At 44.2% G+C, this 72,089-nt stretch overlaps 2 protein-coding genes and 1 long non-coding RNA gene across 3 annotated transcripts in view; all 3 read left to right on the top strand.

Annotated features, from left to right (window-relative positions):
- Window positions 1-22,823: 22,823 nt before the first annotated feature.
- On the top strand, window positions 22,824-26,371 carry LOC117537718. Its single transcript, XR_004567757.1, has 4 exons — window positions 22,824-22,881; window positions 23,969-23,997; window positions 24,477-24,598; window positions 26,358-26,371. It is a non-coding gene; the product is annotated as an uncharacterized LOC117537718 (long non-coding RNA).
- A 1,425-nt stretch (window positions 26,372-27,796) lies between these two features.
- Window positions 27,797-33,616, top strand: LOC117537723 (alpha-tectorin-like). The gene is made up of 12 exons (XM_034203048.1): window positions 27,797-27,863; window positions 27,991-28,132; window positions 29,961-30,201; window positions 30,403-30,547; window positions 30,633-30,729; window positions 30,808-30,870; window positions 30,975-31,177; window positions 31,461-31,583; window positions 32,000-32,187; window positions 32,559-32,713; window positions 32,928-33,173; window positions 33,395-33,616. Exons 1-12 carry the CDS (start codon window positions 27,797-27,799, stop codon window positions 33,573-33,575), a joined length of 1,851 nt encoding a protein of 616 aa, XP_034058939.1. The 3' UTR covers window positions 33,576-33,616.
- Window positions 33,617-69,625: 36,009 nt separating this feature from the next.
- LOC117537720 (zinc finger BED domain-containing protein 1-like) overlaps window positions 69,626-72,089 on the top strand; it is a 16,765-nt gene continuing 14,301 nt past the window's right edge. Inside the window, exons 1-2 of the mRNA XM_034203045.1 lie at window positions 69,626-69,908; window positions 70,273-70,379. The gene's annotated coding sequence lies outside the window, so the exon portion shown is untranslated. The remainder of the gene's footprint in view (window positions 69,909-70,272; window positions 70,380-72,089) is intronic.

The following is a 72,089-nucleotide window of genomic DNA, read 5'->3' on the forward strand; positions in this document are numbered from 1 at the left end:
CTGCCTCTGACTCACTCTCAATCGTCTATATGTCAAGAGAGGTGGGGAAGTGATCATTATGTATTGAGCAGTATACTCTTTCACATTGAATCATAACAAGTCATACTGAATGTAAATACAACTGACTCTAAAGTAAGTCCCAGTCTGTGACATTGGACATGTTGAAGACTCAAAGCCCCAAGCAGTAGGTAGAATATTAGCTAGTCTATGTAATGTGCACAGAAAATAAATAGTTAACTGAATACTCGGATGGAAATTGCCTATAAGCACTCAGTAAAACATAAACACACACAAACAGCTTCTGAATGATAAGAAGTATAATTAAAACATAATGCACATTACCATTTTGAGAGAGAGTACCTAAGTTAAAGAACCCAGAAAATAACCTCTTATCGAACTGAGGCTCCAGTAAAACACACTGACTGCGTCTCTAAATGGACATCATGGTGTTTACATGAGCACAGAGAGATCGGGTTATTCATGTTCCCTGTTTACATGATAAATAGTAACCTGGCATTTCGATGCCTTTTCTCATCTAAACTATTCAGTATTTGTATCTCTCTATCATGACATAAAGACAAAACTCCTCTCAAGAAGTGAGACGCTTTTGCCGCCGCCATCACTGTTAACTGATTAACTGCTATCAGCTGGTGACTTACTTTCCTCTTCTTTGAATTGTTTTATTATGTCCATGTTGTCTGGGGGAGAAAACATATCAAACCAAGAGATTGTCAGCTTTGATTTTCGGGTATTAACAATGTCCTGAACATTTGGTGTGTGTGCCTTACCTCCGCTACCGGCATCACTTCATACAACAGATCTGAGCTGTCCAACTATGTCAACACTCCTTGAACATGCGCGCGCGATGTGAGAATCTGCCTTGGTTCAAAGTAGCAGTGAAAACATGGTACGGAGTTTCATTGATTTGGGCATTCTCTCAATAAGCAAGTGGAATGGATTTGATAGTGAAGCACTGACACAGCGGTCTACAGAGTGCAGCGAGTGGAGAGACCGATTCACGGACTTTCCACATGGTAAAAGTGGGGGGGTCTAAACTAATCATTTGAAAAAGTGGGGGGGACTTGTCCCACCCTCATATAATGGCTGCGACGCCCATGCCATTGCCACAGTATGATTGTGTATGTATTTACTCCTGACACCTGCAGCTGCATAATGTTGTACAGGGAAAACCAAATCGATAACATTTGCATCGTCCACTGCATTCCGACTTTCATCCACACTTGGTCAGTTGCTGACAGCTCTCAGCGATAGGCGGAAGCTTGGTCCAAAATATCTGCCAATGATCTTCTTCTTTGGTCCATCCCCACTCTAAATGACTCTGTATTTCAGGTTGAAGCACTGTTGACTGACTCCATATACCTGCCTGGTAGGCTGCACGTTTCAAATGCTGCAGTAGAGCCGCTTGGGTAGGAGGAATGGCCTTGTAGGCCCTCTGTTTCCTTGCAAACATGTCAAATCTGGCATCATTAACACCCTCAGCAACACTGGACCTGTCATACATCATGACCACACATTTTTCCAAGATCTTCAGTTTGTCATCATTAAACCACTGTTGGTGGATACTGGCTGAGTTTACTGAAGAGATCAGATGCCTCGTCACAAACTTCCCATGTCTGCCAAGCTGTCTTCTTGCCTTCACCGCGGAAAGCTGAAACAACATCACAGCCAGTAAAGGCATGAAATAAGAGAATCCCTTTGCTCTTTTCCATTCTAATAGAAAGACAGAGGTCATGCACAGGGATCCACTTAAGGTTCCGTCCATGGCCAAAGGCAATCCACAACTGTTGCAGACCAATTTCCTGAAGGGTTGGAATAATGCTGACTGCAATTACAAGAATATCTGTGTCGTTGGCTTTTATAATTATGTTTTGTCTGCCCTCTTTTGCTGCTTGCTTGACATTCACAAAGATTATTGTGTCGGCTTCTTCGTGACTACAGGGAGCCAACTCGTCTAGGCTCATGGTTTGGGTAATTAGAGCGTTTTCTTCTTTGGTCACAATGACCACATTTTGCGCTGACATCTGTGCAATTTTGTCAGCAAGGTAGTGGAAGAGTTCAGTTTTATTGTCATTGTCTCTGAGAAAGCTCCGCCAGTTTGATGGAATTGTGCCCTTGTTGGTCACCCTACGTCTGACTCCACGTCCTCACCTTGACCTGGTTTCAACCTTTAGGCTCATGGGCAGGTAGACATCAAACACAATGTCAGTCCTCTTGTACTTGGTAGAGTATGCCTCGATCGTGGGAAGGAAATCCCGTACTGCATAGTCTTCAAAGCTCTTGAAGCCTTGTGGTGGAAGACTGTATACGAGTGCTGAACCATCAATAATGATGATATCTGCCTCAGGCTCAGTGTCAGGGATTGCAACAAGCAACTCGAGTATGCCAGCAAGCTGGGATTTCTGGCAGCTGTGAATCTTTCCCCCATCACTCAGAGCAGCAGGGAATGGGTGGTTCTCATGACCAAATGAACAGTTTAGAGAATAGTTGACATTCCTCCTGCAATACCTTCTGTTTGGAAACAATTATAGAGACTGGTTTTTGATGAAAAAAATCCACACGGTTCTTCTTGATTGGTTTGTAGAAGGTTGAATTTTCTACGTCGATTCCTGCCATGAATTCCTGGAACTGAGCTATGCCCCTTTCATAGTGAGTTCTCATCAAGTCTACTGCACTGGTGTGAGCAATATCCTTTGTGTCTAGTGACAACAGGTCACGACTCTCCTCTTGGAAAGGATTGCCCATATCTGTCATAACTTGTGAGAGCTTATCAACTTTCTCAAGGAATACCCTTTGACCTCGTTCTGTCTGCACATGGTTGCTGGTGTGCTCTGTACCCTCTTTGACTTCAGAGGCGGCTTCATACTGTGCGACCAAATGGCCTATTTCAGGCCCAGCTATCATCCACCTCCTGAGTGCTGATGGATCTTCAGTTAGGCAGATTGCTCCCCCATCTGCCTTGACAACAGCGTTGGCCTGTTCGTGGGCTTGGTCAATGGCTATTGCCGAGAACTCTCGGCTTGATTTGTGCACAACAAATGTTCCACTCTCAAATTCCTTGGCCAGTTGAGGGTGTTTTTTTTTTTAAGGTCATCATGTCTCTGAAGTGGATAGGAAGCCAACGTGTATAGTTGTTGTTTGCTAAAAAGTAGGGTAAGAGCTCAGCAAGTGAATGACAGTATAAGCTGAAGTTAGCTTCCCTGAATGATCGAATCAACATGAAAATCACCAGTTACATTGACAGCACTGTATTCCAGAAGAGAAACTGGGGGCTTTGTAGTTTGCGGCTCTCACAAACTACAAAGCCCCCAAGCTTCAATACAGAGAACTTCCCCAGCATTTTCAGTTGCCTCACAGGAGTAGTCAGCATAGGCCACTTTCATTAGCTTGAACAAACTCTATGCTGTTATCTGGTCCATCCGTCGTGTCCTAGTGGTGCTTGAAGCTGTTAAAAAAACGATTCTGCTGTACCGGCAGATGCAATGTCAGCTTCAACTAGAGCTCCTGTCCAACCACTGTCCTTGAGTAGGGTCCCAACTGACCTCAGTGCAGCCATTTCAATTTGTAGGCCTCCAAAATGATGACAAACTTGTCCTCACCATAGTTTTCAGGCCAGTGCCACTGCACCTGTTTGGCTACTGCATACATTCCGGTTCCGGACCCTGTTCTGGCCCCAGCAGCCATGGTCCCAGACCCAGTTCTGGCCCCAGCAGCCATGGTTCCAGCCCCAGTTCTGGCCCCAGCATCCATGATTCCAGACCCAGTTCTGGCCCCAGCAGCCATGGTTCCAGACCCAGTTCTGGCCCCAGCAGCCATGGTCCCGGCCCCCGTTCTGTCCCCAGCAGCCATGGTTCCGGCCCCTTGTGCTGGCCCAAGCAGCCATGGTTCCGGCCCCAGTGCTGGCCCCAGCAGCCATGGTTCCGGCCCCCGTTCTGGACCCAGCAGCTATGGTTCCGGCCCAAGTTCCGGCTCCAGCAGCTGTGGTTCCGGCCCCAGTTCCGGCCTCAGCAGCCGTGGTTCCGGCTTCAATTCCGGCTCCAAAACCGGCCCACACAGCCTTGATCCAGGCTTCAGCTCCGGACCTTACAGCCATGTTTCCGGCTCCAGAACTGGATCTTACAGCCATGTTTCCGGCTCCAGAACCGGCCCATGCAGCCATGATTCCGGCTCAAGTACCGGGCCCAGCAGCCATGGTTCCGGCCCCAGTTCCAGCCATGGTTCCGGCTCAAGTACCGACCCCAGCAGTCATGGTCCCGACTCCGGCTCCTCGTTACCTGTTGACTCATCAGCCGAGGCCAGCTCCCCATGTCCTGTCGGCGTACCGGCCGACTCAAGCGCCTCGTCTCCTGTTGGCTCCCCAGCCAACACCAGCTCCCCGAGTCTTGTCGGAGTACCGGCCGACTCCAGCACCTCGTCTCTTGTTGGCTCTCCAGCCAACGCCAGCTCCCCGTGTCCTGTCGGCGTACCGACCGACACAAGTTCCCTCTCAAGTCCCCTCTTAAGTCCCCTCTCAAGTTCCTACCCGAGTCCCCTCTCAAGTTCCTACCCGAGTCCCCTCTCAAGTTCCTACCCGAGTCCCCTCTCGAGTTCCCTCTCGAGTCTCCTCTCGAGTTCCCTCTCAAGTCCCCTCTCGAGTTCCCTCTCGAGTCCCCTCTCGAGTTCCCTCTCAAGTCTCCTCTCCAGTTCCTTCTCAAGTTCCCTCTCGAGTCTCCTCTCGAGTGCCCTCTCTCGTCACTTTTCAAGTCCCCTCTCGAGTCCCCTCTAGAAGCCACTCTCAAGTTCCCTCTCGAGTCTCCTCTCGAGTCTCCTCTCGAGTTCCCTCTCGAGTCTCCTCTCGAGTTCCCTCTCCAGTCCCTTCTCAAGTTCCCTCTCAAGTCCCCTCTCGAGTCTCCTCTCGAGTTCCCTGTCAAGTCACCTCTCGAGTTCCCTCTCAAGTCCCCTCTCGAGTCTCCTCTCGAGTCCCTTCTTGAAATTCCTCTCAAGTCACCTCTCAAGTTCCCTCTCAAGTCACCTCTCGAGTCTCCGTTCAAGTTCCCTCTCGAGATCCCTTTCAAGTCACCTCTCAAGTCAACTCTCAAGTTTCCTCTCGAGTTCCCTCTCAAGCACTCTCTCGAGTTCCCACTCAAGTCCCTACTCATGTGCCGTTGGAGGTCCCGCAGACTACTCTTCTGCCGGGGGTCCTGCCAACCTCATGTCCTGAGCCGTTGGAGGTCCCGCAGACTACTCTTCTGCCGGGGGTCCTGCCAACCCTATGTCCTGTACCGTTGGAGGTTCCGCTGGGGATCCTACCAACCCTTTGTCCTGTCCCGTTGGGGGTCCCGCCGACTACTCTCCTGCCGGGGGTCCTGCCAACCCTATGTCCTGTGCCGTTGGAGGCCCCGCCGACTACTCTTCTGCCGGGGGTCCTGCCAACCCTAAGTCCTGTGTCGTTGGAGGTCCCGCAGACTGCTCTTCTGCTGGGGGTCCTGCCAACCCTATGTCCTGTACCGTTGGAGGTTCTGCTGGGGGTCCTGCCAACCCTTTATCCTGTCCCGTTGGGGGTCCCGCCGACTACTCTCCTGCCGGGGGTCCTGCCAACCCTATGTCCTGTCCCGTTGGGGGTTCCGCTGGGGGTCCTGCCAACCCTTTGTCCTGTCCCGTTGGGGGTCCCGCCGACTACTCTCCTGCCGGGGATCCTGCCAACCCTATATCCTGTCCCGTTGGGGGTCCCGCCGACTACTCTCCTGCCGGAGGTCCTGCCAACCCTATATCCTGTCCCGTTGGGGTTCCCGCCGACTACTCTCCTGCCGGGGGTCCTGCCAACCCTATGTCCTGTCCCGTTGGGGGTCCCGCCGTCTACTCTTCTGCCGGGGGTCCTGCCAACCCTAAGTCCTGTGCCGTTGGAGGCCCCGCCGACTACTATCCTGCCGGGGGTCCTGCCAACCCTGTGTCCTGTCCCGTTGGAGGTCCCGCCGACTACTCTTCTATCGGGGGTCCTGCCAACTCTATGTCCCGTGCCTTTGGAGGTTCCGCTGGGGATCCTGCCAGCTCTATGTCCAGTCCAGTTGGAGGCCCCGCCATCACCTGTCTAGCCGGGGGTGCTGCCAACTCCTGGTCCTCTTCCGTGGGAGATCCTGCCGAAGCCTGTCCCACCGGCTCCGGTTCCTGTTCGGCCGACACCGGGTTCTGCCCAGCCTCCGGAGCTGTTTGGCCTTTGTGAATAGTTTAGCCTTGAAATAAAGGAGTTATTTTTGACACTTTAATCTGCATTTGGGTCCTGCTTCCTGCACACACCGTAACAATAGTAATGCTGCACATTATGTACACAAGCAATTTTCACCCATTTATTAATTATATGTTTTACATTTGATAACACTAATGTGTTTAATACTGGCAACTTCTAATTGTGGGAAAAACGAAAACGTTCAGTAGAGACGTCCCATAGAACATTTTGCGAAACACAATAGCCAGCATGTGTAGTTCTGGGGGGGGGCGTTCGATTCCAGTTTTCGATAGTCTGGCGTGGTTTCATTCCATTTCAAACAGCTGTTTGACGCTTGGCGTAACCTTGGCGCACTGCCACTCCAACATCCAATCCCAGAGCTTGAAGATTAATCACGGGGACTGTAGTCCTAAACGATAGCTGGGGATTATGGGTAGTCTAGTGTCTTCGGCCATCCGTTTTTCGGATTTGATATGGCATTAACACCATATCCCTACATGCACTGCAGCTAAAACATACAATCAGCGAGCTTGAACCATAGCTGAGGATATTGGGCAATCAGTACAGTGGCTGTGTATCGCAATGATGCTCGAAATGTCCCTTATAGGCCTACAGATGTAGCACTCCAGATAGGACTCACATGGGTGTGTCCCAGTCAAAAGCCCAGCGGATCCCAGTGGCTGGGGGTGTTGCCAAATTGCTAGAGAGCGTTGCCAAATTTCCCCATTTGTTCAATTACAGAATTTAACCATGAGACGGCGCTTCATTCACAAATACACAAAGACAACTAGGTGTTGTAGAACTTAGTCTGTTTGCAATGTTTGCAGCTCTGCAGTTGTGTATGCTGAATACTGTAACATTTAATCACTTATTTGTTACTGTATGGTTTTCACAAGCTACTATAATGAAAAAACATCAGTTTTAGATCAAATAAAGTATATAGTTTGCTTTATGCAGTATATTTTTTGTAATATTGTTGGGGTGTTTTTACACAGTACAGTAGATTGAAGTAAATCAACGTATACATTAAGATAAGATGGACCTTTATTAATCCCGTGGGGAAATTCAGTAGTTCAAACAGCAACAGGGTAAGAGTGAAAAACAGGACAGCACAGATTCACATAGATTAATAAAATCTAAAATAAGATGAGCGATAAAAATAAAAATAATGAGAAACTATGTAATAAGAAATGAATAAAACTAAAATATAATTATCATATATTATATTATAATGTATTGTATTATTAAGTAATATCATACATTAACCCAGTGGTTCTCAAAGTGGGGGGTGCGCCACCCCTGGGGGGCGCAGAGGCATGCCAGGGGGGGCTCGAGAGACCAGGAGGAAAAATTGTTATAAAAAAAAAAAAAAATCATAATTTGAACAATTATTCTCTGTGTTTCATTAAAGCTCGGCTCTGTGTGTGTGGAACGAGCCATTTTGTGTGCGCGAGAGAGAGAGCACACCGGTACCGGAGATCGTTGTTGTTAGCTTCTGGTGCTAGCGAGCTATGCTAACGGATATAAGGAGTCTTTTCAACAACAAAGTGGAGGAGAGTCCTCTCCTGTCAGACTGAGAGACTCAGTGAGCTAAAGGACTCTCTCAGTGGATCTCAAACGTTTTGGTCACCATTAATGTAAACAATTATTTCCGAGGCACACGTTTATATGATCATTATTGTTTTAAAAAAATAAGAGAATAAATGAAAAACAGGTATGAAATACTATATGACACTAAAACAACAATAAAGTTTAAAAGGGGAGTGATTTGTAAAATATCCATAAAGAAAAAGTAAATCTGTTCACAGTTCTGTTTCATCTGGATGTTGAGAGATGTATCCATAGATCTCTTCATTTTGCTCTCAAAGTGCACCAGATTGATGCTTATAACTTCAAGATTGAAAAAAATATCTTCCCGGGGGAGCTTGCCCCCGGACCCCCCTATGTGAGGTCCACACACCACCTATAAAAATAGCACTTTACCCCTGCTTACACCTATATGCCGTGAGCTGATTATCGTGCCTTCATTGTAACAGTCGCGGGTACACTGTCTATATGCGTGTGGAGTGTTGCAGTAGAACATTCCTCTGTAGCGACCGGTACATTAATGGGAAACCCTAAATGTTTGAGCACCCTCTATGAAACGTCAAGCTACCCCACAGAACCCCCAAAATAAATCTCTGGCGCCGCCACTGAGCCTGACTATTTGTGTTGGGGGGGGGCCGACTTTTTGTTTTCTCCAAAGGGGGGGCCTGACAGAAAAAGTTTGAGAACCACTGCATTAACCCCATTATAGCAGATGCCACATTTAATGGATGAACACATTTATGCATCAATAATTACAACAGAGTATTTCTAAATACAAGTTGTAAAAATACTTATATGTATTTAATATTAATAACATAATGATTAATTTCAGATGATAATACTTTTCAGGGTTAGGTCCGGTCTGACAGCGCTTAGCTCTCTGCTGCAGAGAAGATCACTGCTCTAAACAAAGTCAAAAATCCTACATCCAAACGGAATAAATATAATTAATTATGATGAATACGTTAAGTCTTGTTCATTGTTTTTCACTTTTATTAAATGTTTGATATTTCCGGCACAGACCCTTTCATACCGGCAATGCGCGATAGAAACAACAGAAAGTGCGACAGTTTAAATATGCCAGTGTTAATTTCGTCAACGAAAACTATGACGAAAAATGTTCGTCAACAACCTTTTTTACATGACTAAGACGAGACGATGACGAGCTAAACATAGATTCTTGATAACGAAAACTATGACGAAATGTATATTTAGTTTTCGTTGATGAGACGAGACGGGACTAAGGTGTTAATGGTGGACTATCGGACATTCAAAATGCAGTATATTTTCCCCCAAGTGTCCATCTTGTCTGTCAAAATGCATCTTACGTTTCTAACTTGCAATATCATTATTTCCGCTCTCTTCACTCCAGAAGAGCGATCTCCCTGTGTCTCTCTGTGTGCGGGGGGCGGGGCCTAACATACATGCTGCAGCGGACACAGAGATCTGCCGGGGACGGAGCGTTCAGAGAGTATAGAGACACATTTTGACTAAAAGTTGACTAAAACGTTTTGAGTTTTCGTCGACCAAAACTAGACTAACACGTTTTGAGTTTTCGTCGACTAAAACTAGACTAAAACTACGAAGGATAGGAATGACTAAAATGTAACCATTTTCGTCTAAAGACTAAGACTAAATCAAAAACAGCTGCCAAAATTAACACTAAAATATGCGAACACAAACCTACAGACTGGGGGTTGGGAGATCACAGGAGGGGGGGGGGGGGAGAGCTGTGGAATGTGACCACCCCCCTTGGGAGACTTACTCCACACATTCCGATGGCCAATTAGTTTTAAACAAAGAGTTTGCAGCATACAGCACAGGCAACATGGGGGTTGGGGGCTTCTCAAAATATTTTTGTTTGTTGTTGTTTTGTGTCAGTTTTACGTCGCCACTTCCATTCACATTTTTCATCATTGTTCCACAATGTTTTCATGAAATTAATATCCATATATTTTATACTATACTTGCACTGCTTACCGTTTTCATACTTTATATATCTTAGCATATTCATACACACTGTTACTGCTCACAGGCTGCTGTGTATCTAGTGTATTCATACCCAAACTCACTGTTTATTCATCATTCAATTAATTATATATTTTATTTGTAGATTGTGTACATTACTTTTCACTTTACTGCTTGTTGCACCGTTAGAAGCTAAACTGCATTTCGTTGTCCCAGTACCTGTAATCTGTGCAATAACAATAAAACAGGCATCTTTATTGTAGCCTCAACAATCAAGTTCTAAGTAGTGCAATATGAAATAAAAACTAAAAAAATCCGTGCTGTTGTATTTGCTGTAAAGTGTCTCTACTGTAGGCTATTTTTATTATATGTACAGCACTTTGGCTCGACCAAAAATCGATAAATTATAAATGTGCTATATAAATAAAACTTGATTTGATTTGAAAAACAACTACACTCTTTTGGCAGTGTTGTGGTGCCGAGAGATGGAAGTCGGAGGCGGGGTATCAAAGGTACAAGCTAGACTTTCATTTAGCATAGGAAAACCATTGTAAACAACTTCATTCCCGGGAAGCGAAGACCGGCGGAAACAGGAAGTCCGGTTCACTAAAATGTCCGTGCAGAACAATACCCCAACCCATAGATCCGTGGGTGAATAATGTCAATCACCACAGTGTACACATTAACAACAACTACACTATTTTGGCAGTGTAAAAATTAAACAAGAACTACACTCTTTTGGCAGTAACAATTAGATAAATAATAAACTATCAGACTGACACTGAACACAAACAAACTATTTTCAGCAATCAATCTGTTTAGTTGACTCTGGGGGACATGTGCATGCGATTTAAAAAGATCGTTTTTTGGCTGTTTAGATGGTGTTGCTCCATCTGGGTCACTGCCGGTGGTTGAGACGGTGGGGTCTTTGGCGACTAGTTTTATAGCCTCATGTACATTAGTTAGGTGCTTCAGGAGATTGGCATTGCTGTTATTCGATGTGGACAATGCTTTCTGTCCTGCACACAGTTTATATTTGACCATAATATTTGTTGCGTCCTTTATCCCCACAAATTGAAAATAGTGGTTATATCTCCAAGTTGTAAATGCGCTGCTGCTCTCGCTGATACTAGCATCTGACATTGTGTGTGTGTGTGTGTGTGTGTGTGTGTGTGTGGGTGTGTGTGTGTGTGTGTGTGTGTGTGTGTGTGTGTGTGTGGCCTAGCATTACTATACTTGTGGGGACCTAAATCTGTTTACACAGTCACGTTTGGGGACTCACCTCCCTTATGGGGACAAATTGGAGGTCCCCATAAGGGGAATAATTCATTTTAGGGTGAAGACTTGGTTAGGTTTAGGATTAGGGTTAGGATTAGGGTTAGGCATGTGTTGGTTATGGTTAAGGTTAGGAAAAGTCTCCAGGAAATGCATGTAAGTCAATGTAATGTCCCCTGAAGTGGTGTGTGTGTGTGTGTGTGTGTGTGTGTGTGTGTGTGTGTGTGTGTGTGTGTGTGTGTGTGTGTGTGTGTGTGTGTGTGTGTGTGTGTGTGTGCTGGTGGTGAGCGTTGCCGTGTATGTGTTAGCAAGTGTTTGTTTGTCTGTGTATTTTCCAACCCTGTCTCCTAAAAATTACGTTCCCACAGAACTAAACTGCATTCTGAATTACGTTTAGCTAGAAACGTATTTACTCCCACGTTACGTTCGTTATGAACGTATCTTAAATACGTTTATTTTCTACATATCTTTGCCATTTATTGTCTTGCTTATAATAATGATAATAGTCATTAAGATACGTTCATAACGAACGTAACGTGGGAGAAAATACGTTTCTAGCTAAACGTAATTGAGAATGCAGTGTAGTTCTGTGGGAACGTAATTTTTAGGAGACAGGGTTGGTATTTTCCCCATAAGGCAAGACCCGCCCAACTCTGTCTCTGATTGGCTTACCCTGAAATGTTACCCCGCGTTAACCAATCATCACTCCTCTCTGGTTACTTTCACTTTTCCATGGTACTGTGAGAGGACATCGCTGTATTCGCCTGCAAGCTACATCCGCAGGGAGATTCGGTTCAGTTCCATCACATAATGTAACGCAGTAACGCACCCATTTAAATCACAGTAACTATAACGGCGTTACTGAATGGGAATAGGTAACTAGTAACGTTATTAGTTACCGCAAAAGGTAGTTGCGTTACAGTAATGCGTTAGTTTGTAACACGTTAGTCCCAACACTGGTAAACACACACCTGATCACCTGAGAGCTGCCGTTTCATTCAGACTGTTTAAAAAAAAACAACGGTCTGATTTTAACAACTCAATGTGTGATTGTTATAGCAGTAATATTAGACACTAATAATACAGTAAACTATTAACACTGTACATATGATTGTTTGCCCGTGGGATTAGGATGATCGGTAGTGAGAGCCGTGCTGCATTTCCCTCCGGTCTGATGTGATATAAAAACAAAGCGATTATTGTTGTTGTTGTAAACTCACGTGGATTAAACTACATGTATTAGTGCATTCATTTAAATTCGCGAACATATGATACATTAAATGATCGTGAGGATGATGATTGAAAATCGTTTGTTTGAGCCGGGCTGCATTTCCTGATGAAAAAACATAGCGATGGTTTTGTACTTACACCTACGTGAATTAAACAACATTATTTTGTTAAATAAAAACATGGTGATGTTTTGTAAATGATTACATGTCTCTTATTTAGCACAGAATATGATCCTATCCGTGACATATGGATCTTAACAAATATCCAATCAGATACCTGTAGATCTATCAGCTGTTTATTTCACATGAGTTCCAGTGTGGCAGCTTTTCACGGCTCCCCCTGGTGGATCCATGATCCATTGCAGCTGGTTTCATTAAAATTACATTTATTTATCAAGGGGGCGTATCAAGTCCTGCGGGGGGGTTTTCCTTTTCAGCAGGGGCCCACCCCGTGCAGATCACGGACCCGCACGGGTAGGCGTCTGAAATGAAGCGCTACATCTGTACGTCTGTTTCCAACACACTCTCCATAATCGTCCAGGAGCGACGTTTGGTCAGGGTCCCGTGGCGTCCAGTTGTGACGCTCCTAGGCTCCTTCAGCGTCATAAAGGGACGCAAATAGCTTTCAACTGATTGCAATGTATTCCCATCTGCGGCGGGATTTGGTGCTCATGGAAGCACGGCATTCGTTTGTGTCGGCTGCCCTTAAAGGCAATGTGAGCGTCTGTTCCCATTGGATAACGGAGAATTGTACACCCGGAAGTAAGTATTCCCCTTACTGTCGATTGATTTTACAGTTATATCTGCACTACTCATCGACTAAAAAACACCAGATTATCCTTGTTAATTACACAACATTGATTGGTTTAAATTGTGTGCAATGCTTTTGTATTTTTCCCCTTCGATTCGGAGAAACAAATATTTGTTCGGAGTAAAGGATGGCAGAAGACACTACACTACCCAGAATCCCTAGCTATCGTTTAGGACTACACCATGTACTCTGTTTGACAAACCCCGTTCATTCCAATGGCTGACGTCTATGTCACGTGATCTTCAAATTTATCCCTGCAGAAAAAAAAAACATGGCCGAACTTCGTTTTATTCTCGGTGGAAAATGCCTATTTCAAAGTTAGTTTGGCCATTAAAATGCGTTTTGATGTCATTTGATGCGATAAATATGAGTTGTTATTTCAGATGATGTGTGCAGTGGATGCACATGATCTTTAGTTTGCTAGTTATTATGAAGATTACTTCAGGAAATTGCGTCCATAGAACGTTTTCATTGTTACGCTACAAGCTACGTTGAAAGCTGTAAGTAAGCCACAGAACACCAAGAGAAAACACCATGCCTGGAGATAGACACAAAGGACGATGCCGTAAACGAGGGACCCCCTCAAGACCGGCACTGGCAGCCATATCTGTGAACATTGAAGGGTTCTCCTCTGCAAAACAAACCATCTTAGCCGACCTATGCAGCAAGCAACACTGTGACGTCCTTTGCTTGCAAGAGACGCACAGAGGGAGTGAAAACAATCGCCCCACCATACCAGGAATGGTCCTGGCCATTGAGCGACCTCACCGGCAGTACGGCAGTGCTATTTTTGTAAAAACAGGCTCAGCTATAGAAGATACAGATATGTCAGATGGCCATAATATCGAAGTCCTATCTGTTGAGCTAAGCAGTGTTGTCGTAACATCTGTCTACAAACCACCACCTGTAGACTTTGTGTTTTCCCAGCCAATCCCCAAAATACACGGCAAACCACAGATCGTTATTGGTGACTTCAACAGCCACAGTACCCAGTGGGGCTACCTTGAAATGAACAAGGATGGAGAAGCAGTAGAGGACTGGATGGATACTAACCAACTAAGTCTGATCCATGACCCCAAGCTACCACACTCGTTTTTCAGTGCTCGCTGGAAACGTGGCTACAACCCAGATCTCACCATGATCACAAGTAACATCGCTCGACTGTGTAAAAAGACGGTGCTGGACCCTATTCCATCAAGCCAACACCGCCCCATTGGGATCCTAATCAATGCGGCTGTAGTCCCAATCATCGTGCCCTTTAAAAGGCGCTTCAATTACAAGAAAGCAGACTGAACAGGTTTCACCAACGAGCTGGAAGAAAAGATCACAAAGATAATACCAGTTAGCGAGAACTACGACCAATTTGCTAACCTGGTGCTGAAAACTGCTCGGAAACATATCCCACGAGGATGTAGAGTTGAATATATACTGGGACTTTCAAAGGACTGTGCAGGACTCTATGACAACTACGTCAGCATGTTTGAAGCAGATCCCTTCTCAGATGAAACAACCACCCAAGGCGAGAAGGTGATGGAAAGCATTGCCCAAGAGCGAAGCAAGACCTGGAATGCTCTTATAGAGTCCACAGACATGTCAAAAAACAGCAAGAAAGCATGGGCACTTATTCACAAGCTACGAGGTGACCCTAAAGCAGCTCCTCAGCACCCAAAAGTCACGGCCAACCAAGTTGCCAACCAATTGCTCGAAAATGGAAAGAGTAGAAAGAGAGGGGAAAAGACCAAGCTGAACCGCAAGAAATACATCGAGGACCCTGCTTTTACAAGACAGCTCACTATGGAAGGGCTGGAAGGGGGAATCTCTATCCTCAAACCAAGAAAGGCAATTGGACTGGATACTATCGCAACGGAACAGATCAAGCACTTCGGTCACAAGGCAAAGACGTGGCTCCTACAGCTCTACAATGAGTGCTTAACAACACACAAGCTTCCTAACATCTGGAAGAAAGCCCACATTATAGCACTGCTGAAACCTGGGAAAGAACCATCCGCTCCCAAGAACTTCAGACCAATCTCACTTTTGAGCCACACCTACAAACTCTTTGAACGTCTGATCCTCAACATAATTGGTGCCTTTGTTGACGAACACCTCATCCCTGAACAAGCAGGTTTCCGCCCTGGCAAGTCGACAACTAGCCAAGTACTCAACCTCACCCAGTACATCGAAGACGGATATGAGGAAGGGATGGTAACTGGTGCGGTGTTTGTCGACCTCTCAGCTGCCTATGATACAGTCAACCATAGACGTCTCCTCTGTAAGATCCTGGAGACCACAAGAGACACCCGCCTGACAGAGCTGATTGAAAGCATGCTTGAAAATAGGCACTTCTTCGTTGAGCTAGGAGGAAAGAAAAGCAGGTGGCGAAGACTCAGGAATGGCCTCCCACAGGGAAGTGTGCTTGCACCACTTCTCTTTAACATCTACACCAACAACCAACCAAAAAGTGTAGACACCCGCCGCTTCATCTATGCTGACGATCTTGGCATAGGTGCACAAGCCACTGATTTCAAAACTTTGGAAGACAGACTCTCTAATGCTCTGGCAGAGCTAACACCTTACTATGAAGAGAACCACCTACGTGTAAACCCATCTAAGACACAGGTGTGTGCCTTCCTCCTGAGAAACCGTGAAGCCAAGCGCCAACTGAAGGTCAGCTGGTCAGGAACCTCCCTTGAACACTGTGAGCACCTAGTCTACCTAGGGGTAACCCTGGACAGATGCCTCTCTTTTAAGACCCACACTGAGAAGACTAAGTGCAAAGTGAGTGCGAGGAATAACATCATCCGCAAGCTCACCGGCACGACCTGGGGTGCAAACCCACAGACTGGGACGGGTGGCGCAGTGGTCTGTGCATCCGATCATCAGATCAAGGGGGAGTGCTGGGGAACTCCAGTTCGAAACCCGCTCCTGCCGCCACTGCGTCAGGCTGTTGTGTCCTTGGGCAAGACACTTCACCCGGATTTGCTCCTGTGGGTATTGTCCACAGTACATGTATAATACTAATGTGTACCTGTAAAAGCGCCTCGATGACCTCGAGGCGTGAAGATGGACGGTGTGGCGCAGTGCGCTGTGCAATGATCATCAGATCAAGGGGTGAAACCCGCCGCTGCTGCGTCTGTAAAGCCGGTGTGTCCTTGGGCAAGACACTTCACCAGAACTTGCTCCTGTGGGTATTGTCCACAGTATCTGACCATTGCATGTATCATATATGTGTAATGTGTGTATATGTAAAGCGCTTTGAGTCATTGATAAAGCGCTATAATAAATGTAAGGAATTATTATTATTATTAATTATTATTATTATTATTAGACTCTGAAGTCAACCGCACTAGCCCTCTGCTACTCAGCTGCCGAGTATGCCTGCCCAGTATGGTAACGAGCTGCCCATGCCAAGAAGCTGGATCCCGCCCTCAATGCTAGCTGCCGCATTATCACAGGCTGCCTGAAATCAACACCTAGTCTGTACATCCTGGCAGGCATAGCCCCACCAGAGATACGACGAAATGCAGCAAGCAAGAAAGAGCGCCAATAATAGTGTACTGACCAAAGACATCTTCTCTTTGGCCATGTGCCAGCCAAAAGCCGCCTTAAATCCAGGAAAAAGTTTCTTGAAGAGCGTCCCACCCCTCGGAACACCAAGCATAAGCAGTGAAAGAGTCACTCGGTGGGAAGAAAGACTTGACAACCTCCTATCAGCAACAACAATGGAGGTAAAGGCTCAATGATTCCATTCAATGCAGGAAGACATCTTATGGAAACTTTGATTATTTTGAATATGTGGCCCTTCAGCTGAAATGCTCCACTCGAGCTCTGTTCCTAAATATCTATAGACCACCCAAATACTGTGCAAGCTTTTTTCATGACTTTACTGAACTGCTGTCTATAGTGTGTATTGACTTTGACCGTCTAGTCATTGTTGGTGATTTTAACATCCATGTTGACAACCCCCAGGACAGAGGGGCTAAAGAACTGTTTTGTGTTCTTGATAGCTATGGACTGACTCAGCATGTGACGGAGCCCACGCACAATAAGGGGCACACTCTGGACTTAATTATCTCAAAGGGTCTGAATATCTCTAAGGTTGTGGTGACTGATGTTGCACTCTCTGATCATTCCTGTGTTTTCTTTGGGAGCTCTATTTCTGTTCACAAAAATGTTCAAAAAGAGGTAACCACAAAGCGATATTTAACTGAAAACACTAGGGAAATGTTTACTCAGAATTTTTCTTCCACACTTGCCCCTGCTAAAATCTCAGTAAATGAGCTAGTAGATCATTTTAATTCAAAAATTAAAAATGTTATAGATGCCATTGCTCCAACTAAGGTAAAGGAAGTGTCTGGCAAGAAAATATCTCCATGGAGAAAGGCCATGAGCGTGAAAACAGAAAAAAGAGAATGTCGAAAAGCTGAACGCAGGTGGCGAAAAACAAAACTCCAGGTTCACTTTGAAATCTATAAAGAGAGACTTGGCCTTTATAATTTGGAATTGAAAAACGCACGACAATCGTTCTTCTCTGACATCATTACCAAAAACAAAAACAACGCACGTGCCTTGTTTGCTACCGTCGACAGACTAACTAACCCCCCAGTGTCAGTAGCCTCTGAATTTCTATCCACCAGGGCGTGCAATGATTTTGACTTCTTCACTGACAAAATTCAGAAAATCAGACAAGCAGTCAGTGCCTCTGCATCAGGAACAGCGAATGTGTTGTCTCTATCTCCACTTAACATCAATTCAAACACCATGACACAATTCCATCAGATTAATGATAAAAACCTAGAGGACATTATACAACTTCTGAAATCCTCCTCCTGCTGCCTTGATATTATTCCAACAGGATTTTTCAAAGATATTTTGCCTTGCATGGCCTCAGATCTACTTCATATAGTAAACACATCTCTTCACTCAGGTATTTTTCCACAGGCCCTGAAAACTGCAGTCATTAAACCGCTCTTAAAAAAGAATAATCTAGATGCTTCAGTGATGAACAATTACAGGCCCATATCAAACCTCCCATTTCTAGGTAAAATCATTGAAAAAGTTGTTTTTCAACAGTTGAGTAATTTCTTGCATTTAAATAACTGTTTTGATGTGTTCCAGTCAGGCTTTCGTCCAAACCACAGCACTGAGACTGCTCTTGTAAAGGTCTTTAATGACATCCACTTAAACACGGACAGTGGCAGAACTTCAGTATTAGTATTATTAGATCTCAGTGCTGCGTTTGACACTGTTGACCACAGCATATTACTAGACCGACTGGAGAACTGGGTGGGACTTTCGGAAACAGTTCTAAATTGGTTTGAATCCTACTTAAAGGACAGAAACAACTTTGTTCTATAGGTAAATACACATCTGAGTTGACAAATATGACATGTGGGGTACCTCAAGGCTCCATCTTGGGGCCTCTTCTCTTTAACATCTACATGCTACCACTGGCTCAGATAATGAACAACAACAAAATAAGTTACCATAGCTATGCAGATGACACACACATTTACGTAACAATTTCACCAGGAGACTATGCTCCAATTCAAACACTGAGTAAGTGCATTGAACAAATCAATGACTGGATGTGTCAGAACTTTCTCCAATTAAACAAAGATAAAACTGAGGTAATGGTTTTTGGAGCCAAGTCAGAACGTATAAAAGTTAGCGCTGAGCTTCAGTCTGCAATGTTCAAAACAACAGATAAAGCCAGAAATCTAGGTGTAGTCATGGACTCTGACCTGAGTTTCAACAGTCACATTAAAACTGTTACTAAATCAGCCTACTATCACCTAAAGAATATATCTAGGATTAAAAGACTAATGTCACAGCAGGATTTGGAAAAACGTGTCCATGCTTTTATCTTCAGTAGACTCGACTACTGCAATGGTGTCTTCACAGGTCTCACTAAAAAATCTATTAGGAAGCTGCAGCTGATTCAGAACGCCGCTGCTCGAGTCCTCACTAACACTAAGAAAGTGGATCACATCACTCCTGTTCTGAAGTCTTTACACTGGCTTCCTGTGTGTCAAAGAATAGATTTCAAAATACTGCTGCTGGTTTATAAAGCACTGAATGGTTTAGGCCCAAAATACATTTCTGACCTCCTGCTAAATGATGAACCATCCAGATCTCTCAGGTCTTCAGGGACTGGTCAGCTTTCTGTCCCCAGAGTCAGAACTAAACATGGAGAAGCAGCGTTCAGTTATTATGCTCCAAACATCTGGAACAAACTCCCAGAAACCTGCAGGTCCGCTGCAACTCTGACTACTTTTAAATCCAGCAAGAAGACTTTTCTTTTTGTCGCTGCTTTTAATTGAAACTGAGCTGTTGTGTTCATCAGTAAAGTGGAACTTATGTGTGAACTATTCATATGTTAAACTGCACTGTAACTTTTTATTCATGTACTTTTTATTCATGTATTTTTTCTTGTAATGTTTCTTTTATTATCTTTTACTGTTTTTAAATGCCTTTGTCTGAATGTCTTTTATTTTTGTAAAGCACCTTGAATTGCCTTGTGTTGAAAGGTGCTATATAATTAAACTTGCCTTGGAGTGCAGAACATACTGTACGTGAGAAGATGAAATAAACCTGAGTTCATGTTCACACACACACAACCACACACACACACACAACCACACTCTCTCACACACACACACACACAGATGCACACTGTCAAACACACACACACTTACATACACACACACACTCACTCACAAACACACACAGACACACACTCACACACACAACCACACACAACCACTCTCTCTCACACACACACACACACACACACACACACAACCACACACACAACCACTCTCTCTCACACACACACACTCACTCACACATACACACTTGGCACACACTCACACACCCACACACAGACACGAACACAAACACACCACTCTCTCTCACACACACTCACAGATGCACACTGACAAACACACACACACACACACAGACAATCAGACACACACTCACTTTCACACACACACACACACACACTCACACACATACCACTCTCTCTCACACAAACTCACAGATAAACACTGACAAACCGACACACTCACATACACACTCACTCACACACACTCACAGATGCACGCTGAGAAACACACACACTCACATACACACTCACTCTCACACACACACACACACACACACACACACACACACACTCACACACACACCACTCTCTCTCACAGACACTCACAGATGCACGCTGACTAATACACACACTCACATACACACTCACTCTCACACACACACACACACACACACACACACTCACACACACACCACTCTCTCTCACACACACTCACAGATGCACGCTGACTAACACACACACTCACATACACAAACACACACACACCACTCTCTCTCACACACACACACACACACACACTCACACACCCACACACAGACACAAACACACACACACCACTCTCTCTCACACACACTCACAGATGCACGCTGACTAACACACACCCTCACAGACACAAACACACACACACCACTCTCTCTCTCACACACACACACACACACACACACACACACACACACATACACACTCACACACAGACACAAACACACACACACCACTCTCTCTCACACACACACACACACACTCACACACACACACACACACACACACACGCTCACAGATGCACGCTGACTAACACACACACTCACAGACACAAACACACACACACCACTCTCTCTCTCACACACACACACACACACACACACACACACATACACACTCACACACAGACACAAACACACACACACACACACACACACACACTCTCACACACACACCACTCTCTCTCACACACACACACACACACACACACACACACACACACACACACACACACACACACACACTCACACACACACCACTCTCTCTCACACACACTCACAGATGCACGCTGACTAACACACACACTCACAGACACAAATAACCCACATGATGAAGCCATCCCTCTCACTTGGATTCCGGAAAACTATTTGATCCAATGAATACGACCTGAGGGTCTCCAGAGACCTGGGTTCATTGGTTTTTAATCACACCTTGTTCCTTTCTTACTATTGTGTTTTGATGTACTCTTATTCCTCTCATGTTTTCATTTAGTAAGGTCAAACTTTATTTGAAAGCACTTCTCTTTTCATGATTCTGTTGATGCTGCTGCCTTGAATCCCAGGTCTCAGTGGTTCCCGTAGGAGGGTCTCCGGCACACTCTTCATTTAGCTTCTATTGACACATCTTTGAATAGGGCGTTTACAAACCCTTTTATGGCTTTCTTTGGAGTTTTTGTGAACACTCACTCATCCCTGAGAGCCAGTGCTCCTCTCAGCTTCTCCCTAACCCATAATGTCCACACGTCCTCTCATTATTTGATTCTGATCACACTTCACTTGCTATTGACCCTGTTAGCTTTTCTAAACCTGATACGTGCATGAAGAGAAAACACAGGAAACATGTCCCCCCCCCCCCCTAAATATTAGTGAACATCGTACATCTTGCCCTGTGGACCAACGTCGCTATTAGATGTGTTGTTGTGAGACTGGGTTGGATATTTGCAGAGAAGGAAACATGTGACCCCCCCTCCGCGAGGCTAAAGTGCCGCAGGTGGAATTTGGCCTAGTCACATGTTGGAGTGCAGAACATGCGTGAGAAGATGAAATAAACCTGAGTTTATGTTAACACATACACACACACACAAACACACACACTGTTTGTTTTGTCCCTGCATTTGAAAGTGTTGTTAAGTAGGACCTCACACTCCAGTGTCTCTCAGCGTGATTTATAGCCAGCATTGATCAACTGACAGCACAGATGTATTATTATGTTGTTGGACTGTGTGTACAGACTCAGAGGGAACATCTGATGGAACACCTCCTTCTTTTATTAGTGTTGAATTGCTTTGTTGAATGTTATTGCATTGTCCTGTTGCGAAATCCCTTCTTTTTTAAGAATCAAATTAAAGTTCAAATGGAAAATTGAGTAACACAGCAGATGCCACTGAAGGAGAAATTATTGTTGTTAATAAAGTCAAGAAAGTTTGAAAAAGTTGTGATGTGATATATAAATAAAGTTATTATTTGAGAAATAAATGGCTATATTAAAAGACCAACTGTGTAAGTTTACAAGAAACACAATGTACAACACACACATACACTCTACACAACACACCTACACGTTGTACAACAAACACAAACGGCTCCTAAAGCATATACTAAATATCAGGCTACAGCCCTTGTATATTTTATTATGTGAAGCACTATATGTTTTCATGACTAATGTCTACTGTTTATTTGTAGATATCTCCTAAAGCCTACAAATAAAGTGTGAAATGTCTGTTATTATTGAGGAGATTAAATAAACCTAAGTTTATGTTAACACACACACACACACACACACACAAACACACACACTTAAACACTCACAGACAATATTAGTGAACCTTTTACGTCTTGCCCTGTGGAACAACGTCACTATGACACGTGTTCTTGTGAGACTGGGTTGGATATTTGCACGTAGAGAAGGAAACATCTGCAAGTGTTCTGAAATTTTAATTACACGTATAACCAGACTGAGAAGTTTTCAGGAATGTTTGCATCAGTCTTTAGGGGCTGGAAGAGCAGCAACAGTATAAAAACAGACGGAGCGAGACACAGCGCCACATCAGAGCTGCACCTGAAGGACCAGGACTTCCAGGACCAGGACCTCAAGAGTATCATCAGCTGCCCCAAACCTCCAGGACCTCCAGGACCTCCAGACGGTGAGTCTCCACTTCTTTCTCCTCACGGTCCTGCAGCTCCGTCAGGAAGCCTCCTGTGACTCGGTGCAGGGACCAGTCCCTTCAGAAACACAGAGAATCCTGAAGAGAGGTCCGTGTGAATGCTGAATGCTGAGCTTTCTGAGTAAAGTATGAGGAGCACTTAGCAGCTGAAGTCTTAACAGTTTCTCCATTGACTTCTGTAGTGACATGTGGATGAATTATGATGAATATTATTCATAGCATTCCTAACTGAGATTAACGTTTTGATGTTTGAACCGAGTTTGTGGGTTGAAGATGTGGAAGTAGTTTAGTACAGAAAAGTGCACAGAAGACTAATAGAGGTAAATACTTTTTGCTGTAGAAGAACGTACATTGTAAAACTTAATAAGTTGTGGTCATTTAAAAAAAGTATGCAAACTCATTGCCTCACAATCACTAAGTTAAGTTAGTATGGTGAGTAGGAACAACTTGTTTATTAAGTACAACTAACACAACACTTTGAAGTTGTAAAAAAACATACATTGCATTAACTTAAAGGTCACCTATCATGCTTTCATACATACATATGTGTCCCGGTGTGTCAGGAGACTCACAAAGGGGCGTGGCCAGCAGCAGCTCCGGTACGTTTGAAGCTACTGACCCAGAATCAGCTCTTTAGTCGCAGGCCTGAAATAGAGGGGGATGAGGCTGCAATGATCTGTTTGGGCTTTGGAGCAAAGCACTTCAGAGACATGTTTTTGATATCTCTGAAAGCTATAATATATGCCTAAGAATAGTATAACAGGAGACCTTTAACATATACCAAACAGTTGGCTCTATTGCTAGGTTCATTTCAATAAATGAACAACATGCACTTTAAACATTTCATGCTCTTATCTCAATGTCTCAGTTTTGCTCACAGACTCTTTGCATCACTAAACTGGTGGCATCAGGGAACCAGTCAGGGAGCATTTGACGGGTTTAGAGAACATTGTTTTGAATCTTCAGGAAGTGTATGAACCACTTCCTGCCGAGGACCCTTCATTGTGTACGCTGTTATTGTGTGTTATGGTGCGTTAACCCGGTGTTTGTGCCTCTTCCTCTGCAGAGTCATGAAGCTGCTCCTCCTGCTGGCAGGTAAGCAGCATCGCAGGCTTCACTGTGACAAACAACATGTGTTTGAAAGGCATTATGAATGCGTTTCAAAGTCAAGTCCTCTGTGCATAGAGTCACTGCGAGTGTGTAATAGCCCCGCACTACTCTACTGTCTGCTTTGTGCAAATAAAACAAGATAATGTTTGAATGATAGACTTTTAAAACATGAGCTCATCCATTAAATCAATATCAATGTGAACGGGTAGCTCTTATTCAACATGTTGATGGCTTCAGTTAATGAGGGGGTTAGCCTTCAACCACTTGTATTTATGAATGGCACAGAACCCAGATCCCCTGTATACATTCACCCTGAAGGAGCACATGTTTTACAGAACAAATAAGGATATCATTATTCACTCATTGCACTGATGAGTGTCACTTCAAGTCAGAGGAGAGGCTTCAGGGAACGATGAGTGTTCAGGTTGTTCTTGATGGATGTGTTTCTCCTGGAACTCCTGCAGTTGCTGCCAGCCAGATGGAGCTCTCTGCCTCTGAGACTGTTACTCTGAATGCTCCTGGTGGAAACATCAACATCAGCGTCGCTCCCATCACTTTCTATGGAAAAACCTACACATTGTTACACGTGAGTACAATGACCCCCTGACTGACTGTGTGGCCTCTAACACTGCCCGTCGTATCCCTATTTTAGGCACTCCAGCTTCGGATGTCCGACCGCTAGAATAGCAACACGGAGTGTGTAGTGTAGTAGATGTTGGTGGGCTGGTAGAACCCCAGAGCAGTATCTGCCCCTGCAGGAGAATCCCTCTGTCGTTGGGAGACCCCTTGGTAATTAGGGCAGCTTCAGGACCCACAATCCCTAACCCCCCATTTTATATCATATCTCAACATCAATCAACACCACATCAACCACAGTGACCAATGGAACTATAGTTTAACTTAAACAGGGTTTCTATTCAATACTAATGTCAGCCTTTTCCAAGGAAGGGTGTTCTTACCTCACTCTGAGACCAAGCAGATACCTTCAGAGACCACGAGAGAGACCAGGAGTTGGGTCGAAGTGTACAAAGTATTAAGGTTTTAACAGAAATAGAGGATTACAAGAATCCTAAACAATAAGACACCAAGTCAAAATACAAAAGCAACAGGCTCACAAGTCAAATGTTCTAAAGCCGTCTCATTCCTTCTCCTCCATTCTTCTTCACTGCTTCTTCCTCCTCCCTCTCTGCGTCAGGTGGTCTCCCCCTTCCTCTCTTTGAGTCAGAAGGAGGTCACAACTGTTTTAATCATTGAACATTAAAACATGTAAGGTTTAAAAATAAAACAAATAAAGACTTATAGTAATGCCATGTCATTTGAAAGAGAGGGAATATGAAGCAAAGTTATGAGAGCAGAACACTTTGTCAATGTCATGTTTAGAATCAGGGGTTTTTCTTTAAACCTTTCCATTTGAAATATAGAAACTTTATACTTGAATTCATGAACAGATCAAAAGTTCAGAATGCTCCATCTAGTTTCACATGTTTGGTTTCACATGTCTGAACAGACATGATGGAAACTACATCCTTTCTATTTCCAGCCAATGGAGCATCTTGTTATCAATGGTAGCTCAATAGAGGTCGTGAGGTGAAGGTCAGGTCTGTCACGGCCACTTACACAGCAGAACTGTCAACACTACACATAATAAAGCTATTATAGATATGACACATAACTCACTGTTTAATATGTTATCACTCACAGTCCTCAGAATCAGTCCCTAGTGTTTTTGTCTTGATCTTCTTTATATCTAGATGTAAGCGGTTTGTTACCTTTCAGCGTGTCAGCCTGTAAATATGGGAGCACATGAATAATGACATGTTGCTAAAGGCGGAGAATGAATTGAGTTTTACACACAAAGTTTAAAGTGTGCTTTTTGTGCCAGCTGTTATTTTGGGTATTATGAAAGTTTCTCCTCATATTATTCAATATCAGACGCTCTGAGACAGGCTTGGTCCCATAATGCATCACTGTGAGTCTGGTCCTGAGCTGGAAAGTGAGCGTAACATTCCCCTCTGGGGTCTATGGGGTCAGGCACTGATCAGATCAGTTCAATGGAGTGGGGACAGATCATTACTAGAGCCAACAGGAAGTGGTTTGGAGCAGCTGGACGCGTCTCTTTGATTCCTCATGTGTCTCTGTATGAAAGGACACATAAAGACTTGTTGGACAGTGGCTTGTAGAAAGCTTTTTTCCAAAGTGAGAGAAATGTTTTGATCTCATCATTGATCCTATCTTTTTTCTCCGTAGCTAAAAGCACACCTTGCAGCTCAAACATTTGAGGAGAGGAAACGATGCTGTTTTGGAGCGAAAGCCTTCATATTGTTGTTCCCTTTTTGTTTTTTCAGGCGAAGATCGGCAATAAGACTGAAGTTTGTTTAAAAAATGACCCATCTGAGGACGACATTGACTGTGTGGTGACCAGCGAGATGGTTTCAACCAAAATGACGTACACTGTGATTGTTACGTCATTTCGCGCTCACCCTTATCTTATTAACATCAAAACCCAGGGACTGGGTATCGTTTTTCTCCAGTTCTACAATGGTAAAACATTGAATGTGAGTCCTGATCCGATCCCTGTTACACACCGACTGGCTGTCCAGCTGTTTGTACAAAATTAACATTTCAAAGACATTGTGTGGCAAAGACAACTTCAAATCAAAGTTTATTTGTAAAAGCATTTCCTAATATTTCTCTCTCTGTTCCTGCTTTCAGATGCAGTTGTCATTCTTCAATTATGGTTTACAAGCTGCTTGCAACACTGTTCATGGTGCTGGCCTTCCGTTTTCTGCTAGTTTAGTAAGTATGACATGAGACTCTTACCTAACCCTAACCCTTCAGCCTCACCGATGTTGAGAGTTACACTTTGTCAGGTCCCGATACCAATGCAATGTGTTCCTGTTTGTTTCTGTGTGCCAGGGAAACTCATATCCTAAATCCTTTATGTTAGAAAGCTGCTGTCTTCCAGCCTTCCTCACACGCACTCTGAATGAGAACTGATCCCTGAGAAGACTTCTGTACCCTAACCACCCTGAGAGATGAGAACTGAGGCTGTGTGTGATCCATTATTCCTTTGTCTCACCATCAGACATCATTCATATGAATACAGAACAAGCTTTCAGTTCAGCAAGGATAGGTGAATGGAGAAGACACCGTGCAGTCTGTTTGCTCCTCTAAGCCTCTCCTTTTAAAACTCTCTTCTTATGTTCACTTCTAAACAGAGATAGGTGTCAGAAATAATGTCATACTCAGCCTTAGAGTTTCAGGAAGCAGAAGTCACTCAGCATCATGTGTTAGCATGAAGACAAAGAGAGTTATTATCAGTGACACCACATGTAGCTGCTAGCATGCAGAGCTAACGGGGCAGGCTGGACTCACAGCACCAGGTGGTTCTGCTCCATCCTGCCCTCAAGTGGACAAAGGAGTTCATTAGAAATATCAATCTGGAATAATGAAGGAGCTCCCCACTGCTCTCACTGTCATTTCATGTCCTAACATCGGAGGAAATATATCACAAGTGGATTCTAGAACACTTTCATTCATGTTTACAGTATTGAGGTTACCTTTGTTTTTAATTATTGTGTTTACTAGTTATTTGAAATGTGTTTTTAAGGTTCAAACATCTGTCCAGGGACTACAGGTGTAAAAGAGCCTCTTGGCTAACTCTGGCACATTTACAGAAATGGTTCTTAGTGTGCAATGTCCCTGTTAAATAAATAATATGCAAACAAATACATTCTGTTTAATCATTTACTAGGAACTGTCTACAAAAGTCGGTGGCACAGTGATGGATACCTGGAAGCCTCCTGCAGGTCCAGCTTTGTTTCGAGACCTGAGTGGATGCAGAGGCTCAGGTAAGCTGGTCTGGGGGTTCCCAAAGAAAGGGATCCTCTAAGTGAAATGTGATATTAAAACATGTCTATCTTAAAATCTGCCTGTAGTCACTGAAGTGTAATATCATTACCTCCATTCTCCTCCAAGGTGGCGCTGTAATGCCGGGTTCAGAGATGCCCAACTTAGGGCCCAGCGCAGAGCCCTGCTCTGTTGAACTGTGTTCTCTGTCTGCAGTCCTCGCTAATGTCACAGCATGTGGGCCCGAGGAGGTTTGCCAAGCGGACAACATGTAAATATGTGCTCTTTCTATCAGGAATAAAGGTCTGACTGATTTGAATAAAGTGTCCCATGTGATCGAACCCTCCATGAGAGAGTGAGGATATTATCCACCTGAGGATTATTGCAGTTATTGATGAATCTGATCCTATTTCTATCACCCCTTTCCACCAAAGCAGTTCCAGGGTCAGTTCAGAGCTAGTGCCCGATAGCTCTCCAGTCCTTTCATGGTTTCCATGAGAAAAACTGGTTCGTGTTAGGAACCAGAGCTGTGCTGGACTGGAACCAAGAACCAGATCTGTGTGGAGGCTGGGTCAGATCACTAGAGCCGAGCAAAGTGACCAAAACGAGACTCACACTTTTGTTTATGTCCCGCCACCTTCCCCGGGCAAACGTAGAGATACGCTCGCTCTCATGGCCCGCTTTGAGGAGCAGCACGACCCGTTCTCCTGTTGTTTTTAAACCAGCTTTCAGGTGTGATCACTTCATACCGTAGGCTACACACGTTGTCATATCAGATCACAAGTGAAATCCTATTGAAAGAACGCCGGTAGAAACGACAAATGACACAATGATAGCAACATGTGCATTTATGGAGAATAATTAAAACGCCGTAACCATCTAATGTTCATCATGTGTTATTATTTTAAATACGTTTAATTTAGTTTGATGGCTCTTAATCTGGTTGTTGCTTCATCAGACTGGCTATGCTAACATCATCCATATGATACAGGGAAACGTTTGCAGGTAACGTCAAACATTGCACATTAAAACTGAACAAAATATGAATCACTGGGGAAATCTGCATCTGTTGCTTTAGAGACAGTCAGCAGTGAATTACTGACTGTCACTAAAGCAACGGGGAATGCCTCTGAATCCTAGTGGGAACAGTTCAACCTGGATCTGAAGAAGAGCAACGAGAGCACAGCTCCAATGCAGCCCGCCATTGCTGTAGTTTTTGCCTGAGCTGGCTTTGCTGGAAAATGCAGGGACGTAAACAGTGCTGTCGGATGAACAGGTAACTGGTCCAACATTGAGAACCAACCGTCCCAACTAACACGGCTCTCATTTCAGTGGAAAGGGCTTTCAAGTCCATCCATTATTGTTTCTGATCAGCTGGGGAACGGTTCAGTCTATAAATCCTAAAAAACCTTCTCCACTTATTTCCCATTGCACTTCTTTGCCATGGTGGGCCTCGTGATGGACACTTTCTGAAAAGAGATCCAAATGGATGCACAGCGTCTCGGTGTGTGTGCAGTGTTCCTATAAAGTGATCCTTTGACCTCTCCTTCATGCTTTACACATGTTTCAATCCTCCGAGGCCAGCTCCATCAGTACTGTAGTGCTGCGTCCATTAGACCAAACCGCAGATATCCGGGTTGTCCCAAGTAGAGTTGAGCATTACCCATAATGCAACACAATATCCCTGTATGGCCTGTTGTATAAAATACTTCAAGATGTTTAGTATTCCACACGTATTTATGAGAGATATTATTATATTTGTACGTGTTTCACAGGCTGAATGTAACTCTACTGACCTTTATGTCATATTGTGAACTTTGAGAAGGGTTCATTTCCTTTGAGTTTAGGATGAGTGTAAAGTATGTCTGTCTTAAAAAGACCCAGACTGTGAGTCCCTCTCCATGTCTTCTTTTACATATCATATTCTATTTACATGTTTATAGACTTTTTGCACTACTTTTTATGTTTGTATTTTATTATATATGTTGCATCGTTGCAGGAGCTCAGGTCCGAAGCATGTCATTGCCATCTCTACACTGCAGCTTTGTGCATATGACAATGAACCCTTTGAATTGAATGTTGAATTGAATGTCCATCAGGTGCGCTATTCCTCCGGTGGTGTGCACGGTGACGGGCTCCACGGTGATTGGTTTCCACGGAGCAGTGCACTCTGTCCAGGATCGCTGTGCCTACAGTCTGATGGAGCCTGAAGGCAGCGCCAGCTTCAACCTCACGGCCGCCTTCAGGGAGCGCCGGCGTACAGATGTTCCTCTTCTGGACCACCTGATCCTGTCGCTGCCAGGTGTGACCATGTATCTGGAGCAAGGAGGAAGAGTTCGGGTACGGTAGCACGTTGTAGTTATGGGTGCTCAAGCAATGCTGATCATTTCCTGCTAGGAGTTACTTTGTGGTGGTGTATCACAAACCCTCTGTGTGTGTGTGTGTGTGTGTGTGTGTGTGTGTGTGTGTGTGTGTGTGTGTGTGTGTGTGTGTGTGTGTGTGTGTGTGTGTGTGTGTGTGTGTGTGTGTGTGTGTGTGTAGGTTGGTGGTGAAGCCCTGGTGCTCAACAGCACAGCTCAGCTGATGCACGGCGTGGAGCTCTCCAAGGACCAGACTGGAGTCACTGCTAAGTTCCCGTCCTCCAACATGACTCTCTTTTTTGATGGCAACAGCGCACATGTGGCAGGTACAGAACAGTACTTCCAATCTGGACTGAATATTACATATTTATTTCTGAAGCATAGCTTTAATTGTACCCTCACATCCACCAGGACTTCCTGAAGCTGTAGAGGGTTTGTGTGGCAGCCCCTCCAACTCCAGCTGGACCACCAGCCTGACTGCCGAGAAGTCCTCTGTCAGCCTCCCTGGGTACCGCTCAGTCTGACTGATATTACCTATTTGTCATGATTAGGGTTCAGATGTGATGTGATCTTTGTCTCCCTCTAGCTGTGAGATTCAATCCCAGGACTCAGTCGACAGCACCATCAACTGCAACCGCTCCACCGACCAGTAAGAGCTGAGCCATGAACACCCTCGTCTTGTCATGCCATATAAGCAGCGTTGTTTCTGCAAGATCAACCAATGTAACACGGAAAACTCTTCCCTCTGAACAGCTGTAATCTCATGAGGCAGCCTCCCTTCTCCGCCTGTCACGAGCACACCGACCCAGAGCCGTACATCAGCGCCTGCACACACACTCTGTGCAGTTACCCGTCAGTGGATGGGGTCGACTGCCACTTTTTGGAGGCTTACGCCAAGGCCTGCAGCCTGGAAGCCAACGTGACCCTGGAGGACTGGAGGTCAACTACTGGCTGCTGTAAGATTCTCTATTTCCATTCGCACTGGAACTCGTGCAGTCAAGCAGACATATTTGATCAAATGTATCCTAAAATCAACCAGAAGCCAAGGCTCCCTAATAAATGGAAAACAAAGTAAAGAAGCAGATACATGAATTAAGTTGTATGTGTGTGTGTGTGTGTGTGTGTGTGTGTGTGTGTGTGTGTGTGTGTGTGTGTGTGTGTGTGTGTGTGTGTGTATGTGTGTGTGTGTGTGTGTGTGTGTGTGTGTGTGTGTGTGTGTGTGTGTGTGTGTGTGTGCAGCCCCCCCCCCTCTCTGTCAGCAGCCCTGCAGTGAACATGAGTTCTGTGGAGAGGAGTTAGGTTCGACCCGCTGCTTCTGCAGGGCTCTGTTCGCCTCCAAGTACAACGCCACCAAGTCTTTAGGTACGGAGCATATCACACCGTTTCCTCTGCTTGCACTGGTCTGAATTAGGGATGTGGTTATTTACCAACAGCCTGCTGCTAACAGCTGCTTTGATGCTGAGCTCTGCCAGAAGAAATATATTGTTTAGTGTAGAATTAGAAACAGCTTTCATTATAGTGTCAAATACATTCTGTCAGTAACTCCACTGCCCGTTATAGTCCATGTTGAAGTGTCGGTGTGCGGTTGAAGTGTCGGTGTGCGGTTGAAGTGTCGGTGTGCGGTTGAAGTGTCGGTGTGCGGTTGAAGTGTCGGTGTGTGGTTGAAGTGTCGGTGTGCGGTTGAAGTGTCGGTGTGCGGTTGAAGTGTCGGTGTGCGGTTGAAGTGTCGGTGTGCGGTTGAAGTGTCGGTGTGTCGTTGAAGTGTCGGTGTGTTGCAGGCGATCCCACGGTCTGCAGGCAGGACTCGGCCTCTGTGGTTCTGGCTGGATGTCTGCTGGACGACAAAGGCATCGACTTCTCCACCTTACACCTCAAAGACCCCAGCTGCAAGGGCCACATGGACCCCCAGAGCCACCTGGTGACCTTCAGCTTCAACAGCAGCACCCCCTGCGGGACGGAGCTCATGGTGCGTGGTTATCACTTCCTCTAGACTCAAGGCGGGTTATTTTCAGAGCGTCTTTGGGCAAACCAGAAGCATATAAAGCTGCTTTAACTGAGTCCTGTTCAGTTGGTTATTGACACCTGCAGCCCTCAGAAGAGCTTAATGATCGATGGAAGGGAAGGAACAGGCTTCAGTCACCCTGTTTAACTTTAATTAAATACCGGGAGAGCATCTTCTCTAGTTCCCTTTATTGATTAGAGACCATGTGATTTATGACCTGGATGGTTTGGACTGTGAACTCCAACACTGACCGTTCTCTGTCAGGATGGAACCGTCAGCAGTGAGCACTGGAATAATGTGGCCGTTAAATGAACTCATGTTCTGTCACATTGCAGAGAAACAACAGCCAGATCGTCTACGAGAACTCCATCATGTCCTTGAACAGCTCATCAGGCGGAGTCATCACCCGCAGCGACCAGTTCCAGATCGACTTCTCCTGCAAGTACACACAGCCAGAGGTCAGGAGTGTGTTCTTCAGGATCAAAGACAGGTGAGCGTCACCTGGTCCTTAATATACCACAGCTCCAAGCGTCACACTGCTAAACTGTGTTTGTGTGTGTTTGTGTGTGTATGTGTGTGTGTGTGTGTGTGCGTGTGTTTGTGTGTGTGTGTGTGTGTGTGTGTGTGTGTGTGTGTGTGTGTGTGTGTGTGTGTGTGTGTGTGTGTGTGTGTGTGTGTGTGTGTGTGTGTGTGTGTGTGTGTAGCTCTGTGGTGCAGCAGCTTGTATCTGGAGAGTGGAACTACACTCTGACGATGAGCTCCTTCAGCGACGCTGGCCTCCTGCAGCTTGTCGGCCCGAACACGGAGATCCTGCTGAACCAGACGGTCTGGCTGCAGCTGGAGGCGGTGGGGCTGGACGCCAACATGGTCGCCATGGTGACAGACTCATGCTGGGCAACCAATCAGGCATCACCTGACAGTAATCTGCGATACGAACTCATCATCAAAGGGTGAGGAAATAAACTCTGACTGTTAGAACAGAATAAACTCTGACTGTTGGAACAGAATAAACTCTGACTGTTGGAACAGAATAAACTCTGACTGTTAGAACAGAATAAACTCTGACTGTTGGAACAGAATAAACTCTGACTGTTAGAACAGAATAAACTCTGACTGTTGGAACAGAATGAACTCTGAGACTTCATGGTGTGTATTTCCTGTCTCCGGGCAGATGTCCGAACCCTGCTGAGGATACGGTGCAGATGCAGGGAAACGGACAGGGAACGTCCAGCGTGTTCTCCTTCAACATGTTCGAGTTCTCTGGAGCAAGCAATGAAATCTACCTGCACTGCAAACTGGAGCTGTGCCCCACACAGGGCCAGGCCTGCACTCCGGTACACACCGAGTACTAATACACAGAGTACACAGAGTGCTAATACACAGAGTACACAGAGTACTAATACACAGAGTACACAGAGTGCTAATACACTGAGTACTAATACACAGAGTACACAGAGTGCTAATACACAGAGTACTAATACACAGAGTACTAATACACAGAGTACACAGAGTACTAATACACAGAGTACTAATACACAGAGCGCTAATACACAGAGTACTAATACACAGAGTACTAATACACAGAGTACACAGAGTACTAATACACAGAGTGCTAATACACAGAGTACTAATACACAGAGTACACAGAGTACTAATGCACAGAGTACACAGAGTACTAATACACAGAGTGCTAATACACAGAGTACTAATACACAGAGTACTAATGCACAGAGTACACAGAGTACTAATACACAGAGTGCTAATACACAGAGTACACAGAGTACTAATACACAGAGTACTAACACATATAGTACTAATACACAGAGTACACAGAGTACTAATACACAGAGTACTAACACATATAGTACTAATACACAGAGTACACATAGTACTAATACACAGAGTACACATAATACTAATACACAGAGTACACAGAGTGCTAATACACATAGTACTAATACACAGAGTACACATAGTACTAATACACAGAGTGCTAATACACAGAGTACTAATACACATAATACACAGAGTACCAATACACAGAGTACTAATATACAGAGTACACAGAGTGCTAATACACAGAGTACTAATACACAGATTACTAACACACAGAGTACACATATTACTAATACACAGAGTACTAATACACAGAGTACTAATACACAGAGTAAAGCTCACTTCCTGTCTGTGAAGCTAACTTCCTGTTTGTGAAGCTAACTTCCTGTCTGTGAAGCTTACTTCCTGTCTGTGAAGCTAACTTCCTGTCTGCGGAGCTAACTTCCTGTCTGTGAAGCTCACTTCCTGTCTGTGAAACTAACTTCCTGTCTGCGTACAGAGCTGTGGGGGGGCAGCTCGAAGGAGGAGCAGATCTGCTATATACGCTGATGGGAACGCGGCCCTCATCACTATGGGATGGAGAAACTGAAGAGCTTTGCATGGTAGGCAGCACCTTCATTTGTTCTTCCTGACGAGTTCCTTAATTAATACAATGTTTAAAGAGTTCCTTGATTAATACAATGTTTAACGAGTTCCTTAATTAACACAATGTTTAAAGAGTTTCTTAATTAATACAATGTTTAGCGAGTTCCTTAATGAATACAATGTTGAAAGAGTTCCTTAATTAAAACAATGTTAAAAGAGTTCCTTAATTAATACAATGTTTAAAGAGTTCCTTGATTAAACAATGTTTAAAGAGTTCCTTGATTAACACAATGTTTAACGAGTTCCTTAATTAATACAATGTTTAAAGAGTTCCTTGATCAATAGAATGTTTAAAGAGTTCCTTGATTAACACAATGTTTAAAGGGTTCCTTGATTAACACAATGTTAAACGAGTTCCTTAATTAAACAATGTTTAAAGAATTCCTTGATTAAACAATGTTTAAAGAGTTCCTTTATTAACACAATGTTTAAAGGGTTCCTTGATTAACACAATGTTAAACGAGTTCCTTAATTAAACAATGTTTAAATAATTCCTTGATTAAACAATGTTTAAAGAGTTCCTTGATTAACACAATGTTTAACGAGTTCCTTAATTAATACAATGTTTAAAGAGTTCCTTAATTAATACAATGTTTAAAGAGTTCCTTAATTAATACAATGTTTAAAGAGTTCCTTGATTAACACAATGTTTAACGAATTCCTTAACCAACCTGTTAAACCCCATCCCCCGAAAAACGCATCATCTTCAGGAAACAGCGTCTGAGGGCATCTTAATATTTAATAAACTACGAATGTTTTATATCCATGTAACGGAAAGAAACTCAGCTAACTGATCATTTTATTTCTTTTTTGCAAAAAAAACCACAAAGCTAACGCTCAGCCTCTGAATTAGCCACGAGCGAAAAAATGCTAACGGCAGTTGCACAGAAACTCACTCATAACACCCTTATTACTTATCGTAGCTGCACATCCAACATATCGATTAGCATCGTGACATGACACAGAATATCGGTACCTACATCATCACTCTATGATAAGAACTTGCGACTTTATAAACAAAAACAGGCATCACAACACTTGGCGCTAGGTAGCTAAAACGGCAATATTGCTTACCTTTGTCGTTGTCTGATCAAAAGTTGACTTCAATGGCATTAAAACGTTAAAACGCTGCTGAAGGTTAATCCATAGGTTAATCCAATGTGTCTGTGTCCCTTTGAGATGATTTCTGATAATCCATAAGCAATAAACCTACTTTCCCGTTTTCAGATTTCAGAGTGTGAGACAGGTTCGCTCATTGTGGCCCCCGAGCCAAAACGTTTGCCCACCCCTGGGTTAACACAATGTTTAACGAGTTCCTTGATTAACACAATGTTTAAAGAGTTCCTTGATTAACACAATGTTTAACGAGTTCCTTGATTAACACAATGTTTAAAGAGTTCCTTGATTAACACAATGTTTAACGAGTTCCTTGATTAACACAATGTTTAACGAGTTCCTTGATTAACACAATGTTTAAAGAGTTCCTTGATTAACACAATGTTTAAAGAGTTCCTTGATTAACACAAAAGCAGCAGTGTATAAACCATGACTCAGCAGTTTCTCTGTGTTCTCAGCTGATTCCTGACGGTGGAAATGAAGGTCTTGTTGCTGTGAAACTGAGCCGGCACATTATCTGAGATTATTCCTGAGGACTCCAGTTATTCTGAGCTTTAACTTCTTTATGATGTGGGGATATTAATCAAAAGGGGTTATTTTACTATGTGCACTGGTATATATATATAATTTCTTCTTTAATATACTGTCTGTTTTTAAATGTGCACAGCCTGAAAGCTACCTGAGTGTTAAAGAAGGGAAACAGGAAGTGAATGAGAACTGAAATATAGATTACTACCCAGGAAGAGGATCAGATCAGATGTAATTCCTCAGAGCACGCTGTTGTACCTTTTTATTGTGATTTTATTACTAATGGAACCAAAAACAATGAATAAAGTGAGTGGGAAAAAGAAACATGAGTCTCAGTCGTTTATTCATTGAGATCGTGTGTGTGTGTCTGTGTGTTCATTTTTGATCAGCACTGATATATTTTTAAAGTTTGATTCAAGTTTGGGAAGATTCTGCTTGGAGTTAAGCACAAAATGGCGTCTGTCTGTTTTAAGGCGAGAAATAAACAGTACAGTAACAGAATCTTGATTTGTGTTTGATCAAGACTGCATATTTTACCAATTAAAATACGCTTCGTTCAGCCTTGGTTGAGAAAAAGGACACCATATGACAACCCAGTCTCACGGCATTTCGTGTTATAGTCACAACATTGAATCTATTGATTCGTGTTCACCAACACGATTTTCCCCTTTTTTTCGTGTCACACAGAACGATTTTTAAAGCAATGTATTTATATTGGTAGTATGTCTCGTGCCTGCACCACGTATTTTTAGGAAGCTCTGGGGTTCATAAAAACATGTTCTTACTCAATATTAAGCCACGATTATTGTTTTTATTTTTAAATGTATAATGTCGGACTTTTGTTGTCGTCAGTGAGGAAACTAAATGGGGCTCAGAGCCTCAGAATACTGAAATCTGTATTTTTTTAAATCTTTTTTTCCTTCTAATTTGTTATTATTTTCTAAATAACACACTGTTATTTACTCACCAATAACACACAATTATCCTTGTTTTTATTTATTTGTTTAATTCCATAATCTCGGGCTTTTTTGGCGTCCGTCAGGAACTGAATTTCAAAATAGAAATAACCGGAAACAGACGTAGGCATTTCGAGCGATTACCCAAGATCCTCAGCTATGGTTTAAGCTCGCTGATTGGATGTTTTAGCCGCAATGCATGTAGGCATATGGTGTTAATGCCATATCAAATCCGGAAAACTTTTTTTTTAAAGAAAATAATACTTTATTCCGAGTGTTTTTGCTTTTCTCTTTGAAAGTCATCACATAACGGCATTGTAATACACGGTTCGGCTGCATTACATATTACAGATCTGCCGTAGTGCTTTATTTATAGAGCCCTGATGAGAAGACCTTTGTAAAAACTGGAAGAAATGCCGCCGAAACTGAATACTTGACGTGGATCATAAATATATCAACAATTAAACAACATCTTCAATTTCTCTTCACACAATACGTCTCCTTGCAGTATCAACACTAATTTGGCTGACTTTTACATTTGATCTAATTCATAGATAGGTTGTATTTACACCATAACGGTGCACAGCTGATATAAAAGGACTTTTATTTTTAAAGATATTACTGATTATCTTTGAATATAAAAATGTCAATAATGAGTCTGAAATAGTATAGCAATATGCTGTAAAATTATGTGAAAGCATGAATAAAACTCAAAAAGTCAAATGTATATGTTTGAACTTGTTCAGAGCTGTTTTGTGTAATTTTAAAACACAAAATGTAAAAAATAACACTTACAAAAATTGCAAAAAACATGTAAAACTACGATTTACAAACACCAACAGGAAACGTATTTCTATGTTTATTAGATATAACATTGCCCATGGGCGTAGGAAGAATCCTGAATGTAAGGGGGGGACATTTTTAACGGGGGGTTTTGGGGATCCCCCCCCACAAAAAAAATAATACATTTCCTGTATTCTGGTGCATTTTATCAGGTGGTTTACTAGCATGAGGAATATGATGGGTACATTTTGTAATTTCATCCAGTAGTAAAGAAAGGAAACGTATTTGATTATTAATTCAGAGCCGTCTTTGAATTAATAAAAAGCAGTTTAAATGCCCATTTTTTGTACATTTATATATAACAATAAATATTTGTGAGTGCATTGAGAGATATTGTTGTGGAGAGTCATTTATATATAAATCGCAAAATACATTTGTGAATCCTTCTGTGAGCATTTATTAATATTGAGACTGATCTGACTCCATACAGATGTTAAGTTCACTTAGGAATGGTATCATTGACTTAAATGTTCAAATATATGTGCTCTTCTGTCTATATTGGTCATATGAGGCCCCTTGACTGAAATGCTTCCTGTTCAATATCCCCACTGATTTCCTTAAAATTCTGGGATGAGAGTCCACATCACAATTTACTCTAAACTGTAATTTCCCTTTCATCACTCACCTCAGCAACGGACCTCTCTCCACTGGCCCTGTGTTCTGCCTCTGACTCGCTCTCAATCGTCTAGATGTCAAGAGAGGTGGTGAAGTGATCATGATTTATTGAGCAGTATACTCTTTCACATTGAATCATAACAAGTCATACTGAATGTAAATACAACTGACTCTAAAGTAAGTCCCAGTCTGTGACATTGGACATGTTGAAGACTCAAAGCCCCAAGCAGTAGGTAGAATATTAGCTAGTCTATGTAATGTGCACAGAAAATAAATAGTTAACTGAATACTCGGATATAAATTGCCTATAAGCACTCAGTAAAACATAAACACACACAAACAGCTTCTGAATGATAAGAAGTATAATTAAAACATAATGCACATTACCATTTTGAGAGAGAGTACCTAAGTTAAAGAACTCAGAAAATAACCTCCTATCGAACTGAGGCTCCAGTAAAACACACTGACTGCGTCTCTAAATGGACATCATGGTGTTTACATGAGCACAGAGAGATTGGGTTATTCATGTTCCCTGTTTACATGATAAATAGTAACCTGGCATTTCGATGCCTTTTCTCATCTAAACTATTCAGTATTTGTATCTCTCTATCATGACATAAAGACGAAACTCCTCTTAAGAAGTGAGACGCTTTTGCCGCCGCCATCACTGTTAACTGATTAACTGCTATCAGCTGGTGACTTACTTTCCTCTTCTTTGAATTTTTTTTTATTGTGTCCATGTTGTCTGGGGGAGAAAACATATCAAACCAAGAGATTGTCAACTTTGATTTTCGGGTATTACAAATGTCCTGAACACTTGGTGTGTGTGCCTTACCTCCGCTACCGGCATCGCTTCATACAACAGATCTGAGCTGTCCAACTATGACAACACTCCTTGAACATTCGCGCGCGATGTGAGAATCTGCCTTGGTACAAAGTAGCAGTGAAAACATGGTACGGAGTTTCATTGATTTGGGCATTCTCTCAATAAGCAAGTGGAATGGATTTGATAGTGAAGCACTGACACAGCGGTCTACAGAGTGCAGCGAGTGGATAGACCGATTCACGGACTTTCCACATGGTAAAAGTGGGGGGGTCTAAACTAATCATTTGAAAAAGTGGGGGGGACTTGTCCCACCCTCATATAATGGCTGCGACGCCCATGCCATTGCCACAGTATGATTGTGTATGTATTTACTCCTGACGCCTGCAGCTGCATAATGTTGTACAGGGAAGACCAAATCGATAACATTTGCATCGTCCACTGCATTCCAACTTTCATCCACACTTGGTCAGTTGCTGACAGCTCTCAGCGATAGGCGGAACCTTGGTCCAAAATATCTGCCAATGATCTTCTTCTTTGGTCCATCCCCACTCTAAATGACTCTGTATTTCAGGTTGAAGCACTGTTGACTGACTCCATATACCTGCCTGGTAGGCTGCACGTTTCAAATGCTGCAGTAGAGCCGCTTGGGTAGGAGGAATGGCCTTGTAGGCCCTCTGTTTCCTTGCAAACATGTCAAATCTGGCATCATTAACACCCTCAGCAACACTGGACCTGTCATACATCATGACCACACATTTTTCCAAGATCTTCAGTTCGTCATCATTAAACCACTGTTGGTGGATACTGGCTGAGTTTACTGAAGAGATCAGATGCCTCGTCACAAACTTCCCATGTCTGTTAAGCTGTCTTCTTGCCTTCACCGCGGAAAGCTGAAACAACATCACAGCCAGTAAAGGCATGAAATAAGAGAATCCCTTTGCTCTTTTCCATTCCAATAGAAAGACAAAGGTCATGCACAGGGATCCACTTAAGGTTCCGTCCATGGCCAAAGGCAATCCACAACTGTTGCAGACCAATTTCCTGAAGGGTTGGAATAATGCTGACTGCAATTACAAGAATATCTGTGTCGTTGGCTTTTATAATTATGTTTTGTCTGCCCTCTTTTGCTGCTTGCTTGACATTCACAAAGATTATTGTGTCGGCTTCTTCGTGACTACAGGGAGCCAACTCGTCTAGGCTCATGGTTTGGGTAATTAGAGCGTTTTCTTCTTTGGTCACAATGACCACATTTTGCGCTGACATCTGTGCAATTTTGTCAGCAAGGTAGTGGAAGAGTTCAGTTTTGTTGTCATTGTCTCTGAGAAAGCTCCGCCAGTTTGATGGAATTTTGCCCTTGTTGGTCACCCTACGTCTGACTCCACATCCTCACCTTGACCTGGTTTCAACCTTTAGGCTCATGGGCAGGTAGACATCAAACACAATGTCAGTCCTCTTGTACTTGGTAGAGTATGCCTCGATCGTGGGAAGGAAATCCCGTACTGCATAGTCTTCAAAGCTCTTGGAGCCTTGTGGTGGAAGACTGTATACGAGTGCTGAACCATCAATAATGATGATATCTGCCTCAGGCTCAGTGTCAGGGATTGCAACAAGCAACTCGAGTATGCCAGCAAGCTGGGATTTCTGGCAGCTGTGAATCTTTCCCCCATCACTCAGAGCAGCAGGGAATGGGTGGTTCTCATGACCAAATGAACAGTTTAGAGAAAAGTTGACATTCCTCCTGCAATACCTTCTGTTTGGAAACAATTATAGAGACTGGTTTTTGATGAAAAAAATCCACACGGTTCTTCTTGATTGGTTTGTAGAAGGTTGAATTTTCTATGTCGATTCCTGCCATGAATTCCTGGACCTGAGCTATGCCCCTTTCATAGTGAGTTCTCATCAAGTCTACTGCACTGGTGTGAGCAGTATCCTTTGTGTCTAGTGACAGCAGGTCACGACTCTCCTCTTGGAAAGGATTGCCCATATCTGTCATAACTTGTGAGAGCTTATCAACTTTCTCAAGGAATACCCTTTGACCTCGTTCTGTCTGCACATGGTTGCTGGTGTGCTCTGTACCCTCTTTGACTTCAGAGGCGGCTTCATACTGTGCGACCAAATGGCCTATTTCAGGCCCAGCTATCATCCACCTCCTGAGTGCTGATGGATCTTCAGTTAGGCAGATTGCTCCCCCATCTGCCTTGACAACAGCGTTGGCCTGTTCGTGGGCTTGGTCAATGGCTATTGCTGAGAACTCTCGGCTTGATTTGTGCACAACAAATGTTCCACTCTCAAATTCCTTGGCCAGTTGAGGGTGTTTTTTTTTTTTAAGGTCATCATGTCTCTGAAGTGGATAGGAAGCCAACGTGTATAGTTGTTGTTTGCTAAAAAGTAGGGTAAGAGCTCAGCAAGTGAATGACAGTATAAGCTGAAGTTAGCTTCCCTGAATGATCGAATCAACATGAAAATCACCAGTTACATTGACAGCACTGTATTCCAGAAGAGAAACTGGGGGCTTTGTAGTTTGCGGCTCTCACAAACTACAAAGCCCCCAAGCTTCAATACAGAGAACTTCCCCAGCATTTTCAGTTGCCTCACAGGAGTAGTCAGCATAGGCCACTTTCATTAGCTTGAACAAACTCTATGCTGTTATCTGGTCCATCCGTCGTGTCCTAGTGGTGCTTGAAGCTGTTAAAAAAACGATTCTGCTGTACCGGCAGATGCAATGCCAGCTTCAACTAGAGCTCCTGTCCAACCACTGTCCTTGAGTAGGGTCCCAACTGACCTCAGTGCAGCCATTTCAATTTGTAGGCCTCCAAAATGATGACAAACTTGTCCTCACCATAGTTTTCAGGCCAGTGCCACTGCACCTGTTTGGCTACTGCATACATTCCAGTTCCGGACCCTGTTCTGGCCCCAGCAGCCATGGTCCCAGACCCAGTTCTGGCCCCAGCAGCCATGGTTCCAGCCCCAGTTCTGGCCCCAGCATCCATGATTCCAGACCCAGTTCTGGCCCCAGCAGCCATGGTTCCAGACCCAGTTCTGGCCCCAGCAGCCATGGTCCCGGCCCCCGTTCTGTCCCCAGCAGCCATGGTTCCGGCCCCAGTGCTGGCCCAAGCAGCCATGGTTCCGGCCCCAGTGCTGGCCCCAGCAGCCATGGTTCCGGCCCCCGTTCTGGACCCAGCAGCTATGGTTCCGGCCCAAGTTCCGGCTCCAGCAGCTGTGGTTCCGGCCCCAGTTCCGGCCTCAGCAGCCGTGGTTCCGGCTTCAATTCCGGCTCCAAAACCGGCCCACACAGCCTTGATCCAGGCTTCAGCTCCGGACCTTACAGCCATGTTTCCGGCTCCAGAACTGGATCTTACAGCCATGTTTCCGGCTCCAGAACCGGCCCATGCAGCCATGATTCCGGCTCAAGTACCGGGCCCAGCAGCCATGGTTCCGGGCCCAGTTCCAGCCATGGTTCCGGCTCAAGTACCGACCCCAGCAGTCATGGTCCCGACTCCGGCTCCTCGTTACCTGTTGACTCATCAGCCGAGGCCAGCTCCCCATGTCCTGTCGGCGTACCGGCCGACTCAAGCGCCTCGTCTCCTGTTGGCTCCCCAGCCAACACCAGCTCCCCGAGTCTTGTCGGAGTACCGGCCGACTCCAGCACCTCGTCTCTTGTTGGCTCTCCAGCCAACGCCAGCTCCCCGTGTCCTGTCGGCGTACCGACCGACACAAGTTCCCTCTCAAGTCCCCTCTTAAGTCCCCTCTCAAGTTCCTACCCGAGTCCCCTCTCAAGTTCCTACCCGAGTCCCCTCTCAAGTTCCTATCCGAGTCCCCTCTCGAGTTCCCTCTCGAGTCTCCTCTCGAGTTCCCTCTCAAGTCCCCTCTCCAGTTCCTTCTCAAGTCCCCTCTCGAGTCTCCTCTCGAGTGCCCTCTCTCGTCACTTTTCAAGTCCCCTCTCGAGTCCCCTCTAGAGGCCACTCTCAAGTTCCCTCTCGAGTCTCCTCTCGAGTCTCCTCTCGAGTTCCCTCTCGAGTCTCCTCTCGAGTTCCCTCTCCAGTCCCTTCTCAAGTTCCCTCTCAAGTCCCCTCTCGAGTCTCCTCTCGAGTTCCCTGTCAAGTCACCTCTCGAGTTCCCTCTCAAGTCCCCTCTCGAGTCTCCTCTCGAGTCCCTTCTTGAAATTCCTCTCAAGTCACCTCTCAAGTTCCCTCTCAAGTCGCCTCTCGAGTCTCCGTTCAAGTTCCCTCTCGAGATCCCTTTCAAGTCACCTCTCAAGTCAACTCTCAAGTTTCCTCTCGAGTTCCCTCTCAAGCACTCTCTCGAGTTCCCACTCAAGTCCCTACTCATGTGCCGTTGGAGGTCCCGCAGACTACTCTTCTGCCGGGGGTCCTGCCAACCTCATGTCCTGAGCCGTTGGAGGTCCCGCAGACTACTCTTCTGCCGGGGGTCCTGCCAACCCTATGTCCTGTACCGTTGGAGGTTCCGCTGGGGATCCTACCAACCCTTTGTCCTGTCCCGTTGGGGGTCCCGCCGACTACTCTCCTGCCGGGGGTCCTGCCAACCCTATGTCCTGTGCCGTTGGAGGTCCCGCCGACTACTCTTCTGCCGGGGGTCCTGCCAACCCTAAGTCCTGTGTCGTTGGAGGTCCCGCAGACTGCTCTTCTGCTGGGGGTCCTGCCAACCCTATGTCCTGTACCGTTGGAGGTTCCGCTGGGGGTCCTGCCAACCCTTTATCCTGTCCCGTTGGGGGTCCCGCCGACTACTCTCCTGCCGGGGGTCCTGCCAACCCTATGTCCTGTCCCGTTGGGGGTTCCGCTGGGGGTCCTGCCAACCCTTTGTCCTGTCCCGTTGGGGGTCCCGCCGACTACTCTCCTGCCGGGGATCCTGCCAACCCTATATCCTGTCCCGTTGGGGGTCCCGCCGACTACTCTCCTGCCGGAGGTCCTGCCAACCCTATATCCTGTCCCGTTGGGGTTCCCGCCGACTACTCTCCTGCCGGGGGTCCTGCCAACCCTATGTCCTGTCCCGTTGGGGGTCCCGCCGTCTACTCTTCTGCCGGGGGTCCTGCCAACCCTAAGTCCTGTGCCGTTGGAGGCCCCGCCGACTACTATCCTGCCGGGGGTCCTGCCAACCCCGTGTCCTGTCCCGTTGGAGGTCCCGCCGACTACTCTTCTATCGGGGGTCCTGCCAACTCTATGTTCCGTGCCTTTGGAGGTTCCGCTGGGGATCCTGCCAGCTCTATGTCCAGTCCAGTTGGAGGCCCCGCCATCACCTGTCTAGCCGGGGGTGCTGCCAACTCCTGGTCCTCTTCCGTGGGAGATCCTGCCGAAGCCTGTCCCACCGGCTCCGGTTCCTGTTCGGCCGACACCGGGTTCTGCCCAGCCTCCGGAGCTGTTTGGCCTTTGTGAATAGTTTAGCCTTGAAATAAAGGAGTTATTTTTGACACTTTAATCTGCATTTGGGTCCTGCTTCCTGCACACACCGTAACAATAGTAATGCTGCACATTATGTACACAAGCAATTTTCACCCATTTATTAATTATATGTTTTACATTTGATAACACTAATGTGTTTAATACTGGCAACTTCTAATTGTGGGAAAAACGAAAACGTTCAGTAGAGACATCCCATAGAACATTTTGCGAAACACAATAGCCAGCATGTGTAGTTCTGGGGGGGGCGTTCGATTCCAGTTTTGGATAGTCTGGCGTGGTTTCATTCCATTTCAAACAGCTGTTTGACGCTTGGCGTAACCTTGGCGCACTGCCACTCCAACATCCAATCCCAGAGCTTGAAGATTAATCACGGGGACTGTAGTCCTAAACGATAGCTGGGGATTATGGGTAGTCTAGTGTCTTCGGCCATCCGTTTTTCGGATTTGATATGGCATTAACACCATATCCCTACATGCACTGCAGCTAAAACATACAATCAGCGAGCTTGAACCATAGCTGAGGATATTGGGCAATCAGTACAGTGGCTGTGTATCGCAATGATGCTCGAAATGTCCCTTATAGGCCTACAGATGTAGCACTCCAGATAGGACTCACATGGGTGTGTCCCAGTCAAAAGCCCAGCGGAACCATTATTGTTTTAAAAAAATAAGAGAATAAATGAAAAACAGGTATGAAATACTATATACTAAAACAACAATAAAGTTTAAAAGGGGAGTGATTTGTAAAATATCCATAAAGAAAAAGTAAATCTGTTCACAGTTCTGTTTCATCTGGATGTTGAGAGATGTATCCATAGATCTCTTCATTTTGCTCTCAAAGTGCACCAGATTGATGCTTTTAACTTCAAGATTGAAAAAAATATCTTCCCGGGGGAGCTTGCCCCCGGACCCCCCTATGTGAGGTCCACACACCACCTATAAAAATAGCACTTTACCCCTGCTTACACCTATATGCCGTGAGCTGATTATCGTGCCTTCATTGTAACAGTCGCGGGTACACTGTGTATATGCGTGTGGAGTGTTGCAGTAGAACATTCCTCTGTAGCGACCGGTACATTAATGGGAAACCCTAAATGTTTGAGCACCCTCTATGAAACGTCAAGCTACCCCACAGAACCCCCAAAATAAATCTCTGGCGCTGCCACTGAGCCTGACTATTTGTGTTGGGGGGGGCCGACTTTTTGTTTTCTCCAAAGGGGGGGCCTGACAGAAAAAGTTTGAGAACCACTGCATTAACCCCATTATAGCAGATGCCACATTTAATGGATGAACACATTTATGCATCAATAATTACAACAGAGTATTTCTAAATACAAGTTGTAAAAATACTTATATGTATTTAATATTAATAACATAATGATTAATTTCAGATGATAATACTTTTCAGGGTTAGGTCCGGTCTGACAGCGCTTAGCTCTCTGCTGCAGAGAAGATCACTGCTCTAAACAAAGTCAAAAATCCTACATCCAAACGGAATAAATATAATTAATTATGATGAATACGTTAAGTCTTGTTCATTGTTTTTCACTTTTATTAAATGTTTGATATTTCCGGCACAGACCCTTTCATACCGGCAATGCGCGATAGAAACAACAGAAAGTGCGACAGTTTAAATATGCCAGTGTTAATTTCGTCAACGAAAACTATGACGAAAAATGTTCGTCAACAACCTTTTTTACATGACTAAGACGAGACGATGACGAGCTAAACATAGATTCTTGATAACGAAAACTATGACGAAATGTATATTTAGTTTTCGTTGATGAGACGAGACGGGACTAAGGTGTTAATGGTGGACTATCGGACATTCAAAATGCAGTATATTTTCCCCCAAGTGTCCATCTTGTCTGTCAAAATGCATCTTACGTTTCTAACTTGCAATATCATTATTTCCGCTCTCTTCACTCCAGAAGAGCGATCTCCCTGTGTCTCTCTGTGTGCGGGGGGCGGGGCCTAACATACATGCTGCAGCGGACACAGAGATCTGCCGGGGACGGAGCGTTCAGAGAGTATAGAGACACATTTTGACTAAAAGTTGACTAAAACGTTTTGAGTTTTCGTCGACCAAAACTAGACTAACACGTTTTGAGTTTTCGTCGACTAAAACTAGACTAAAACTACGAAGGATAGGAATGACTAAAATGTAACCATTTTCGTCTAAAGACTAAGACTAAATCAAAAACAGCTGCCAAAATTAACACTAAAATATGCGAACACAAACCTACAGACTGGGGGTTGGGAGATCACAGGAGGGGGGGGGGGGGAGAGCTGTGGAATGTGACCACCCCCCTTGGGAGACTTACTCCACACATTCCGATGGCCAATTAGTTTTAAACAAAGAGTTTGCAGCATACAGCACAGGCAACATGGGGGTTGGGGGCTTCTCAAAATATTTTTGTTTGTTGTTGTTTTGTGTCAGTTTTACGTCGCCACTTCCATTCACATTTTTCATCATTGTTCCACAATGTTTTCATGAAATTAATATCCATATATTTTATACTATACTTGCACTGCTTACCGTTTTCATACTTTATATATCTTAGCATATTCATACACACTGTTACTGCTCACAGGCTGCTGTGTATCTAGTGTATTCATACCCAAACTCACTGTTTATTCATTATTCAATTAATTATATATTTTATTTGTAGATTGTGTACATTACTTTTCACTTTACTGCTTGTTGCACCGTTAGAAGCTAAACTGCATTTCGTTGTCTCAGTACCTGTAATCTGTGCAATAACAATAAAACAGGCATCTTTATTGTAGCCTCAACAGTCAAGTTCTAAGTAGTGCAATATGAAATAAAAACTAAAAAAATCCGTGCTGTTGTATTTGCTGTAAAGTGTCTCTACTGTAGGCTATTTTTATTATATGTACAGCACTTTGGCTCGACCAAAAATCGATAAATTATAAATGTGCTATATAAATAAAACTTGATTTGATTTGAAAAACAACTACACTCTTTTGGCAGTGTTGTGGTGCCGAGAGATGGAAGTCGGAGGCGGGGTATCAAAGGTACAAGCTAGACTTTCATTTAGCATAGGAAAACCATTGTAAACAACTTCATTCCCGGGAAGCGAAGACCGGCGGAAACAGGAAGTCCGGTTCACTAAAATGTCCATGCAGAACAATACCCCAACCCATAGATCCGTGGGTGAATAATGTCAATCACCACAGTGTACACATTAACAACAACTACACTATTTTGGCAGTGTAACAATTAAACAAGAACTACACTCTTTTGGCAGTAACAATTAGATAAATAATAAACTATCAGACTGACACTGAACACAAACAAACTATTTTCAGCAATCAATCTGTTTAGTTGACTCTGGGGGACATGTGCATGCGATTTAAAAAGATCGTTTTTTGGCTGTTTAGATGGTGTTGCTCCATCTGGGTCACTGCCGGTGGTTGAGACGGTGGGGTCTTTGGCGACTAGTTTTATAGCCTCATGTACATTAGTTAGGTGCTTCAGGAGATTGGCATTGCTGTTATTCGATGTGGACAATGCTTTCTGTCCTGCACACAGTTTATATTTGACCATAATATTTGTTGCGTCCTTTATCCCCACAAATTGAAAATAGTGGTTATATCTCCAAGTTGTAAATGCGCTGCTGCTCTCGCTGATACTAGCATCTGACATTGTGTGTGTGTGTGTGTGTGTGTGTGTGTGTGTGTGTGTGTGTGTGTGTGTGTGTGTGTGTGTGTGTGTGTGTGTGTGTGTGTGTGTGTGTGGCCTAGCATTACTATACTTGTGGGGACCTAAATCTGTTTACACAGTCACGTTTGGGGACTCACCTCCCTTATGGGGACAAATTGGAGGTCCCCATGAGGGGAATAATTCATTTTAGGGTGAAGACTTGGTTAGGTTTAGGATTAGGGTTAGGGTTAGGGTTAGGGTTAGGCATGTGTTGGTTATGGTTAAGGTTAGGAAAAGTCTCCAGGAAATGCATGTAAGTCAATGTAATGTCCCCTGAAGTGGTGTGTGTGTGTGTGTGTGTGGTGTGTGTGTGTGTGTGTGTGTGTGTGTGTGTGTGTGTGTGTGTGTGTGTGTGTGTGTGTGTGTGTGTGTGTGTGTGTGTGTGTGTGTGTGTTGCTGGTGGTGAGCGTTGCCGTGTATGTGTTAGCAAGTGTTTGTTTGTCTGTGTATTTTCCAACCCTGTCTCCTAAAAATCACGTTCCCACAGAACTAAACTGCATTCTGAATTACGTTTAGCTAGAAACGTATTTACTCCCACGTTACGTTCGTTATGAACGTATCTTAAATACGTTTATTTTCTACATATCTTTGCCATTTATTGTCTTGCTTATAATAATGATAATAGTCATTAAGATACGTTCATAACGAACGTAACGTGGGAGAAAATACGTTTCTAGCTAAACGTAATTGAGAATGCAGTGTAGTTCTGTGGAAACGTAATTTTTAGGAGACAGGGTTGGTATTTTCCCCATAAGGCAAGACCCGCCCAACTCTGTCTCTGATTGGCTTACCCTGAAATGTTACCCCGCGTTAACCAATCATCACTCCTCTCTGGTTACTTTCACTTTTCCATGGTACTGTGAGAGGACATCTCTGTATTCGCCTGCAAGCTACATCCGCAGGGAGATTCGGTTCAGTTCCATCACATAATGTAACGCAGTAACGCACCCATTTAAATCACAGTAACTATAACGGCGTTACTGAATGGGAATAGGTAACTAGTAACGTTATTAGTTACCGCAAAAGGTAGTTGCGTTACAGTAATGCGTTAGTTTGTAACACGTTAGTCCCAACACTGGTAAACACACACCTGATCACCTGAGAGCTGCCGTTTCATTCAGACTGTTTAAAAAAAAAAAACGGTCTGATTTTAACAACTCAATGTGTGATTGTTATAGCAGTAATATTAGACACTAATAATACAGTAAACTATTAACACTGTACATATGATTGTTTTCCCGTGGGATTAGGATGATCGGTAGTGAGAGCCGTGCTGCATTTCCCTCCGGTCTGATGTGATATAAAAACAAAGCGATTATTGTTGTTGTTGTAAACTCACGTGGATTAAACTACATGTATTAGTGCATTCATTTAAATTCGCGAACATATGATACATTAAATGATCGTGAGGATGATGATTGAAAATCGTTTGTTTGAGCCGGGCTGCATTTCCTGATGAAAAAACATAGCGATGGTTTTGTACTTACACCTACGTGAATTAAACAACATTATTTTGTTAAATAAAAACATGGTGATGTTTTGTAAATGATTACATGTCTCTTATTTAGCACAGAATATGATCCTATCCGTGACATATGGATCTTAACAAATATCCAATCAGATACCTGTAGATCTATCAGCTGTTTATTTCACATGAGTTCCAGTGTGGCAGCTTTTCACGGCTCCCCCTGGTGGATCCATGATCCATTGCAGCTGGTTTCATTAAAATTACATTTATTTATCAAGGGGGCGTATCAAGTCCTGCGGGGGGGTTTTCCTTTTCAGCAGGGGCCCACCCCGTGCAGATCACGGACCCGCACGGGTAGGCGTCTGAAATGAAGCGCTACATCTGTACGTCTGTTTCCAACACACTCTCCATAATCGTCCAGGAGCGACGTTTGGTCAGGGTCCCGTGGCGTCCAGTTGTGACGCTCCTAGGCTCCTTCAGCTTCATAAAGGGACGCAAATAGCTTTCAACTGATTGCAATGTATTCCCATCTGCGGCGGGATTTGATGCTCATGGAAGCACGGCATTCGTTTGTGTCGGCTGCCCTTAAAGGCAATGTGAGCGTCTGTTCCCATTGGATAACGGAGAATTGTACACCCGGAAGTAAGTATTCCCCTTACTGTCGATTGATTTTACAGTTATATCTGCACTACTCATCGACTAAAAAACACCAGATTATCCTTGTTAATTACACAACATTGATTGGTTTAAATTGTGTGCAATGCTTTTGTATTTTTCCCCTTCGATTCGGAGAAACAAATATTTGTTCGGAGTAAAGGATGGCAGAAGACACTACACTACCCAGAATCCCTAGCTATCGTTTAGGACTACACCATGTAATCTGTTTGACAAACCCCGTTCATTCCAATGGCTGACGTCTATGTCACGTGATCTTCAAATTTCTCCCTGCAGAAAAAAAAAACATGGCCGAACTTCGTTTTATTCTCGGTGGAAAATGCCTATTTCAAAGTTAGTTTGGCCATTAAAATGCGTTTTGATGTCATTTGATGCGAGAAATATGAGTTGTTATTTCAGATGATGTGTGCAGTGGATGCACATGATCTTTAGTTTGCTAGTTATTATGAAGATTACTTCAGGAAATTGCGTCCATAGAACGTTTTCATTGTTACGCTACAAGCTACGTTGAAAGCTGTAAGTAAGCCACAGAACACCAAGAGAAAACACCATGCCTGGAGATAGACACAAAGGACGATGCCGTAAACAAGGGACCCCCTCAAGACCGGCACTGGCAGCCATATCTGTGAACATTGAAGGGTTCTCCTCTGCAAAACAAACCATCTTAGCCGACCTATGCAGCAAGCAACACTGTGACGTCCTTTGCTTGCAAGAGACGCACAGAGGGAGTGAAAACAATCGCCCCACCATACCAGGAATGGTCCTGGCCATTGAGCGACCTCACCGGCAGTACGGCAGTGCTATTTTTGTAAAAACAGGCTCAGCTATAGAAGATACAGATATGTCAGATGGCCATAATATCGAAGTCCTATCTGTTGAGCTAAGCAGTGTTGTCGTAACATCTGTCTACAAACCACCACCTGTAGACTTTGTGTTTTCCCAGCCAATCCCCAAAATACACGGCAAACCACAGATCGTTATTGGTGACTTCAACAGCCACAGTACCCAGTGGGGCTACCTTGAAATGAACAAGGATGGAGAAGCAGTAGAGGACTGGATGGATACTAACCAACTAAGTCTGATCCATGACCCCAAGCTACCACACTCGTTTTTCAGTGCTCGCTGGAAACGTGGCTACAACCCAGATCTCACCATGATCACAAGTAACATCGCTCGACTGTGTAAAAAGACGGTGCTGGACCCTATTCCATCAAGCCAACACCGCCCCATTGGGATCCTAATCAATGCGGCTGTAGTCCCAATCATCGTGCCCTTTAAAAGGCGCTTCAATTACAAGAAAGCAGACTGAACAGGTTTCACCAACGAGCTGGAAGAAAAGATCACAAAGATAATACCAGTTAGCGAGAACTACGACCAATTTGCTAACCTGGTGCTGAAAACTGCTCGGAAACATATCCCACGAGGATGTAGAGTTGAATATATACTGGGACTTTCAAAGGACTGTGCAGGACTCTATGACAACTACGTCAGCATGTTTGAAGCAGATCCCTTCTCAGATGAAACAACTACCCAAGGCGAGAAGGTGATGGAAAGCATTGCCCAAGAGCGAAGCAAGACCTGGAATGCTCTTATAGAGTCCACAGACATGTCAAAAAACAGCAAGAAAGCATGGGCACTTATTCACAAGCTACGAGGTGACCCTAAAGCAGCTCCTCAGCACCCAAAAGTCACGGCCAACCAAGTTGCCAACCAATTGCTCGAAAATGGAAAGAGTAGAAAGAGAGGGGAAAAGACCAAGCTGAACCGCAAGAAATACATCGAGGACCCTGCTTTTACAAGACAGCTCACTATGGAAGGGCTGGAAGGGGGAATCTCTATCCTCAAACCAAGAAAGGCAATTGGACTGGATACTATCGCAACGGAACAGATCAAGCACTTCGGTCACAAGGCAAAGACGTGGCTCCTACAGCTCTACAATGAGTGCTTAACAACACACAAGCTTCCTAACATCTGGAAGAAAGCCCACATTATAGCACTGCTGAAACCTGGGAAAGAACCATCCGCTCCCAAGAACTTCAGACCAATCTCACTTTTGAGCCACACCTACAAACTCTTTGAACGTCTGATCCTCAACAGAATTGGTGCCTTTGTTGACGAACACCTCATCCCTGAACAAGCAGGTTTCCGCCCTGGCAAGTCGACAACTAGCCAAGTACTCAACCTCACCCAGTACATCGAAGACGGATATGAGGAAGGGATGGTAACTGGTGCGGTGTTTGTCGACCTCTCAGCTGCCTATGACACAGTCAACCATAGACGTCTCCTCTGTAAGATCCTGGAGACCACAAGAGACACCCGCCTGACAGAGCTGATTGAAAGCATGCTTGAAAATAGGCACTTCTTCGTTGAGCTAGGAGGAAAGAAAAGCAGGTGGCGAAGACTCAGGAATGGCCTCCCACAGGGAAGTGTGCTTGCACCACTTCTCTTTAACATCTACACCAACAACCAACCAAAAAGTGTAGACACCCGCCGCTTCATCTATGCTGACGATCTTGGCATAGGTGCACAAGCCACTGATTTCAAAACTTTGGAAGACAGACTCTCTAACGCTCTGGCAGAGCTAACACCTTACTATGAAGAGAACCACCTACGTGTAAACCCATCTAAGACACAGGTGTGTGCCTTCCACCTGAGAAACCGTGAAGCCAAGCGCCAACTGAAGGTCAGCTGGTCAGGAACCTCCCTTGAACACTGTGAGCACCTAGTCTACCTAGGGGTAACCCTGGACAGATGCCTCTCTTTTAAGACCCACACTGAGAAGACTAAGTGCAAAGTGAGTGCGAGGAATAACATCATCCGCAAGCTCACCGGCACGACCTGGGGTGCAAACCCACAGACTGGGACGGGTGGCGCAGTGGTCTGTGCATCCGATCATCAGATCAAGGGGGAGTGCTGGGGAACTCCAGTTCGAAACCCGCTCCTGCCGCCACTGCGTCAGGCCGTTGTGTCCTTGGGCAAGACACTTCACCCGGATTTGCTCCTGTGGGTATTGTCCACAGTACATGTATAATACTAATGTGTACCTGTAAAAGCGCCTCGATGACCTCGAGGCGTGAAGATGGACGGTGTGGCGCAGTGCGCTGTGCAATGATCATCAGATCAAGGGGTGAAACCCGCCGCTGCTGCGTCTGTAAAGCCGGTGTGTCCTTGGGCAAGACACTTCACCAGAACTTGCTCCTGTGGGTATTGTCCACAGTATCTGACCATTGCATGTATCATATATGTGTAATGTGTGTATATGTAAAGTGCTTTGAGTCATTGATAAAGCGCTATAATAAATGTAAGGAATTATTATTATTATTAATTATTATTATTATTATTAGACTCTGAAGTCAACCGCACTAGCCCTCTGCTACTCAGCTGCCGAGTATGCCTGCCCAGTATGGTAACGAGCTGCCCATGCCAAGAAGCTGGATCCCGCCCTCAATGCTAGCTGCCGCATTATCACAGGCTGCCTGAAATCAACACCTAGTCTGTACATCCTGGCAGGCATAGCCCCACCAGAGATACGACGAAATGCAGCAAGCAAGAAAGAGCGCCAATAATAGTGTACTGACCAAAGACATCTTCTCTTTGGCCATGTGCCAGCCAAAAGCCGCCTTAAATCCAGGAAAAAGTTTCTTGAAGAGCGTCCCACCCCTCGGAACACCAAGCATAAGCAGTGAAAGAGTCACTCGGTGGGAAGAAAGACTTGACAACCTCATTAACGCATTAACCCTCTAATTAATGCTTATTTGTTGCAAGTAAGGAACTTATTGTACATGAGTTTTGGTCTTAATATGCGCTGCCCAATATGGGCCTAATAAGGCAGTAGTACCACAAGAATAGTAATTCTCCCATAATAACACTTACAAAATATGATCTATTCTTATGGAACAAGACATGAAACTATAAGTGTTAATTAAGTCTAAACAACTCAAAATTAGCTATTTATATCTAAGAACATGTTCCCTATTTTAAAGTGAAGTCTTGTTCATAACCAATAAGCTAGTAGTTTAGGGACGGGTGGCGCAGTGGACTGTGCATCCGATCATCAGATCAAGGGGTGAAACCCGCCGCTGCTGCGTCTGTAAAGCCGGTGTGTCCTTGGGCAAGACACTTCACCTGAACTTGCGCCTGTGGGTATTGTCCACAGTATCTGACCATTGCATATATCATATATGTATAATGTGTGTATATGTAAAGCGCTTTGAGTCATTGATAAAGCGCTATAATAAATGTAAGGAATTAATTAGTTTGACTCTAATTAGGTATTTCTATCTAAAAATATGTTCCCTATTCTAAAGTGAAGTCTTGTTCATAATCAATAAGCTATTAGTTTGACTCTAATTGACCAGAACAGGTTCCCTATTCTAAAGTTTCCTCCTCTTCACACTTTGTAAATACATTATAGCACACAACTACTGAAATTAACCTCAACAGTACATGAACAAAGTAGGCACACGTTGAAATATCTGTTATATTATTGAACCACTGAAGAGAGGTTCAGACACATACATGTACCAAAACATGTCAAGTTTCTCCAAGGCTGAGAACATATATGCAGCCTGTACTTTTTAATAAAAACTGATTTTTAACAGAGTTTATGTATTTGTGATCATACTGTGTGACCTGCTTGTATGTTCTTACACAATAGGTGTACTGTTCTCTCTCTGTGTTGTCTCAGTGTGAACATAGATTAAAAAAACAGCCAAACTCTTTTGAGAGCCAGGGAATGAGCAGCCATGCTCCTTTATTGACTTATTTGCAGTCCACTGACATTCAAACGGAGTGAAACTATAAAAAAATAAGTTACAAGGCACTTAATGATCTCATACATGCAAGTGTAACATACACAGATGAACACATTAGGACCGCTTAGTGTAAACAAGGTAAATATAGCTAATGCTAGCTGTACAATAAGCATGTATACAGGCTAGTATGGCTAACGCTAGCATGTATGCTAACGCTACCGTGTATGCTAACACTAGCGCGAATGCTAACGCATTTTCTCATTGAGTTTAAACATCTCCACATGTCATCACATAAACACAATACATGTTACTAATCCTTACAGTGTAAGTGTAAGGCTCACACTTACAGTCATTGCTTTCTGACGGACTTGACCCTTTTACTCTTCAGGTTGCAAAGGGAAAATTAGTAGCAGTGTCGTTCACGTTCTCCTACTTCCTGGACCCGGGTCTAACCTTCAGTACACATTTTACACAAATATAAATGGGCAAATATGAAACATACAGGTCAATATCACCTTGCTATTGGTAGCTGAACTGTCAATACCCCAAAACATATTATAAAATATAAATACCTAATTTTGAGTTATTTAGACACAATTAACACTTATAGTTTCATGTCTTGTTCCATAAGAATAGATCACATTTGTTAAGTGTTATTATGGGAGAATTACTATTCTTGTGCTACTACTGCCTTATTAGGCCCATATTAAGCAGCGCATATTAAGACCAAAACTCATGGACAACAACTTCCTTACTTGCAATAAATAAGCACTAATCAGAGGGTTATTGAGGAAAAACTCTCAACTAATGGCTTATTACTTGTAGAATATGGTCATGTAGAATAAGGCATTAATAAGTGTTTTATAATGACTAATAAAGAGCCATATACTGCTAATATGCATGCTAATTAACAACTAGTTGATGGTTAATTTGTGTACCTTAATATAAAGTGTTACCTTACAAGCTCTACTTTTATTTAGCATCGGAACACACATGTAAACAACTTCATGCCCGGGAAGCGAAGACCGGCGGAAACAGGAATTCCGGCTCACTCAAATGTCCGTGCGGAACAATACCCCAACCCATAGATCCGTGGGTGAATAATGTCAATCACCACACAAGCCCCCCCAGTATTCACCCATAGTCAAAATCCTCGTGCCTGGGAGGAAGTACCACCCGACCCCGGCGCGTACGGACCACAGGGGCCGAGGAGGGCGGGGCCGCAGGCGAGGGCAGGGGCGCGAACGAGGGCATCCCCACAGGGGGCGGGGGGCGGGCCATGGGAGGGCGGCCCCGACGTGGGGGCAGAGCCAACTCCAACGGCCTGGAAATGTCCACGTGAGCAGGCTTAATCCGATCAACGGACACAGTCTCAGGCCTGCCCCCGTGACGTATGACCCTGAACGGACCGTCGTAAGGGGGCCGCAGGGGACCGCGGTGGGCGTCGTGGCGAATAAAAACGAAATCGGCCGACCGTAATCCGGGGGACACCCGGAAAGCTGGGTTGCTGTGCTGCGACGTGGGGACGGGCGTGAATGTCCCGGCGGTCTCCAGCAGGGAGGAGCGCTGCCCGGCTGCAGACCAGGGCACAGTGGCGGTGGGAATGAATTCCCCAGGGACCCGTAGCATCTGACCATAGACGAGCTCCGCCGACGAGGACTGCAGGTCTTCTTTGGGGGCACACCTGAGGCCGAGCATAACCCACGGGAGCTTATCCACCCAGTTGCCGTCTATCAAGCCGGCACGCAGTGACGCCTTCATGGACCGGTGAAACCGCTCACACAATCCATTAGCCTGGGGGTGATATGCAGTGGTGCGGTGCAGCTTGACCCCCAAACCCACAGCAACAGCGTTCCACAGCTCCGAGGTGAACTGAGAACCGCGGTCAGAGGAGAGGTCAGACGGGGTCCCGAATTGCGCCACCCACGTGCCGATGAAAGCGCGGGCGACGTCGGAAGCTGATGTCGAGGCGAGGGGAACGGCCTCGGGCCAGCGGGTCGTCCTGTCCACCATCGTAAACAGGTAAGTGAAACCCTGAGAGGGGGGAAGCGGACCTACGAGGTCGACATTGACATGGTCAAACCTCCTCTCAGGAACCGCAAAAAGTTCAAAAGGGGCCCTAGTATGGCGGTGGACTTTGGCCCGTTGACAGGCCACGCACGAGTCGACCCAGGACCTCACGTCCTTCTTAAGCCCCTGCCACACGAACTTCTGTGACAACAACTTCACGGACGGCTTCCTACCGGGGTGGGAAAGATTGTGAACCGCCTCAAAAACGGGTCGACGCCAGTCCGCAGGGACCAGCGGTCGAGGCTGGCCCGTGGAGACGTCACACCACAGCTTTGCGCCAGAGTCACCGACCGTGACCTCCTCCAGGCGTAATCCCGTGACCGAGGCCTTGAGGGTCTGGACCCCGTGGTCAGAGGCCTGGTCAGCGCCCATGCGGAGGTAATCGAGGCCCAGCTGCACAGCTCCGATGACCGCTCTGGAGAGGCAGTCCGCGACCACGTTAGCCTTGCCAGCGATGTGTCGTATGTCCGTGGTGTACTCGGAGATGTACGAAAGCTGGCGTTGCTGTCGGGCGGACCACGGCTCGGCCACCTTGGACATGCAGAAGGTCAGTGGCTTGTGATCCACGAACGCCGCAAACTCCCGGCCTTCCAGCAGGAAACGGAAGTGGCGAACCGCCAAATAGAGACCAAGGAGTTCTCTGTCGAAAGCGCTATACTTGCGCTCCCTGGGAGTCAACTGGCGACTGAAAAAGGCGAGCGGTTGCCAGGCACCGCGCCCACTGCGTAGTCAGACGCGTCGGTGGTGATAGCGATGGGGGCCCTGTGTGACGGGTGAGCCAACATGGCGGCTTCGCTCAGGGCGGCTTTGGTGGCGTTGAAAGCGACCTCCCTTTCAGCCGTCCAGTCTATGGCCTGGCCGGGGGATTTGTCCGAGGGCCTCGTACAGCGGGCGCATGGTGTGGGCCGCCCGGCGGATGAACCGGTGATAAAACGTCACCATCCCGAGGAACTCTCGGAGCGCCCGAGCTGTAGGCGGTCGTGGAAAGGCAGACACGGCCTCCACTTTCGACGGGAGGGGGGCGGCCCCGTCCTTGCTGATGAGGTGCCCGAGGAAATGGATGGAGGACAACCCGAACTGACACTTTGCCGGGTTGATAATCAGGCCGTGTTGGTTGAGCCTCGCGAAAAAGACCCGGAGATGTGCCTGGTGCTCTTCGGAGGAGGAGCTGGCGACCAGGATGTCGTCTAAATAGACGAAGATGAATGGCATGTCTTTGAGCGCTGAATCCATCAGCCGCTGAAAGGACTGAGCTGCGTTCTTAAGTCCAAACGGCATACGCAGGAACTCGAAAAGCCCAAACGGCGTAATTACCGCAGTTTTGGGGACGTCCGAGGGGTGCACCGGAACCTGGTGGTAGCCCCGCACCAGATCCACCTTGGAGAAAACCAGCTTGCCCGCCAGGTGTGCAGAGAAGTCCTGGATGTGAGGGACCGGGTAGCGGTCTGGCGTAGTGGCGTAGTGGCGTCGTTAAGGCGGCGGTAGTCACCACACGGTCGCCAGCCACCGGCTGATTTAGGGACCATGTGAAGCGGCGAAGCCCAAGGGCTGTCTGAGCGGCTGATGATGCCCAGACGCTCCATGTTGACGAACTCTGACTTGGCGACTGCCAGCATGTCAGGGTTGAGCCGCCGGGCCCTAGCGTAGACAGGGGGGCCTTCAGTGTCAATGTGGTGCTCTACCCCATGTTTGGTAGTGGCAGCGGAAAAGGTGGGCTGCGTCAAGTCGGGAAACTCACTGAGAAGGTGCTGGAACTGGCGCCCTGTGAGAGTGAGCTGGAGAGCCCGCTGAATGACGCCTCGCGTACACGTGAACGAGGCAAACGTCAGTGCGTCCAACAGGCGGCTGTTCTTGACGTCCACCAGCAGTCCGTGAGCGCACAGGAAGTCTGCGCCGAGGAGAGCGAAGGAGATGTCAGCCGTGACGAAATCCCACTTAAACCGCTGACCCTCGAAGCACAGGTCCACTGTCTTTGTGCCATAGGTGCGAATAGGGGTGTCGTTAGCGGACGTTAAAGGTGGGCCGTGGCCTCCACCGGCAGCGTCCTCCACGCGGTAGCCGGCAGGACGCTCCGCTGGGCTCCTGTGTCACAAAGGAGTCTGCGACCAGAGAGGGTGTCCCTGATGAACAGGAGCCGGTTGGATGTGCCCATGCTCGCGGCCACTACCGAGCGCAGGCCTTGGCGTTTCCCGTTACCTTGTAGGTGCAGGGAGGACGGCACATCTTCGCTTTCGCCCCATAGCGTGCATGGTAATAGCACAGGCCAGGGCTGGAGTTGCTGACGTCGGCCCCGGAGCTTCTGCAAGGTGGCATGCCTGTACCAGGGAAGGTGCCGCTGCGTGTCGGGGCCAGCACCTCCGGGGCAAACCGCTGGGTTGCCAGGAAGAACCGGTCAGCTTCTTCGGCCAAAGCGCGGGGCTCAGTAATAGCCGTGTTAGCGAGCGCTGTCTGTACATGCGGCGGCATGTGCCGAAGAAACAGTTATATGAACAAAAAATTAGGTTCTTCCGTACCCAGCAGGCTGAGCATCATCTCCATGTGGTCAGAAGGCTTGTTGTCCCCCAGGCTATGAATAGCGAGCAGGCGTCGGGCCCGTTCCGACCGTGACAGCTCGAAAGTCTTTAGCAGGAAAGCCTTGAACGCTGCATATTTATCCTGGGCAGGAGGAGATGTAATAAAGCCCACCGTCCGGGTCGCAGTGGAGCTCCCCAGCGCCGAAACGACGTGAAAATAGCGTGCTGCGTCGTCAGCCACTCCGCGGAGGGCGAACTGAGCCTCCGCCTGAGCGAACCATGCAGCTGCAGATGTCTCCCAAAACTCCGGCAGTTTGAAAAAAAACGGCGTTACTTGCCATGCTCGGTTCAGTCTCGGATCCTTCAACAAGACTTATGTCGGAGTCACCAATGTGGTGCCGAGAGACGGGAGTCGGAGGCGGGGTATCAAAGTTACAAGCTCTACTTTTATTTAGCATCGGAACACACATGTAAACAACTTCATGCCCGGGAAGCGAAGACCGGCGGAAACAGGAAGTCCGGCTCACTCAAATGTCCGTGCGGAACAATACCCCAACCCATAGATCCGTGGGTGAATAATGTCAATCACCACAAGCTTGAATATAAAAAAATAAAAAATACAAACTCTTTTGGCTCCTTCCTGTCTTTCTACTGGGTCTCTCCTGGCTTTGTGCTGGCTATCTTCTAGCTCAATTCAGGGTTTTGGATTTTTTTTCTAGCTCTATCCCTGATCATTTTCAGAACCTGAAGGCTCTATATGGACTATCTTCTGGTTCTCCTCTGGATCCATCCACTATCTCTTGTCTCTGTCCAGTGAATTACACTTGTGTTACTGGAGCAGGTAAAGCATACAACAGATACTTTCAGCATTATTGGAGCACGAAGTGGAAGCTTGGATGAAACACAGCGGACTTCTAAACAATGAACACCCGCAACTTGGAAGAAATAAAGTTGGGTTTTATGCGTTCTAATATTGCAATGCAAACCCATGATGTAATGACAGTAATTCAGAATAATTGAGTCATTGAATGCTCATTTCAGTAGATTTAATTAAACAAAGCATAAACATATTGGACATGGCCTCAAGACTGTAACCTCTTCACATTCTGTTGAAATAGTCAATTACTAGCCATATTTTACACATTGCTGTTTTGAATCATTAATATGTGGATGACAGTTGAACTGGATGATGTAACATTTATGCCATCTGCTGGAAAGAAGACGTATTGCTCTGTTGGCGTCGTTTGGACAACAAAAACAGAGTGAAGCTCTCATTTAAGGCGAGACACCCCAGGTGAATAGGGTAATTTTTTTAACTTAAAGGTATCAGCTAGAAATTTCTCCAGTTAATTACTTACAATAAGGAAATTGTCTTTTGTATTACAAGTTTTCTGAAATAGCATGTTTAAATATGCAAATTATCCATTATCTCATTAAATATGCACATATTTTAACACATTTCAGGAATCGAAATCTGAACTTTGGATATAGCCAGATTCAAATTTCTTGTTTCATTTTGTAGTCATATTAGTATCCAAGGCTTTTACAGAAGGGATATTGGATATCTCTTTTTATCACTCCATAAATCAGAAAATACTGTCAACAGCCCTAAAATATCCATTTTCGCCATGTTTTTAGGTATACAATGTTGTATAATTCAGGCTATGAATGATATATGAACAAACCCTTCTGTAAAAGCCTTCATAATATTGATAGGAATATAACTGGAAGGTTTGGTGTCTCTACGTGCTACTGAAGTTGAAATTTCGAACTCAGAGTAGGAGAAAAAACTCATTTTGAGAAAACGACCTTTAAAGATTGCAGTGAGGCGCTAGCTAAACCCTCCTGTTCTTTGAATGACAGCTTGCGCATCGACGCACTCCGTGAAGGTATTTCATGTTCAGGGTCATTTTTTTTTTGATAACCTTGCTTCGTGCAAGTGACAATTGTTGTCGTCTTCTCTGTGAACGTTTTTTTCGCCGTTCTTTTTGCATTTTGAGATTTCAATTTCTAGCTGAAAGCTAACCAGGAAGTGTTTTAGCACACCACGTGACGCATCTGAACAAATCACGTTGTCATAAATTGACACCAGCCAATGAGATTTCGTTTCTTGGTTTAAGACCCCTTTGTGCTTTCACGATTGGTTGCTGATACAAAGGAAATGACCATATTTGGATCCGATGAGATTGTGCAGGAGAGACACAGCTTTCCAGCGATACCTCTGTTGACATGGTGCACACAGCGGTCGCGGTACTTTATGTTACGTTAGAATGTTAACTTTTGGTGAATTTAGGAGAAATATACAGACGCAAATAGACAAACTATAGTAAAATAAACACTTAAATGTGTATTTTGTACGTTTTCCTTCCAAAAGCCTGAAAGAAAACATGTTATGGAATCAAAATAGCACAAAATCACAAAATTGACCAGTACTTGAAAAACGATGTTTTTGCCTGCCATGTCTCGCCTTAATCAACAATCTTTGAGGACAGACACCGTCCTGCAGAGAGCACACAGCCCAACAGCACGTCTTTGGTCTGGCATCACTTTACAAAACATTTACATTAAGACACTAAGACTAGCTGGTCCATTGTAAAGGTCAGTCCACCTTAAATGAGCAGTGGGTGATCAGCAGGACACAGGAACTTGGTCCTGAGGAGATGTAACGATTATTAAACAAGAAAGTTGTCGAGTCAAGGGGTCGTAGAAATGAACATTTGTGATTATGAGTGAATCGGTTGCAGGTGGGTGAAATCAGGCTTAGGGAGTAACGTATTACATGTATCGGCATTAGGTCATCAGGACACAAAATAGACAAATGTATTCCCTTACAGTTACAGAAGCAGCTGACGACCAACACACTTGTGTCTTTTGAAACGATTATGCCATTTTAATCTTGTAACAAACATTGCAGCTCTATTCTTCCTCTTCTGTGTGGACTCTCATGTGTTTCTTTAAACTTCCACTCTGTGAAAAAGCTTTCTTACAGACTGTACAGCTAAAGGGTTTCTCTCCTGTGTGGACTCTCATGTGTTCCTTTAAACTTCCACTCTGTGAAAAAGCTTTCTTACAGACTGTACACCTGTGTAGTTTCTCTCCTGTGTGGACTTTCATGTGTTCCTTTAAATTTCCACACTGCACAAACGATTTGGTACAAACTGAGCAGCTGTGTGGTTTCTCTCCTGTGTGGACTCTCATGTGTTTCTTTAAACTTCCACTATGTGAAAAAGCTTTCTTACAGACTGAGCAACTGTGTGCTTTCTCTCCTGTGTGGACTCTCATGTGTTCCTTTAAATTTCCATTCAGTGAAAAATCTTTCTTACAGACTGAGCAGCTGAATGGTTTATTTTCAGCACTATGTCGTGGATCACTGACAGATTCATGTCTATTTTTCAGTGAGTTTGAGCCTGACGCAGGTTCTCTGGTCTCCTTCCAATCAGCACTTTCTTCAGTGTCAGGTTCAGAAGAGTCTTCAGTGTCAGGTTCAGAAGAGTCTCCAGTGTCGGGTTCAGAAGAGTCTCCAGTGTGGTCCTCAGCCTTTGGTTGTGAACTGCTCTCTGGATCTGAGTTCCTGGCTGGTTCTGGTCCTCGACAGTCACCTCCATCAGCTTCTGTTTCCATGTGTTCAGTTTGTCTTTGATGAGGCTGAGAGGACTGAGGTTTCTCTTTATCATCGTCACTCTTCACAGGGTCAGGAGTGAAAGTGGACTTGGTGATATCAGCCTCCTCCACCTCCTGACTGATCCTGAGTTCCTCCTGTTCCTGCTTAATGTGTGGGGGGGGCTCTGGGTCCTCCTGGTCCAGACTGGTGCTCCCCTCGTGCTGGTCAGGGAGAACCTCTTCTTTAACCACCACCTGGACGTCTGCAGGAAACAGGAGACACACAGTCAGAATAAACTGTTAAGTGTTAGCATTTAAAAATCTAATCAAATCAAATGAATGCCTTTGTTTTTATATTTTCACATTATCTTTCTTTGTCCCACTTAATGTGTATTTTTGTTGTCTCAGTTCAACTTATGTAGCCCAGCCCCTTTGAAAATGAAAAAGGGTTTTTTCTTCTGGCGTAGCACTAGCTGCAATAAACAAGGAATTGTATTTGGGATCGTTCACAGATACACTACGCCTACAGTATAGAATTAAAATACTCTGTTACAAATTCAAATCCTGCATTCAAACCTTATTTAAGTAAAAGTATGCAAGTATCAATAGAACATTTGACGGCACCTTCTTACGTAACAGTAATGATGGTGCAGTCAAATGTTCCCTGTCAGTGTTTAATTTATGATGTTTCTTGATTATTTCGTATGTTGCATTTTACTGCTGTGTTCAAAGTTACCCTTGTATAAATGATTATAGATGAGGGAACCTGCTGAATATTAAAATATTTGTTTTTTTATATACAGTACCAGTCAAAAGTTTGGACACCTTCTCATTCAATGGTTTGTGTTTATTTTAATTTGTTTCTACTTTGTAGATTAATACTGAAGACATCAACACTATGAAAGAACACATATGGAATTATCTAGTTAACAAAAAAGTGTTAAAAAATCAAGAATATGATTCGTGGCTTCTCTCAGTCAGCTTCATGAGGTAGACACCTGGAATGGTTTTCAATTAACACGTGCGCCTTGTCAAGAGTCAATGTGTGGAATAACTTGCCTTCTTAATGTGTTTGAGACCATCAGTTGTGTTGTGCAGAGGTAGAGTTAGTGCACAGTGGAAAGCCCTATTTGACTGCTGTTGTAATCCATATCATGGCAAGAAGACTCAACCCAGTAAAGAGAAACGACCGTCCGTCCATCATCACTTTAAGAAATGAAAGCCAGTCGATCCGGAAAATGTCAAGAATTTTGAATGTATCCTCAAGTGCAATCGCAAAAACCATTGAATGCTATGATGAGGCTGGCTCTCATGAGGACCCCCCCGGGAAAGGAAGAGCAAGAGTTACCTCTGCTCAGAGGATCAATACATCAGAGTTACCAGCCTCAGAAACCACAAATTAAAGCACCTCAGATTAGAGCCCACATAGATGATCACAGAGCTCAAGGAGCAGACAATCTTAAAGGTCCCGTGTCATGGCCATTTCTACTGATCATAATTCCATTGTTGAGGTCTATTAGAATAGATTTACATTGTTCAATGTCCCAAACTCACATTGGTTTCTCATACAGCATCTCTGTATAGTATGTGTATTCACTCTATGTCCTAAACGGCTTGTTGGAGCTCCTGCCCCCCCCTCCCTATGAGCCCACTGTGCTCTGATTGGTATGCTCGCCCACTCTGTTTTGCACATTTAAAAGCGATTTTTGGTCGGGCCAAAGTGCTGTACATGTAATAAATAAAAGACTACATCACCGTAAGGGATTTTGCAGAGGGTACAGTATGTCTCAAGCGTGAACCAAGATTGTAAAGCGCTTTTAGTGATGAAAAACACATCGAAAATAGCTATATTGAAACACATATCATTTACCAATACCACATATATTTAGTTTCTAAACAAATGATTCATAAATACCAGTTCATTCTGTTTTTATGAGTCCACCACCGTTACAGCGGAACATCAGTGATTATGTTTTACAATGGCGTTTGTTAGCAACCAGAAAATGACACCAGTAAGGACAAACAGGTGAGAATTCTGCGTGAAGTCTGGATGCCGTGTTGAGGGGACGTTGCGGGCCTCGCTGCTCCGCCCTTTGAGGCTCAAGGAGCAGACAGTGTGAGCTGGATTACTGGTGTCGTTCCCTGGTTGCTGCGTGGGGTCTGCGAGACAGCACCACGGCTGAGAAAATATAAGTTTCAGTGAGTGTGTGTGTGTGTGTGTGGAGTAGGGATGCCAGTGATTATTCGATTTTTCGAATATTCGTTACAGTCTTCATAAGCGAAAATTATTTTAAAAAAATTCGATTTTATGTATATATATTTTTATTATTATTTGTGTTTTTCTTTTTTTTCTGGCTTAGTTTCAACCAAAAATATAGACTAATAGTAATAATTGTAAATGGCCATTGGTCACACCACCAGTTTGTTTTACTGTAAACTTGGAGGAAGCCAGCAGCGCAGGCTGCGCAGAGTGCAGACTGCTACACTCTGCGCAGCTACACACCGACCCCCCCCCCCCCTCCCCTCTCAGTCACACGTGCAATTGATTTATTGGCGATATACAGAACAGTGAGAACAACACAACTAAGGATGAACAAAGCAGTACGTTCAAAGAAGAGTTCCTCGTGGAATTACTTCGAACTGACAAGTGCAAATGAAGTAAAATGCAAGTTTTTTTTAATATATTAATAATCGATTAATATTCGCCAGGGCGGTCGAATTTCCAATTTGATCATGGTCAGTTTCTGGCATCCCTAGTGCGGAGCTCGGCGGATTTGTCCATTTGGACTTCGTTACGTCAGTATGCCCCGGAAGGAGAATATAGAAAAAGAAAAATCTCCAACGAGGCGTTCTGGGGCAGCATAGATGTTACGTGCTCCCCTCCGGTCCTCCAGACCTCCTTGCGTATGCCGGATTGCTTGTGTTAGTAAACGGCTGTACTTCAATAAATGATCGTTATCAAGTACTGGTTTTTGCGTGTATTGTTTTATGTTGCAGGTCTCTCCACGATTCACTACCACGGAGTAGAGGGCGGGTCGTAACAATAGACACATCTTTTCTGTGTTAGAGTTTTACTCTCTACTGGGTGTACTTTGAGGGTTTGTGACTCTGCAGACCGTTTGCAGAAAAAGCTACATAACACACAAGGGGACGGGTAATAACAGGAAAAGCAGGACATGGGACCTTTAACATGCACTGTTCAGACTGCGTGAATTAGGCCTTCATGGTCCAATTGCTGCAAAGATCCACTACTGAGGATGAACAACAAGAAGAAGAGAATAGTTTGGGCCAAGAAACACAAGGATTGGACATTAGGCCAGTGGAAATCTGTACTTTGGTCTGATGGGTCAAATTAGAGATTTGTGGTAACAACTTCTGTGTCTTTGTAAGACGCAGAGAAGGTGAGCGGATGGTTTCTGCATGAGTGGTCCCCACCGTTAAGCATGGAGGAGGAGGTGAGATGGTGGGGGGCTTTGCTGGTGTCACTGTTGGTGATTTATTCAGAATTCAAGGCACCCTTAACCAGCATGGCTACCACAGCATTCTGCAGTAGCCAGCAAAATATAAATCATATTCTGGATTTTTTAACACTTCTTTGTTTACTAGATAATTCTAGTTAGTGTTATTTTATAGTTTTGATGTCTTCAGTATAAATCTACAAAGCAGAACCAATTTAAATAAATAAAAAACTTCGAATGAGAAGATGTATCCACACTTTTGACTGCGTCTAATACTAGTGCATATCTCTCTCAAAATATATATTCTGTGTGTATATATATATATATATATATATATATATATATATGTATATATATATATATATATATATGTATATATATATATATATATACAGAATATATTATAAATACATGTTGGCAATAATTGATTGATGAGATTTTACATTCATTTATATCAACGTTTTAATTACTTAATTACCTTTGTACTAGTTCCCCTATTATTTACCAAGTAACATTTTAGATGCGTTTAATTTATTATTGAACATATTTATTGATTGATTTCTTTATGAATTATTCTCGAGCCATTTCAATTAATCCAAAGTATTTGTTTTTATTTGCTTTTACACATTTAAAAATAAAAGGTGAATAAAGAAGCCATTAAAACTAAAGTATCAATGTATGTCACATGTAACCAACTAGTGCCTACATGTATGGGTAATATTTAAATCAGTACATTAAATGGCATATTATTCAATCCATGTATGTTTATAAATATTTTATTTTGGTAGGTTTGCTCTTCCGTAATACATTTTAATGATTATAATAAAGTACATGTGTCTAATAATACTTACATACTTTTACTTAAATAAGATAAACTTAAAGATATGAAATGCTTTAACTTGTAATGGAGGATTTTCACAGTGTGGTGTTTGCACTTTTACTTTTAGTGCTGATAAAGGGTCTAAAGTGTTTGTAGGAGCCATTTCCATAGATTAGATTATTTTATCTTGTTACAGTACATAACCTGAGATTCTGTGGTGTATATTATTTATTATTTAATTTGAGTGTGTTACTCTGCAGGTGGAGCTGCTGCAGCATAAAAGGAGAGGTGCTACTGGTGCGGCTGACTGAAGCAAACCTTGCTGGTTGGGAGCGTCACAGCTTGGTTCTTCTGCCTTTAACATTTAAATATCAGTTTATAGGACAAATAGTTTGTTTAAAAACGTTTATTTATTTTTGCCTTTTTTGGAATAAACCATCTTACATTTCAATCGCATCTGGACATTTATATTTTTTCTCTCAAACTACAAGCGTCTATTCGTCAGTCAGCCCCACGAGTGAATCACAAACAAAGGACAAAAAACAAATAGATATCGTGGTCATTACAGTGTTATTAATGTGATAATAAAGTGCTACTGAAGAGTTTAAAGTGTTAATTAAGGGTAAAGGGAACATACCTGCTCTGTGGATCCGAAGTTGAGGCTGTAAAACATCGTCCAGAAGTTTCTGGAGTCTCTTGTTCTCCTCTTTGGAAAGAAACAGCTCCTCCTCGAGCTCTGCTATCGTGTTTTCAAACAGAGCAAATATCTCGTCAGCAGTGAGTCGCTGCTTCTTCAACGACAGCAGCATTTGGACTTTACTCATGTTTCCTAGATCACCTTTTCCTGCAGACTCCGTTAACCACACCGTTTCTCTCTCCGTCAAACTCTCAATCTGACTAGCGTTGCTAACGTGTTTCCAGCTAGCATGCTAAACTAGCTCCTATAGTCCGAGGTAAACGCTCGAGAAAAAAGAGCACAGAGTCCATTCAGAGGTTTATCCAAACACAGATATGATGGATCAGTAGAGCTGGAGCTCGCACACACTTTCTCAGGAACACAGAGAGAGAACCGTGGCGATGAGACGCCACCTCGATCCAGGTTAGAAAGAGCTGGGAACTTCACTTCCGGTGCGGTTTGAGGACGTCGAAATAAAAGCGGGAAGGATTTCTTCTTTTTGGTTTTAAGAACAATTGGCATCCGGACGTTGCCTTAACACCTACTATTGGATCAATAATAAAACTACTCTTTCAAAATAAAACTATTATAACTAACAGAAAATACTCATAAAGGAAAAAGGGGAAATTAAATAAACATCATTAAGCTAAACAGGTCGCAGTGCACAAATCAAATATCTGTATAGTGTTAGAAATTAAAATCAATGTGGATTTGGCGTAATTTGAATTAAATACACTATTTAATTTAAATCAGTTTTATTCTGAAAAACCCGGAAGTTCACACTAACTACTAACACTTTTATTCTGAATATTCTTCATTTCCGGTTATTATTAGCATGTGGCGAAATGCTACGTTTTCAAACCGTGAATCGAAGGTGCAGCAAATTCGCCAGTGTGAAAATCCTGGTGTTCGAGCTTTTCGGGGTAAAGTGTTGTGGTTTTGGTGTTACATTTAACATGATTAACACCGCCTGTTGTTAACACACTATATAGTACAGGGTTGGATCATGGTGTTAAACATATTTAACGACGGATAGTGTGTTCTCTCAATCCGGGTACTTTTACGTGATGTGCGTGAAATTATTTAGATCTCCGCCATCTTTTTGATGCAATCATCAGTCTCGAGAGACCGCAGTCCGTGACGGTAAGTTATTGCTACGTTTCATAATTTGTTCCCCAGATAGCTTACATTAATTTTGCTTGAAAATACAGTTGTGTGTGGTAGGTAGCGTAATTGTAAATGTATTGTTTTCATTACTATCTTGCTAATTATTACTATTTGACTGTCATGACCAGGTGCAGGTGCACAGACCATACAGTCAATGCTTGCTTGCTAAACTAACTGTCGAATTAAATATGGATGTCGAATTAACGTTAGAGTAACATAATATGTAATCATTACGAAGACCAATGTATTGCACATGTCTATCGTTAGTTCGACAGCGAGCTAACAAGCTCTAGTGTCCGTAAAAAAGTTGTTCGATAATTGCCGCCTTTTTCTTTTCTAGCATTTTCTCCGTCAAGTCTCAGTCTAACGGAAGCAGCCATCAGTCCGTCTTGCAGCAAGTGTGATCGCTTGGCCTCGCCCTCGACAGACTGCAGTCAGTGAGTGACGGTAAGTTATCTAGATAACGTTACATTTAATTTGTTCCCCAGTTATCTAACATTACTTAAGGCGAGACACCCCAGGTGAATAGGGTAATTTTTTTAACTTAAAGGTATCAGCTAGAAATTTCTCCAGTTAATTACTCACAATAAGGCAATTGTCTTTTGTATTACAAGTTTCTGAAATAGCATGTTTAAATATGCAAATTATCCATTATCTCATTAAATATGCACATATTTTAACACATTTCAGGAATCGAAATCTGAATTTTGGATATAGCCAGATTCAAAATTCTTGTTTCATTTTGTAGTCATATTAGTATCTAAGGCTTTTACAGAAGGGATATTGGATATCTCTTTTTATCACTCCATAAATCAGAAAATACTGTCAACAGCCCTAAAATATCCATTTTCGCCATGTTTTTAGGTATATAATGTTGTATAATTCAGGCTATGAATGATATATGGACAAACCCTTCTGTAAAAGCCTTCATAATATTGATAGGAATATAACTGGAAGGTTTGGTGTATGTACGTGCTACTGAAGTTGAAATTTCGAACTCAGAGTAGGAGAAAAAACTCATTTTGAGAAAACGACCTTTAAAGATTGCAGTGAGGCGCTAGCTAAACCCTCCTGTTCTTTGGATGACAGCTTGCGCATCGACGCACTCCGTGAAGGTATTTCATGTTCAGGGTCATTTTTTTTTTTATAACCTTGCTTTGTGCAAGTGACAATTGTTGTCGTCTTCTCTGTGAACGTTTTTTTCGCCGTTCTTTTTGCATTTTGAGATTTCAATTTCTAGCTGAAAGCTAACCAGGAAGTGTTTTAGCACACCACGTGACGCATCTGAACGAATCACATTGTCATAAATTGACACCAGCCAATGAGATTTTGTTTATTGGTTTAAGACCCCTTTGTGCTTTCACGATTGGTTGCTGATACAAAGGAAATGACCATATTTGGATCTGATGAGATTGTGCAGGAGAGACACAGCTTTCCAGCGATACCTCTGTTGACATGGTGCACACAGCGGTCGCGGTACTTTATGTTACATTAGAATGCTAACTTTTGGTGAATTTAGGAGAAATCTACAGACGCAAATAGACAAACTATAGTAAAATAAACACTTAAATGTGTATTTTGTACGTTTTCCTTCCAAAACCCTGAAAGAAAACATGTTATGGAATCAAAATAGCACAAAATCTCAAAATTGACCTGTACTTGAAAAACGATGTTTTTGCCTGCCGTGTCTCGCCTTAATTTTAAAATAATGTTACAGTTGTGTGTGTGGTAGCTAATAATGTTTACTAGCTTGCTAAGAATATTTGTCTGTACTGGCCGTGCACCTGCTTGCTAAACGTTAGCTAGCTGGCTAGTTAGCTAGCCGGCTAGTTAGCTAGCCAGTTAGTTAGTTTGCTAGCTGGCTAGCTGTCAAATTAGATAACATTAGCTATGTTACATACTATTATGTCATTACAAACACCAACATATTGCACATGTCTAAAGTTAGTTCGACAGCTAGCTAGCTAAGAGTTTCTGATGTCGGTCCTTATCAGTATAGTTAGCCGACTTCGCTAATAACTTTTTTTTCCAATTTCCTTTCTAGCACTATCTCAGTGTCACCTAAGCAGCCATCAGTCCCCGCGGGTTTCGACCGTGTAGTCTCGACAGACCGCGTGACTGTAACGGCCCGTCCACACAGCGACGTTGGAAGCTTCT

The sequence above is a fragment of the Gymnodraco acuticeps genome, unplaced genomic scaffold (assembly GCF_902827175.1).
Source record: "Gymnodraco acuticeps unplaced genomic scaffold, fGymAcu1.1, whole genome shotgun sequence".
Lineage (NCBI taxonomy): Eukaryota > Metazoa > Chordata > Actinopteri > Perciformes > Bathydraconidae > Gymnodraco > Gymnodraco acuticeps.

Excerpts from the sequence above, each read along its gene's own strand:
- LOC117537723 (XM_034203048.1), top strand. The coding sequence starts at position 27,797 with ATGGATACCTGGAAGCCTCCTGCAGGTCCAGCTTTGTTTCGAGACCTG. Across the intron at positions 30,202-30,402 it reads AGCAAGGAGGAAGAGTTCGG|GTTGGTGGTGAAGCCCTGGT; the intron begins GTACGGTAGCAC and ends GTGTGTGTGTAG. Across the intron at positions 30,548-30,632 it reads CAACAGCGCACATGTGGCAG|GACTTCCTGAAGCTGTAGAG; the intron begins GTACAGAACAGT and ends CACATCCACCAG.